General features: G+C 35.8%; 1 protein-coding gene across 2 annotated transcripts; it reads left to right on the top strand.

Annotated features, from left to right (window-relative positions):
• Positions 1–14,220: 14,220 nt before the first annotated feature.
• Positions 14,221–62,756, top strand: WDR11 (WD repeat domain 11). 2 transcript variants are annotated; one of them, XM_087932639.1, is made up of 30 exons: positions 14,221–14,467; positions 16,309–16,420; positions 16,968–17,121; positions 25,333–25,506; positions 26,561–26,747; positions 28,358–28,523; positions 33,408–33,525; positions 34,057–34,252; positions 35,877–35,980; positions 36,599–36,616; positions 37,447–37,617; positions 38,980–39,064; positions 42,795–42,901; positions 44,686–44,761; positions 45,455–45,563; positions 45,837–45,961; positions 46,454–46,601; positions 46,929–47,035; positions 47,594–47,708; positions 48,188–48,359; positions 51,475–51,583; positions 52,159–52,221; positions 52,579–52,644; positions 53,581–53,758; positions 54,533–54,628; positions 54,771–54,936; positions 57,112–57,209; positions 57,545–57,690; positions 58,522–58,602; positions 58,898–62,756. In XM_087932639.1, the coding sequence occupies exons 1-30, from the start codon at positions 14,382–14,384 to the stop codon at positions 59,049–59,051; spliced, it is 3,687 nt and encodes a 1,228-aa protein (XP_087788765.1). In that variant the 5' UTR covers positions 14,221–14,381; the 3' UTR covers positions 59,052–62,756. The 2 variants fall into 2 exon arrangements, with proteins under 2 accessions (XP_087788765.1, XP_087788766.1); XM_087932640.1 differs by lacking the exon at positions 36,599–36,616 and having other exon boundaries at positions 14,282–14,467.
• The last annotated feature ends 9,333 nt before the right edge of the window (positions 62,757–72,089 follow it).

Below are 72,089 nucleotides of genomic sequence, written 5' to 3'. Positions count from 1 at the left end.
CAAGAGACTAAGGGTAAAAATGTTGAATACATTTAGCCATTTGTTCCAGTTTCACCTTTCAGGTGACATCCACAGCAATATTTCTAAATGACTAAGTGGGAAAGGAGAGGAAGTGGGGGGGGGGAACTCTTGCAGATAAGGTTTTTCCCCTAGACTACAGAAAAAAATTCAAGCTATCACAGAATTCCATGAAAACCTCAACATCCTAAGCTAACCACCTTCCTTCAGATTTGATGGAAGATACTTTCCCCCCAACACCTCTGCATATGAAATTGTGAGATATCATCTTGTCCATCATCTCAAGAAGCAACATGTGCAATTACTATATCTCAATCTGTAAATTGAAATCCTAACCAGTTGTTCATTTGCTTTTGTGAGTAAATATCATGTGAAGGAAAAAGAGACAAGTTTCTTACAGTGAACAGAAAGATCTGCAAGAGAAGGAGATAGTCTTATACCTACCTATTCAGCAGTTGCATGTTAAAAGTTTCTTCTATGACTAAGAATATGCTGTAATTACATAGAGGCTTCTAACCAGCAGAACGTGAGTAGTAATTCTTTTCTCTATATGGCAAAGCTAGTGTCCCAAAAATATTTAGACTGAAGATTATGCAATGTTCTTGCTTTTCTAAACAGCTTTGGTGTCCACATTTCTGCTAAATGTATGCCTAGTTTTTCAGTTAATACAAAATTCTGCAACAAGCCATGGTTTAAGGAAGGAGAAGAGAGCTCTGTTCCCTTCAGTGGTGAGTATTGTAGCTGCACTTAATACTGGGAAGGAAAAGCAAAAAAGATCAACAGATATCAGTTGGTCATCTCTGCTGTTTCTCCACTGATGTCATGAAGAGCACCAATTACTATAACTGGTAGAATGTCTCATTGAAAACTATGTAACTAACAACCATGTGCTTCTAGAACTAGGTGCCAAATTCTGATATAAATTCTGATATTTGCTATTATTTAGAGTTTTACACACAAAACCAGTAGCCCTAAGAGAATATTTTGTCTTCATGCATTATAGTTTAAAGACCAAAATCATGACAAGTGTTTTGAACTTGGTTCTAAATAGTTAAATTGGGAGTAGTATACATTTTTTACACGTGGATACTGATCTTATTTATTTCAAATAGCTAATCAAGCTACTGCTGTTAATAAAGTTATCTGTCATTTCATTTTCATTTGGCAGATCCTACAGAAAATGCCTTGACATGCTTTGTTCTTCAATTATGATGGCACTTGAAAGGTTGATTTGAAATTGATTTTCTATCCATACGCTTTTGTTTCCTTCTCTATACACCAGTTTTGTTAGTAACAAATATGTCAAATTCTTATCTTTGGTTTAGTAACATTATAGCATCTGAAAATATACAGAGATCCTACACTTACTGTTTGCCTTAAGTTATTTAAAATATTTAGAAGTCTACTTGACAAAATGAAAAGAAAACTGTAGTGTTCTTTATTAGATTTGACTAAAATCTATTTGTCATTTTGACCTCTAGCTTAAATATTAGAGAAATGTAACCATAAATCCCAGTATTCAGAAATCTTGACAAATTAAGCACAGTAACTTTTTTCCTTGGCTGCAGTTATACCAATCAAGAAAGAATTAAAACAGCTGAGATAAACTCTGGATGCATTTGAAAGTGGAATCAGTATTGTGAAGATATATTTGCCTGGCCTTGTGGAATAAATACATAAATAAATCTGAGTGATTGCTACAGAGGAAAAACTGTCAAGCCACACCTTCACCTTTAAAAATTTGTGAAAGTAAACACCACATCAAGTGAGATTTGGGAGGCTGGTTGAATCAAGAGTTCCCACAAAGTATCTTCCAAAAACATACAAAGCTGCATTGTACAAACATAAATATTGCTTTTTAAATTATTTTGGCTACACAGGAGCTGAAATAGAAATCAATAAGTTCAGCCACTAAACATAAGAAATTGCATGAGAACATGCAGTTCCAAAACTGGTGCAGTGAAAAAATTCTTTATAGAAAAGTGCTCAATTACTCAAATAACAGGGCTATAGAGATATATGAAAAAAGTCAATGACATCTTAGCAACAGACTCATTTCTCCCAATATATTAAGAATTTGTGGTGGGAACTTGTTTTCTACCTGCATAGATTGGAGAAATTGATATATGAAATGAAGATCATGAGAAAGAGCTCTCATTATACCATTCCACAACTACCACAGAAATAAAAACAATCACTTGACACTAAAATGTTTTTTTCCCCAAGTTTCTGAGAAAAGCTTGGCATTGATGAAATGTTTAATAACATGATTAATATTATATTCATGTCATTGTAGGAACTGGAGTGAAAGTACTCAACCTTTAAATTTTATTTTAATAATTAAACAGATGTATTAAGGATAATATACCAGTTTTCCTTCCTAGATCCATAGAAAAGCATACTGTGAAATGTTTTCAATTCATTTTCTGAAGATCTTCTGAACTACACAGAAAAGCTGGAAAGCTGATTGCAACATGTAGGTTCCAAAGTGTCCATCCCTGCCTTAGAATAACAGTGAAGAAACTTATATTGTAGTCAGACATTTTCAAGTACTAATCACACTTATGTCGGAGTCCAACATACCTGGAAGCACCTTGTTAAGGAAGGATGATATTCTAGGATTCATTTTTATCTTCCAATTCTCTACCTTGCAAAGCTTAATGAAAAAAAGATACCAAATTGCATCACAATTTTGCCAGTATTATTACATGAGAGGTCTTTCTAAACATCAATTTGGATGAAAGCTGTTCTGTCACATGCCTTTGGTATAAAATTATTTACTGATGTTTATTTTTGTCCCTCTTTGAACCACTTTAGTGGCCTACAAAGCATAAAATGCTATTCTATAACTGCATTGAAAATCAAGATTGTCACTGTTTCCAATTCTTCGTTTACCTTCATACAGTAGGTTTCTGTCAAATGTAATGTTCCTTGCACTGCTCTCTCTCCTCATCACTGGCCATTGGAGTTAGATTGTAAATCAAAGTTGGTGAAATGGCATATAATTAATGGGTGTACTGGAGTTGTCATACCTAGGAAGAGTGAAAAACAGCTAAAATAAGGATGGGAATTTTCCAATTTATACATCAGATTTCTCATCCAGGCCTAAAGAAAAAGTGAAGACACAGCAGAAGGACCTGAGTTGCTTTCAGGACATTCCTTTATTCATGGTCTCAACTTCGCCAGCAAGAAAGACCAATGCTAAACCTATCTGGCTCACTTCAAGGTTTGTATGGTTTCCTGATGTAGTTTTTCATTATAGATTTCTTTATTCATATTTTTAAGTCTGTTTAAAATGAATGACATAGGAAATCATAGTCTTCCAGTCTCTGATGCATTAGCTTTAGAGTATTGTACCACAAGTTGACTTAATTAATGGTTCACTGAACCCACTGACTCCAATGCACATTGTATGTGAGTATGCACACTGTTTAACAACTATATGGACAGAAGTTTAACTGTATTTTAAGCTGTATTTTATAATATAGCTAAGGTTATTTGCTTTATTTTTTGTATTATTATATCTTCAGTATGGTTGATTCAGCTCTAGATCTTGCCAGATATGGTTCCTGAAGCTCTGTTGTTCTTGAATTTATGTCTGCTTCACAACAGATAACAGCTAGACATGACTATTCACAGACCAGCCAACTGGGACATGATTAGTACAGGAGAAAATTGTAGCTTAATGCAACCTGAACAGCAGGGTGTTTATTTTGTAAGAACTGAATAACATTCTACAAATGAGCCTGATCTGCCCTAAGGCTATTACATATGATAGAAGCAAAAGTCAGTTGTACTTTTGTAAATTATCTATGGTTTATTTCCCATTTTTCCCTCATGTGTTTTTGAAAGAAAAGCATTGTTTCTATTTTTTTTAATGTTTAGGAGAGGAAGGCTGCATTAAGTAACAAGCAAAAATTTTATATTACTTTAATAATGATTTTATATATTGATGGAATAATTGCTGTTCTGCTTTTTTTTTCTTTTTTGAAATTCTGTCTAAACGTCTCCACAAAGAGGTCTGTTAAATTCAGTAGATGGTAATGTTATTCAGCTTAGGAATGGATACAATTTACTAATTTGATACTATAAGAGTTAAACCCTCATTTTTATATTTGTTATAATCTTAATGATTCCAGATTTTATTACATAATATATATGATATTTCCAGATATAACTTTATTTTGTCCTTTTAAATATTTATGCAATACTTTCTGATTCATTGAGGTCACTTATGGTTTGGGAATTGGGCATGAACTTATGGAATTCAGAAGTATGCCTTTTTATAGGATTTAGGTGGACAGAATAAATCTCAATAAATTGAAATTTTATCCTAATTTAATGGAATATTGTTATCAATGCATTCTAGATATAGTTGCATACTCCCTAAAAATAAGAGAGAGAGATTCCTGTACTTCAGCTTAGTATCTTGGAAACAAAGTTGTCTCAGATTCCTTCCATACCAGCCACAATTATTTCTAGTCAGACATAACCAGTTGCTAGCTAGTCTATACACAATATAGTATAGACTCCATATTGTACATTAGATGACTGAAACTTTCAAGATAATTCAAAAACTAATATGTTTATACAAAATGGGCAGTTGTTCCATGGGTGGGCTTCAAAAATTTCATTCAACCGGTTCTCTGCCCAGTTGCTGGGTGGGCGTGGCCATGATGGACATAGCCTAGTTGGCCTCCTGCACCATGGCAGGGGAGATTGTTTTCACATTCCCCAGGCTCTGGAGGCTTTCTTCGAGCCTCTGGGAGGGCAAAAACGGTCTCACCCGGGTTCTGGAGGCCTTCTGGAGGCCAGAAATGGGCCTGTTTTTAGATTTCTGGAACTTCCAGGAGGTCCAGATGGGAAGGATGAGGTGGGTGGGGCCAGGGGTGGGATTTGGTGGTTCACCAAACTGGCCATAACATTAGCTATGGGTTCACCCAAACCTGTGTGAACCTGCAGCAGCCCACCCCTGAATTGTTCCTTGGGTGAAGCAAAAAGATTATATTATATTAGCCAAGTATATTATATTATGAAGCAAATAGTGTATTCTGTACAAAAATATAAAGCATAGCTACAAATTTACCCAAGCACTAAGTCAATTCAGTTCCACCATTTTCTAAGTGTTTTCTATAAGCTTTTCTTGCTTATATTTCTATGGAGTCAAGGACATGTGCTGAATTTAATAAACAGATGATTTCAACTTCTTATGAACTTAAAGGGGAAATGTCTTCTATTATTTTATCTTTATATGTTGACTTTCAGTCAGGTAATCTACAAAAATGAAGCAAAATTATAAAAGCAGCATGAGACAAAATTATATCTAAAGGTTTAGAGGGTGGTGTTAGAAAATATATTTGCTAGGAATGTCAGAAACATGAAGTTATCCAGTAGCAGGCAATTTTTTTCCCTAAAGAAAGGTTGTTCATAACTTGTTTATCAGTGCAAAGAAACCTGCCTCTCTGCCACCCACTTTTCTCACCTCAGCAAGTAGGGGCAGCAAGACCTATCACAGGCATCTGATTGACGAGAGTGAAGCCATCTGGTCTTTCAGGTACCCTGATTTTATACTGTGAAAGATTTTAAAGATCAAAGTGGGGCCTTTGAACTGAACACAGGTGAGGGCAGTCAAGATAAGTACGAAGATTTACAGACAATGTGGGATAAAGCAATATCTTGAACAGGATTTCACAGGGCAAGAAGCGGGGGCTATGCTATGTTTGTTATGTTCTGTCGTAGGCAGAAAAAACAATTGGGATGTATTTTTAAAAATGTGCTTGCAGGCAACAACCCAGTTTCTCTTGATACAGAATATAGATATGTATGTGCGCATACACACACACACACACACACACACACACATATATTTGTTTTCTTAAGTTTTCGCGGGTACTTACATGTATGGCATTCAGCTTTGTTCGGGTATTTTCCCACGTTGTTGTAGTTGTGCTTTTAAAGTTGTAGCAACGTTTCGGCAGAATCTCATCTGCCATCATCAGGCTTCTGTATAGTGTTCATCTGTGAGTCAGACTTTTACAGTGGTTTCAGATTTAAATTTGGGGCAGCCAAAAAACAGACAGAAGATATTAGAAACACCAATCAAGCAGAACACAGCAAACTCCAAGACCAATAAACACAGACCAAGACTCCCAACCAATCAGGATGAAGAAAAAACCATTCTGGCACAGCAATAGGCTGCCCCAAATTTAAATCTGAAACCACTATAAAAGCCTGACTCACAGATGAACACTATACAGAAGCTTGATGATGGCAGATGAGATTCTGCCGAAACGTTGCTACAACTTTAAAAGCACAACTACAATGACGTGGGAAAATACCCGAACAAAGCTGAATGCCATATATATATGTGTGTGTGTGTGTGTGTGTGTGTGTGTGTGTGTATACATACATACATACATACATACATACATACATACATACATACAAATAACACACATCTATATTCAGATACACACACCTTTGTAAAGCATGTTGGATAGATTCTGTAACACAGAGCTCGACGCTGGCAGTGGCCACATTTGAATTTAAGATATCAGTTTTTTCCAGGAACTTAACATTGAAGCATCCAGTTGCAGGCTTGCTGCTTTCTTTAAAACAATTATTTTAATTTCTGGCTCTCCTGTCTGATGTATTTTCTCAGTCTTGCACGTACACTGTGTAGGATGGGAAATAATTTATTAGGAAAGGGTTAGTGGTCTATGTGTATAATAGATTGTCCTGCATTCATGGTGATTGTATTACTGTATCCCTGTAAATTCTTTTTCAGCAGTACAAAACAATGTTTCTGCTCCCTCTGCTGATCAAGTGCAGGTACTTTTTGTTTCTTTTGGAACAAGACTTTGGAACATGCCCTTTTACAACTGATTCCCAGTCTTACTCTAGTCTAGTAGATTAAAAATCCATCCTTACTTGCAGATTGATTACGAGGCCAGAGTTTGTTTTAAGAATCATGGAGCTGTCAAAAATACAATCCAATCAAGGGAGGTATTTCCAAAGGTGTTAAGGGTTATATGTGCCTTCTTATTTCTCACATTTGTCCATTGTACTTTAGTTCTTCCTACAAATAAAGCTGCACCTGCTGCTATCTCCAAATATCATATGGCTCAACAAGAAATACATAAAAACCTATTGCATTTAGGGTTATAATTTCTAGAAGGATGATTTACTTGTGGTGATAAGTATAATGAGGGTGACAATAACAATAACTTTTTTTCTGTTCAATTATCACTTTTGGCTCCTACTTGTGACTTCTACCCATAAGGAAACATGAATTATTATGCAATTTACAAAGGCACTGAACTGATAGTATTTCTAAGCTCACTTCCATAACCTGCTTGCAGTTCATTTATCTTTTGGCAAGAACATGAGCACATGTTTTATCTTTCTGTTTTTCCATCCACCCACCCACCTGGAGGTGCGCCATTTTATTTGAAGGAATGACTTCCCACTTACATCTATATTCCTTTCTGTGGGGATGTTACAAGTTTCCTCTTCTAAGGAGGTCCATCTACTGTAGTGGAGGGGTGCCAAACTCATGGTGTCACATGATGTATCATGACTTTTTCCCCCTTTGCTAAAATGGGTGTGAGCATGGCCAGCACATGATGCATCCGATCCACAGTCCATGAGTTTGACAGCCCTGATCTAATGGGATCAAGAAAAGGGACTATCATTGTATTAACTCCCTCCCTATGGAACATCATTCCTGTGGAAATAAGATTAGTTCCCACCTTGATACTGTTTTGAAAGGCCTTGAAGACATGATTTTGCCAGTGTGCCTGGAAAACCCAGAATAATATGGAGCTCATCAACTGACTGTTGGGGGAGGGGTATGGAGGTTTATTAATTTTGTATTAGGTTTTTATTTTATTTTATTTAGCCACCCAAAATCATCATGAATGAATTGGGTGGACATATAAAGTTTCACAAATAAATAAATAAATCTATTCATTTTTATTTCATCCATGTGAAAAGACATTTTTTCCCAATTTTGGCAAGTATGCAATCTGTTTGCAATGCTTCAGTTTGTTGTAGGTAATTCATCCAGTGGTGGTATTCAATTTTTTTTTTTACTACTGGTTCTCTGGGTATGGCTTGGTGGGCATGGCAGGGGAGGGATACTGTAAAATCTCCTGTCAGAGGTGGCATTTGCCAATTCTCCGAACTACTCAAAATGTCCGCTACTTGTTCTCCAGAACTGGTCAGAACCTGCTGAATACCACATCTGAATTTATCCATCCTAATTAGATATTGTGCATTGTAGCAAGCATACCTCCTTTTCTACAACTACTGATAGCTGCCATTCATCATAATTCATCCAAGGCTTCTGGGCTGCCTGTTCTTTTCAGAAGGAATCTTCTTGTGTAATGGAAGGCCATTTTGTGACATAATCCTCAGGCCTTATGTGGATTGCTTATATATATGAAAACATTGGCTTTTTGGAATAGAATACACATTTTGCATTATTATTGGAAGGGGAGAATAAAATTGGAAGTAAAGAAGCACTTTTTAAAAGCTGATCTACTTTAGGCTGGCTCTTGCATTGTGCTGGAAATTGTACTGGAAATACTTTTTTTACTAAGCAATAAACATGGTTTTAAGCCATCTACCAGAAACGACTACAAATTACTTCAATTTTTCATTCCTGTGATAAATTTTGTAGTCATTCTCATCTTAAAGGCTGTTATTACTAGATGGCATGCTATTAGCAATATTATAAATCACTTCTTATGTTAAAAAAACACCCTACCACAATTGAAGGTCAGTTTTATTATGTTTAATTGGGATTCCAAATATAAAGAAAATAGACAAATTGGAAATTGCACCATAAGGTTATAAATTCTTGCAAAGAAAGAAGAAATTACCAACTAATTTCTTTGCACACAATTCACCTTAATATGTTGTTATGATTGGTCTAACGATAAGGTGGCTCAATTTATGCAAGCTGAACATTTTGATTCTTTTTTTTTTGGTAAAATGTAACATTAAAAATGATACAAGAATTTTAGTGAATATCTAATTATTGTTAGAAATTACTAATCATTTTTCAGAAATGAATATGTGCCATTTATTAATTTGTTACATTTGTAACCTCCTTATTTTCAGGAATTTTTAGCAGGAAATTCAGCACTTTTATCCTATTCCACTTCTTTTTGTTTAAAACGAACATAGTCCATTTTTTCATGGTTTTGAATATTGATAGTATATGTCATCGCTTCATCCCAGTCTACCTGCATAGCTTTGGCCCAGTCTACCCAATGTGAAGGGAAAACATCGGACCAGGATGGCTTTTACCCAATGCAAAAAGGAAACATGCCATTCACACCTACCCAGTTGGCCATGCCCGCCCACCCCCAAGGTCAAGCAGAGCCCTGATGTGGCCCTCAATGAAATTGAGTTTGACACCCATGGTATGTATGTATGTATGTATGTATATATACATACCTCAGAAAACATATATATATGTGTGTGTGTGTGTGTGTGTGTGTGTGTGTGTGTGTGTGTGTGTGCAACTTTTCTGAATTTAAGCTAAGAATAAGAAGTGAACATTGACATTTTGTAGGCTCTGCAGTGATACTATGGTAACCTTGAATAGTGTGGCTTTACAGAGGGTTATGACATCTTCAATTTGATCCAGAGAATTCCCACCCATCCCCTTTGTGTATCTGAACCAGAGGTGGTATTCAGTCAGTTCTGGAAAACCAGTAGTGGAAATTTTGAGTAGTTCAGAAAACCGGTAAATACAACCTCTGATTGGCCCTGCCCCCATCTATTTGCTGCCTCCTGAGTCCCAGCTGATCGAAGTCTTCTTTTGTTGTCCTGCACAGGAGAACAGAGCTGGAAAGCAGGTTAGTGGGGTGGGGAGGGAATGGAGATTTTGCAGTATCTTTCGCCTGGAATGGGGTGGATTTTGCAATATCCTTCCTCTGCCACACCCACCAAGGCATGCCACACTCACCAAGCCACACCATGCCCACCAAGCCATGACCACTGAACTGGTAATAAAAAAATTTGAATACCACCACTGATCTGAACTAAATTAAGGAAGAATTAACTGAAGAATTGTCCAATCTAGTCAAAAGCTTGCCACAACATGCAAATTCCCATCCACGTGGCTTTTTTTTTTTTTTTTTTAGCGTATGGCACATGTTAGGGATCTCTGACATGGCTGACTGCCTCTCTGAAAGGAAATTTTTCAGACAGTGTTATCTTTATCCGCAGGATGCCTGAATGCTGGTAGGCAATCAGGGCAGGCCCCTTTCTTGTCCTCAAGTGGTTTATTCACTCACAGAAATCGAGCCGCTGACCTCAGGCCCAGCATCTTACCCCGTGCACCACCGTGGCCTCCACATGGCTATCCGCTTACTAATGGCACAATTTAGTGTTGTATAGATAATCCTTGATTTACAACTGTAATGGAGCTTGCCCATCATGGTTGTCACTTGTGATGAACATAAACCGGGTCACCCACCAACCTGACTTGGCAATCATTTTTGTAGTAGTGATGCCATGGTTGTTAAACAAACCTATGTTTCTTTATGGGTGCAATTTTGGCAAAAACTGGAGGTAAATGCTGGTTTTCAGTAAAAACATCACAAAATAGGATTATGTGTCTGTGAAACGCTGCAAATGGCTTACTTGCTGAGCACTCAAAGTGCTGTCATATGATCATAGGGGTGGTCAAATGAGAAGTTCAAATCCAGAACATAAGTACCCTAAGGGAGTCCTTTGTAACTTTGAATGATTACTAAGCAACCAATCATAAGTCATAAGATTACCTCTTTGCTGCATCAAAAGAAAATCTGAGCAACACACAACCCATCATGCCATGATGTATTGCTGAGGTGGTATTCAGCAGTTCTCACCAGTTCTGGAAAATCGGTAGTAGAAATTTTGAGTAGTTCAGAGAACTGGCAAATACCACCTCTGACTGGAGGTATTACAGTATCCTTCTCCTGCCTTGCCCACCAAGCCACACCCACAGAACCAGTAGCAAAAAAAAAAAAAAAAATGAACCCCACCACTGATGTATTGGTATCTTACCAAAGTTCATATAGACTTAGCGTTTCCATGTTTTTTAAAAAAGTTGTGACAACATAACAGTTTCTCCATAAGAGGCTAGTGCTCTCCTGTGAATGTTAGCAATATTCTTCTTCCATGTTGTTAGAATAACTTGGAAAATCTTTCTGTAAGGGTATCTTTTGCTTTTTTTATGGAAGCTTCCTATTTAACAGTCTTTCATGGAAAAACCAAATTCTCACCTTTGAAGAAGGATTTTAAATTAACATGGATTACTTTCTTTTTGAATTGCCTTTCATTGCTATGGCTACATACCTGTGTTAAAAGTGGAAAGACACCTTGCACAAAACAAATGCCTATGTTATACAGTGCATAACCCTTCTCAGAAGCTTACATAATGAAGTCAACACAAAGAGCTGTGTACCTCTAGACAATAACATGTTGTCTAGGAAACAAAATAATCCTTTTTTTCCCAAAGCAGCATTTTGAAAATGTGTTTGTTTCTTTCCATCTAAAGGATTAAACCTGCCAATTACAGTGTAGCAGTGTAGTATAATTCTCCAAATGACTAAATTTTACAAAATTGCTGTCACCTTATTTTACACTAGTCTATTGAAGTCCAACAAAACAGAACAGTCATCTTTGTAAACAGCATATTGAAACAAGACCATACACAGAAGATCAGACTCTAGCTTTCCACTAATTATTCATAGCACTGGCCAAAGATTACCAAGAATCACACCGAAGCAGGAGACTTCTTCCAAATCTTCCATAAAAAACTTCTATAACTTTCATCTGTCTGATCTTTTCATAATCTTTAGTCAAAGGTCAAACCAGCCTTTTCCTATTAGGAACAGATGACCTAATGTTAATTTTGAACTGGCTTTCAAATCATACAAACCTTGTTAAGTTTCGAAAACCAGGCAGAAACTAAACAGAAAATTATTTTTTTAGAGTTTAGATATGTTTCTTACTTAACTTTTTCTATCAAACACAAAGTTAATATGACAATTACATTCACACTATACTTGATCTTAGTCTAAACCAGAGGTCTTCAAACTTGACAGCTTTAAGACTTGTGGACTTCAACTCCCAGAATCTCTCCTCCAGGCATGTTAGCTCATGAATTCTGGGAGTTGAAATCCACAAGTCTTTAGACCAAGGGTCTTCAAACTTGCCAAGTTTGAAGACCCTTGGTCTAAATGCTGAAAAGTGATAATAATGGCAGCTAAGAGACCATATGATGAATGGTTGCAGGAACTGGGCATGTCTAGTTTACTGAAAAGAAGGACCAGGGAAGACATGAGAGCAGTGTTCCAATATATGAGGGGCTGCTACAGAGAGGAAAGGGTCAAGCTATTTTCCAAGGCACCCAAAGATCAGATAAGGAATAATGGATGGAAACTGAATAAAGAGAGATTCAATCTGGAAAAAAAGAGAAATTTTCTGACATTGAGAACAATCAACCAATGGAACAGCTTGCCTCCAGAAGTTGTGGGAGCTTCATCACTGGAAGCTTTCAAGGAGACTGGACTACCATCTGTCAAAAATGGTGTAGAGTCTGCTTGGGCTAGGGGTTGGACTAGATGATCTACAAGGCCCCTTCCAACTCTATTAATCTGTATCTGTATTGATGTTGATAATCACTCAATCCTCCAATGCCAATCACAGAAAAATGGCAAATATGTAAAAAGTTCTCAGTTCAGAGTAAGGGTAATAAGATTAAACTGTGAATTGATTGTGCATCTTAAGGATACAATGCAGAAATGCTTGTGACATTAAATTCTTTAAAAAAAACATTTTCAACTAATAACAATATTCATTTTAATATAAAATACCATTAATCTTATCCTCATGATACTTCTCATGACATAATACATCATCAAGTTTGGGTGGCATAATCAAGGATATTGTAGGGATTGTGAAAATGAATTGTGTGTGTCTTGAAGCTACAAGATGCATACCCTTCTTATGGAAGAACAGATTTTAACACACATTTTCTGTTTAAAAACACAAATATAGGTTTAGCCCACACCAGCAAACATTTGTTTTCATGCTTTGCAAAATCTGTCTTTGCTTTGGCAAACTGAGAATCTGCAGTATGCCAAGCTGCATTAGAAGCCAGTGGGTGTTTACAAGCTTTTTTGTCAATATTTGCTTCAGCAAGCAATCATTTCAGGGGCTTAAATTTTCGGTATTTGCATAATAGTCTTAATGTGAAGACTTTTCACTGCCAGGTGGAAATTCCTGGAGTCTGTTCTTTTTTTCCTCTTGTGCAATATTTTACTTATTTTATACTTATTTCATAGTTTCTTTTGTAAAATATGTATATATTAAACCGTAAAGAATCTTAAATATATATAGCAGCAGAATATATCAATTGAATGGAATTGTGATTCAAGGAGTCCAAATAATAAATATGATCCTTCTTAATATATATTGCCTCCCGGTCACCACCATCTATTTTACCTCACTATGAAGATGCAAATTATGTATAATTTATGGCTGTTTACTTGTAATATGTATACATACATATGAAACCACAGCAAATAAAACACATTCAACAGCATAAAAATAACCACTTGTATTAAGTAGCATTCCATTCCACCAGACAAAGAACTTTCAATTGGTGATTAGTAAACTCTTTTTTGGAAAATAAATGATTTTCAGATAAAAGTAGTATTTCTCTTTTGGGAGAAAAAAAGATGAAAGTCAATAAATGCATCTTTTTATATATACTTGTTGAAAACAGTTTGTGTTTATTAGATTGGATTAATAAAATAGTTAACAAATCCACTGCTTTTCTCTCAGGTAAAGAATTAACAAGACAGTTCTATGTAATTAATTTCAAAATATATTCACTGGGATTTATTCTAATTTGTGATGATATGATTTTAACCTGAGTTTGCCTCAATGGATTCTCCCAATATAGAGGCAATAATAATATTAATTGTACAGGTATTGCAAATCATGTATTCCTTTTTTTCCTCCCTTGAATAACGGAAAGCAAGGTTTATCCTAAGACTGCGCAAGGACAATCCATCAACAGAAACAAGAGACACAAACTGAAGGCTTGGGAAAAGCTCTTTTACTGAGCATGCGTAAAAGAATCGATTCAGGCGCCCGGCCTGCCTCTCGCTGGTTTCGTTTTGTTTGGTTTCGTTTTTGTGAGCGCCGGTGGAACCAAACTTCTTGAGCGAGAGGGGCAAGTCGGACCAGTTAGGGACAAGGATTAGTGGCGCCCCAACCGAGAAGAGTGTATTTCCTGGATTTCAGCCGTCGGCCGTTTTAGCTCACTCGTCCTTTTGTTTTTTTCCTCGGTCATGCAGCCTTACATGGTAAACATCAAACTTTCGGCTCGGACCCTCACTGGGGCCCTTAACCCTCAGAATAGAGGAGCGGCAGACTGGTAAGTAGAAAAAAAATAGTGGACGTCGGGAGAATGGACGGTAATTTTAGGGTATGCATGCTGATGAACTGGGAGCGGAACTGGGTAGATTAATTTTTGAAGAGTTAAGGAGCAGATTATGAATTCTTATCATCATCATCATCAAAGAAGTCCCATAAAGCTTAGTGGGATGCACTTCCAAAGATCTATCTCCCTGCATTTAGGAATTATTGCACCTGTAATATAGGGGAGACGTGACCTTTGGAAACGTGACCAGAATGTCTATGGAGATTCTCAGTTATCGAGGTCATGGTTGTCACAAAGATGCTTTTTCAAGAGGCAACTAGATGTTCTGGTTGTCTGCACGGAGTGCAAATCCTTCCCTTCCCCACCATCCAGTCAGAGCTGAAGAAGCTTCCTGGATGAGAAGTAAAACGTCTTCAAAGAAAAACCAGAACGTCCAGTTGAAAAAGCAGCCTTGGGTTGAGTATTACGGTTATTGAAAGAGACGCAAGAAGAAAGCCACCTGAATGATTTCATAAGCCTATTTTGAAGTGAGACATGCTACACAGCACAAATGTCTGATATGAAGAGACAGTGGACAGACATGGACATTAGTGCTGTTAGAAGCTTTCCATGTGTAGCAAAAGAAAAAGAAAAAGCATCCTATGCCTTAAGTTGAAGTGAAAACAGAGAAATGTGCAATGGCAGCTGAGAGCTAGATCAAAATCTAGGGGAGGAGAATATTGGCCTTCACCAAAAGTTTTGCTATTTGCAGTGTTATATAGTTCCTTTCTGGTGGGGAAGGGAGAGACATTGTGAAGATTTCATTTTAATTTAGAATATTTATATTGCAGTCTATTAACGTGAGGTGGGCTTAAAATTCTTGGTAAAAACTAGTGTGTAAATGTATTTGATAATGATAATGCATGGTAATTACTTATTTATTTCTTATTTATTACTTATTTCCAATATTATATATTATCCCAAACCCAGACGTTGGGTACTGCATATCAACAAGAGATTAAAAACAAAAGAAGAATTAAAAACTATCTCAATTCAAAACAACTACATTGTTATTATATAGGTTCATTCCTAATATTGTTGAACAAATACACTGCTTTATTTATATATACACATATGTATATTTATAGTAATTTTCTTTAGTTTGCTTCACATCTAAGCCTGGTTAAATTCTGCTCCAGAATGTAAGATACCTTAAAAATGCCTTTATAAGAAAAACAGTATCCTTAAGTTTGTAAGTCCTGCAATTAAAAGTGAAAGAGGGAAGAAGACTTTGGATAGGATATTGCAAGAACTGGTTTGGGGACTCTAAAATAGTTGGGATTATTTTTGATGACACCAGTTATGAAATTTTGCAAAAATTGGTAACCATTGGTTAAAGTAATGGTAACCATTGGTTAAAGTACAGTATAGTGAAACATACATAGTAAGATGATGGAGAAATAAAAGATTTTGTTCAATTACTATGAAGCAAATGGCACAAGAATGAGAAGAATGTTGATGAATAAGAACTATAGCTTATATACTTTTCCAGTTATTTTACCAGGATGTTTTCTGAGTCTGGAAAAGATGTATTTGAATCACATTAAGAGTTATGCAAGAACTCAATACAATACAATATTCTTTATTGGCCAAGTGTGATTGGATACACAAGCAATTTATCTCCGGTGCATACACTGTCAGTGTAAATGCAAATGATTAATGATTCAACATTTTAATAACAAACAAGTTGATTTTTTTATTTGTCTTCTCTGCCATTTCAGCAACATAGATTTCTATGAAGATTCAGCAGAATGATTTTTTGTGTGTATTTAATATTACAATTACTATTTATGTAGGGGCTGGCAAGGATTGATTGCATATGGATGCCATTCTCTCATTCTGGTGATCGACTCCAAAACAGCTCAGACCTTACAGGTTTTGGAAAAGCACAAGGCTGCTGTGGTCAAGGTACATTGAAAAGAATCATTAGAATGCTGGAAAAAAAGGTTCTTATACCAGCATAATTAGCTAAGATTTTTCATAAAAATGATTTATGATGTTTTAACCCCATTTGCCTTTTATTATTTAACAAGTGTCCTTTCATAAATTGTATTTTGCAGTCTGATTTCTTTAGAGGAATATTCTTGATTCTAGTCAGCCATTCTATTGAAACTTGATACCTTATTTCCACTGTTCAGATTTCTCTTTTCCAATATATAAACATTATGTAGTTCTACAATATACCTAAATTTCTGTGGATTATTTGGCAAAGAGAAAGTTATACAAAAATTTATTAAAATTTCAATTTTAGCAGGCATAGATTTTTTGAGTGGAGGACTAATATAGATATTTGGACTGATATTTTATTTTTCAATTTATTATATTTTCTGCATTAAAAATTATAAATACCATAAATCAGTCTGTTTCAATTTGTAATGAACTTCACTATCTGAGATCCAATAACAAATGCTTTTAAGTGTTTTAAATGACTACTACTTTACTTACCTGTCTTAAGGTTAAATGGGCTAAAGAAAACTACCATCACAATATTGGATCACCTTATGCTTTGCGTTTGGCTACTGCTGATGCCAGTGGAAAGATAATTGTTTGGGATGTAGCTACAGGAACTGCTCGCTGTGAGATCCAAGAGCATACGAAACCAATTCAAGGTAAGAAAATTTCCATATTACATCATGTTCCAATAATGAATAATTATACTAGTTAGAAAAATATAATGTTAAATAGTTGATGTTTAAACTGTCATTTTTCTACCACACTGCTTCGAGAGTCCAGCATTGGGATATGACTCCACTCTCTGATGTCATAGAGCTGAGTCTGCCACTATAAAAAGCCAGCCTCTGCTGAGAGGCCCAGCTTTTTGACTCAGCTCTTTTGACATTAAAAGCTATTGTCTCTGGAGCTAAAAGATAGCGATCTTCTTCTTAGCTACAAAAAAACGGGAAAAGCAAACAAGATAACATCAGCGCAGCTCCCAGGGACCCGGTAGAGCTGCGCTCGCAGAGAGAGTAAGGACTCTGTCTCCTGAGCTGGTTAGTTGTCCCAGCATAGCGGTTACCATTTACAGGATACTACAAGGCTTGCCGCTTGCTATTCTTTGACACGCGGCTCACATACAAGCCTGGAGACCAACCATGTGGGTATTCTGCGGCGTGCATCTCCCGGAGCACAATTTGGGCTTCAGGTAGGAGGAGGAATTGATGGGCCTCCCACACGGTCCCTCAGCGAGCTAGGCCTATCATGCCTCCCAGCTGACATTTTGGAAGCAGAGAGGGGCAAATTCCCAACAGGAAGGCAGTCTAAGACCTGCAACTCAAGATCCAGGCCTACAACTGTCTTTCCTCAAAAGTCTCCTACCTCATGGCTGGCAGCCATTTTAGGATCAAGTTCTTTCGGGTGCCATTTTGATTGGGCCTCAAAGCAGTGATCCCTTCTGTCTGGCCTCCATCTCAGAAGACACCCTGTGGAGGAACTGACAGCAACTCTGGTATTGTTAATTGAGAAATGGAGAACGATTGGGCCCAGCCAGAACCATCAGGCTAGCAGGTTATCCAAGGCCCAGAAGTGTCAAGAAGGCCTCTCAAGAGAAAGCATTCAAGATGCTTTCCTTTCAGCCAATAGGGAAGCAGCAGCAAAGATCAGGGCCAAGAAAACTTCAAAGTCAGAACTCAGAGCTGAAAAGCGGAGACATGCACTGGAAAAACACTTTGCCAAAAATTTCCACCAGTTAAAGGAATAGAGCCTTTCACAGTCAGGAGACTCTCAACCTGTACTGATCAGGCCCCAGGAACTGTAGGGTCAGAAGGTAGTTTAGCAAGCCACTTTCAGGCATGGTCCCCTGAGAGGCATGATGAGGCCTCCATTCCCCAAGTCTTTAGCAGGACTGGGCCTAGCTTCAGGCCTGCAAATTGGGATACTGGAATTTACAACCCTCAGGGTTTTTTGCCCCAAGGGGGATATAAGCCCAGAGTGGAAGCTTCCTTTACTGTGGCAGGGCTTCGACCTATAGTTTCCCCTCAAGACAATAGGTTTCAAGATATACAATCTATGGTCTCTGTGGCAGTCAGACAGGGCATCATTGAGGGGTTCCAGCATCTCTGATCAGCAAGCCCTCCCCCCAGTATCCTTCCTACCTTCTACTAGGGAAACCACCTTCTTCAGAGGGTAACTTCCAAACCCCTGGATTTCATGTATCTCCCATCTCCCTAACTGGGAGGACAGGAAGAGAGAGGCTCCTCATACCCCTCAGAGCACAGCAGATGTTCTGGGTCAGAGGAGAAGGAAGGGGAATTCAAGGACCCCTATCTTTCGAAGAAGAAAGTAGAGTGGAGCAGCCCACAACAGAGGCTGTCTTCAGACCTTCTTTATTTAGGCCCCTTCTTCAAAAGGCTTTAGTTATTGTGCAACTAAGCCTGGAGGAGGTGGCATCTGAACCCCAGTGGACCTCACTGCCCAAGGGAACTCTTTATTCTCCAAGCCCATAGTGCAAATGAGGTGTTCCCCTCGCCACTCTTATTTTTGGATTTGGTGAGGGATCAATGCACTGCTCCCTTGTCAGGGCCCTGCTCCTCATCGCAAGACAAAAGATTCTTCAAAGTGGGACCCTCTCTGGCCAATGCCCTAGCAGTGCCAACTGTTGATCCCCCAGTGGTAGCCAGCTTTGCTTCTTCTGGAACTCCCTTGGAACCAGAAGTTGTCTTGAGGCCTGAGGACAAAAAATCAGAGCAAACTCTGAAACACATGCACCAGTCTGCAGCCTGGGCGGTGAAAGCCTCCACCAAGGCCTCATTCTTTAGGAGGTCAGCCATGTGTTGGTTACATCAACTTCAAGACCAGCTACCCAGCACTGACATCAGGGCCCACCAAGACCTCAACAAAATAATTGCTGCTGCTGAATTCACAGTCGACACTATGCTAAGCTCTGCTAGATTCGCATCAAAGGTGATGGCTTCCTCTGTGTCTGCAAGGTGCCTCCTCTGGATGTGCAACTCGCAGACTGACTTCCATTGCAAGTGGAAGTTGGCTGCTGCCTCATGATCCGGGAGAACTTTTTTGGAACTGCCTTGGAATCGTACCTGGTGGACAAAAGAAAGGTGCTGTTGTCAACCAGCAAAAGGTCGAAATTCTGGCAGACACCATACTCCGGGGCCCCCTCCTTCCATCAAGACTCCAACCCACATTTCCATTGCACCCAGAAAACATTCCCACCTCGCCAGGAACAACACCCGGACTGTGTGGCCAGACCACAGTTCTCTGATAAGCAGCCCTTTTGAGGGGCAGGAGGTCTTTCATTCAGATGCTCTAAGTAACTGCATCCACTCCGGAGGTTGCCTGACCTTTTTTGCATCCAGATGGGAGGAATCAACAATGGACACCTGGATTGTCAGGATGGTGTCATCTGGCCTTCACCTTGAGTTTCCCCTCCTCTGACGTTTTGTGTTTGCTGTCCCATCTCTCAGGACTGATCCAAATGGGCCCTCATGGAATCGGCCATCCAACACCTGGTGGACATCAGAGCCATAGAGATGATCCCTAAGGATGAGCGGAGGTTGGATTTCTACTCCCGCCTCTTTGTTATCTTAAAGGTCTCGGGAGAGTGGAAAGCAATCTTCAATCACAGATTCATTCCCTACAGGCACTTGAAGATGGAGACGCTACACTCTAGTCTTCAGAGTGTCCGAGAGGGCAATCTCCTCTCTTCCATAGATCTCACAGAGACTTACCTCCATATTCCAATCTGGCCCCCTCATCACCAGTTCCTCCGCTTCTGTTATGGCAGTAAGCACTTTCAATACCTGTGTAAGGCATCCAGAAAGTATCCATGATATCAATCACTCTGAGACATTTTCTCTCCAATTGATTTATTTAGAAACAGACATGGTATGTCTAAAGCAATTTCCCAAAGTGAAAATTTTTTGCATGTTACACAGAATCCACCTTCTCTCCTCCCTTCTCTCCTTCTACTTCTACACTTCATAAATCATGAGAACCAATTAACTGCAACTGTGAGGTCTGTGAGGACTGATCTTTGTGTTTTCCAAGACAACAGGGTGGTGTTGCATTTGGACCCTTCCTTTGTGCCAAAAATTAATTCTTGGCTCCATAGGGCTCAATAAATTGTACTACCTGACTTTTGTCCCAAGCCCCAACATGTCTTGGAACATAAGTAGCACACATAGGGTGTGAAAAGGGTGCTCCAGATTTATTTAAAACGCACAACACCTTTTCACAAAACTGAGGCAATGTTTGTGTCTTTTCAACCTGTCTCTTTGGGGTCTAAGGCCTCTTCCCTCATGATAGCAGGTGGATTAGGGCGGTCATTTTGACCTCCTATGAGATCTTGGGCCTGCCAACTCCCAAGAAACTGATAGCACACTCTATTTGGAGTGCAGTGATTTTGGCGGCTTGGGCGACCCAGGCACCTATCGAGATTTGTAAGGTGGCTACCTGGACTTCGCCTTGTCCATTTATCCGGCGCTATCGACTGGATTCCTTTGCATGCAAAAGCAGCATTCGGACGAAGGGTACTACAGAGGGTGCTTCCAGTGTCAGATTGATTGGACCAAGCAGAGGTTCTCCCTGGGACATACAGACTTTGGTATGTCCCAATGTTGGACTCTTGAAGCAGTGTGGTAGAGAAGGGGCGTTGGTAGACTTACCAGCGAACACCCTTTTTAGACACACTTCAAGAGAGTCCAGCCCCTCCCTGTGACCGTCTGGTCGCTCTTCGGTGGGGGTAGGTTATTCTCAATGTGTTTGTGTTTTATTCCAGAGACAATCTAAATCTGTCAAGGTTCTTCGCCAGAAAAGCTGGGGCTGTCAGCAGAGGCTTGCTTTTTATAGTGGCAGACTCAGCTCTATGACATCAGATGGTGGAGTCATATCCCAATGCTGGACTCTCTTACAGCGTGTCTAGAAAGGGCGTTCACTGGTAAGTCTACCAATGCCCCTTTCATCAAAAATGTTACTTATGCAAATTCTTTCTAGTGTAGGAGATATACTTGGTCTAAGGCTCCTGGTTTTTTTGTTCTAGAAACTTTAAAAAAACATTAAAACAACTCACATATCACACTTTTTATGGTTTTATTTCATATTGTAAAAGGTTTTTAAAACTTTATGTAAAATATACTTGGAAAATAATTATCTTCACAGCGAGTAGTATGTTATTCAAGTTGCAATCTTGAACACTCTTATCTGGAAGTAATACCTGCTAAAATAAACTTCTGAAATTATACTTGTATAAATTATACTTGTAACTTCTGAAATTATACTTGTATAATTTATAACTTTCAAATTATTAAACCTACTGAAAATGTATGTAGACATAAATGCTATTTTTAAAGAAGAAAATATTATGCTTGCATTATAACTAGGTTATGATCAAGGTTATGAATGTACCTTAAACTGGGGCTTCGACAACATTTGCTCTAAAATACACACAGCCATTTCCATCCCTTTTGGGGGGGGTGCTTCTTATAGACCAAAAAATATGGTAGATGGTAAGTAATGTCACATATTTTGGGCAACCTAAACATGTTACTGTTTCCATAAGGCTGCTTAGTGTTTAGATAACAGTGAATTACCTGAGTACTAAGGTGATTATTTTATGCTATAAATCAGTAATAGTGGGTGGACACTGACATCAATAACTCACACATGTTCCATACATTCTGAGATTCATTTATTGGATTAGCATACCTTAAAGCATTGCTTAGACCAGGGGTCGCCAACCTTTTGGATCGCAGGGGCCACCAAACTCATAATTTTAAATCCCGGGGATCACTAATATGAATTTTGACTGACGGTGGCTTGCTGATGTTGGTGGGAGAGAGAGGAAGAGACAGAGAGAGAGAACCTCTCCCTCTGTCTCTGTCTCATACACACACACACAAACACACAAACACACAGAGGCAGGGGTGGGATTTAAATTTCTTAACAACCGGTTCTTGGGCGTGACCTAATTTGTGGGTGTGGCTCAGTGGTCATGTGACTGGCTGGGCATGGGTTATATGTAAATATTATAAATATTTATGTAAATATTGAATTGTTTTATTTAAAAAAGAGCAACTTTTACCCAAAATCAGGCAAAGCAGGCAGGCAGATTGAGTTGCCCACAACATCACAGATTCACTTAGAGATCTGTGTTTCTGTCATCTGGTATCTGAGTCTGTACTGAATAATAGAACCTTCAGTCCTAAAGGAGGTTTGGCTCTGCTTAAAAGCAGAGCCAAAGATCTAAAGATTAGATAGAAAGCAAGAAATCCAATGGTTTCCTGCTTTCTAGCTAATCTAAATTTCCCGGCATAACAGAACAGCTGATGGTCTGATGGAAAAGAAAAGGAAAAATAGTAACTTAGCAGGCAAGTTTGCCAGGTAAGGAGTGAGTGGGCGGGGAGGGTTCCTGCGGGCCATGTGGGTGAGGCAGACTTTTGTCCCTGTGCAGCCTGAATTAATTGCTTTGGGGGGGTACTCTGGCGGTGACATTTCTCTGTGGACAACCAAAATTTTCTTGCGGACCCCCAGTGGGCAGTGGCCCACTGGTTGGCGACCACTGGCTTAGATAATTCAAATCTTGAAAGGATGGGAACTGGAGCTGATGAGAGAAATTGTAAATAAAAAAACATCAGCATGGTTTAGTGATTAAGGTCCTGGGCTAGAAATAATGAGACTCATGTTTTACTGTCAGACCTGAAAACTCATTGGCTAACTCCCCCCCCCCACCCCCCCAGTTTAATGTACCTCACATGGCTATAATATGAGTGGAAATTGGAAGACCAAATACTATGTATGCCATTGAATCCTGAATAAATGGTGGAATATAAATTAAAATGTATGCATGCTTACAATTTTGGTAACCTCTACATTTAATGATGATTTCATATGCTGGATTACCTCTTGTTTGTGCTATTCTGAAAAGATATGAGGTATGAGATAAGATTCAAGTAATCTGAAATGTAATTGGTATTTTTAAAACATGACTTCATTTTAAAATTACATTTGTTATTCCCAAATGCAGATTCTGCCATTTCATTATTGAATTAGTAAGATTAATTATTGAAAACAATGATTAGATGGAACTCTAGTCTAGCAACAGAACGTATGGAAAATACCTACATTTTTGTATCTAACACTTCTCATAAAGATGCCAAAGCATCATTGTCTAGCATCCAAGTAAAATTATGGAATGAGTTCTGGGCTAATTCTTCCTTCTCACTCTGGAATAGAATAAAGATATTTATTTTCAGCCAGATCTTTTGAACTGAATTATTACAGTACTAATAATCATCACTTTTGATGTTTTTATCAACTGATTAACAACTACTAAATTTATATGTCTTTAGATAAAATATGATATATTCAAATTCTCTTTTAAAGTAGAGATTGAGAGCAACCTGAATAAAAAATAATTGGATTGTACGTTATTTTCTTTAAACAATGTTGTACATTTTCAAAGTTAATGCCCTCTAATATTTGTCAGCTCTCTTGTGACAGTTTTTTCTTATTGCAAACTGTGCATCTCCTGCTGTTTTCAGTGCTATCCCCATTCCTCATTAGCTTCACAGTTATAAATGTGTTTTATTCCTGAAGTAAAATTCACAGCATCTGGGTGAAATGAAATTTTCAAGATGAGCTTCATGAATAATGGATCATTTGTTTGCTAAGAAACTTTTAATGGCCTAAAATGACCTAACTATTTTTTCCTTTAATGACATTGCATAAGATGCTGTAATTGCATTTTGAAATTGATCTTGATTTCTCCCTGTGATAAAATGGAAATGAGATGGTTACAATTCATAACTTAAATATAAAATACTCAGAAATTGGGTGACACGTTTTTAAACTTGGGTTCATTATAGTTTCTCTCTCTCTCTCTCTCTCTCTCTCTCTCTCTCTCTCACACACACACACACACACACACACACACACTGCATTTAATGACATATCAAAGTGATTCTCCAATTATCTACAGTTTGATGAAGACAGATTTTAAAAAATTCAGGCAAAAGTTGAAAACTACATCTGACAGAGAATAAAAAATGAATTACCGAAACGATGGGAAAAACTATCCTAATGAAAATGAAGAATGCAAAAACCTTTAAAGAGTTGTGAGTTGTGAACTCACCAACACACAGAGAAGCAAAATGGAAGTATCTGGTACATAGGAAATGGAATCCAATTTATTACTCAATTTATTCAGTTTGGTCCAATTTTCCGATTCAGTTCATAATGTAATTTTGTCTTCTAAAATATTAGCCAGACTCCCTACTTTGCTATCATCTGCAAAATTGATATGTGTTCCTTCTACTCCTTTCCCAATAAAGATATCGGATAATAGTTACCCAAAGACAGAACTCCCAAGGGATCTTACTTCATACAGAACATTTTTATATTGTTTCTTGGAATATTTGGCAATATCCTTGTGCTATATGTATTATCAAGGTGTATGGACAAAATGTTGTAGACCTCTGCAAATTTTGGAACAGGAAAGCTGGATTGGTGTCTTTGGGCCAGTCATTTTCTCTCAGCCTTATTCACCTCACAGGGTTGTTGCTGTGGGGAAACCAGGAGAAAGAATAGGTATTTTGGCTGCCTTGAGGTATTTATAAAAATATTAAAGTTGTGATTAGCATTAGATCCTCCCATGCTAGATAACATATTGCTAGCAAGGATCTCCAGCATTTTCGGCATCTTGGCCAAATACTTCAGTATCTTCCCATGTGATGTTTAGAGCCTTTAAGTCTTCTATGAATGTATTTTGCCAATTTACTGTGTGGGCTTTTTCTTGGTTGGAGATAAAATAAATAAAATTCATTGATATTATTTACTTAATGACTGATAAGTCTTGCCTTCCTTTTTGGCAGACATGCAATGGTTATGGAATCAGGATGCATCTCGAGATTTGCTCCTTGCTGTTCATCCTCCCAATTACATTGTGTTATGGAATGCTGATACTGGCACCAAATTATGGAAGAAAAGTTACGCAGAAAACATTCTTTCTTTTTCATTTGATCCTTTTGATCCTTCAAATTTAACATGTAAGTATGATATCAGAGAACTAGTGGTCTTCTAATCCATAAGTATGACTATTGCTACTAAACAGATTTGCCCCTGAAAATAATTGTCAGTTGCATAGAATTTAAAAATAATTAGGCCGAAAGCAATAATAAAATGATTTAATGAATCTGATACGACATTTTTAGAAATAGCTTGGAAACTAATTGTGATTTGAGGGTTGCTACTTTAAAACATGTTAAGTAAATGCTAGCACTCTAATTATTTCAATTCGTTTGATAAAATGTTGTTAAACATTTAACAACATTAAATGATTCTAAAGCACACAAATAAATTATAAGAACAAGAGCAATTTGAATTTGCAATGCTCTATCAAAACAAATGCATATAATGCTATGCTGGTTTGTAACTTGACATCAGAACATGACCAATGTAAAGAAGTTTCCAAACTGCTCAGATAGTACATATTTACACCTGTGGTTGGGTATTTTGTACAGTTGTGTTATTTTATAATGCAAAGTGTTATTTATTTATTTGATTCATACCTTTCTGCTTTGGAAAGTACTCAAAGTTGCTATTTAAAAAACAATAGAATATAAAAATATAAATGACAAAATAAATACAGAAGAATCTCTATTTAGTATGTTTACTCAGTACTCCACATGAACCCACTAGTACTCAGTTCCAAGTATGTAGTGTACTTATAATAAGTATATTGCAAGTTATGCATTTAAGAATACCTGAAGGTTTTAAGAAGATAATGGTTTGTTTACACTGCTTAACTTTATAACAAATACAATGTACTGGAAAGAAAATTTCTTGGTACTCATACACTAAATAAAAACCAGATAAATTTAACAATTGAGGCTGTTTGGCCCATAATCAATGAAAACAAAACAGTCCTCTGGGTGGTGTTTGTTTTTTGTTTTTTGCCAAGAATGATCCTTTTAGCTGTCTGCCATCTATGTCAGCATTGCATGAAATCATTTTAATTTGATCTCTAATAGTATAGTAACCATGAAATTATATGATTTAACTACTTTGTGTATTTACTACTATTATCTTCTCTTCACACAGTACTTACAAGTGAGGGAATAGTCTTTGTTTCAGACTTCTCTCCTTCTAAAGCTCCTATCAGTTCAGGAAAAAAAGTGTACATTTCTAGTCCTCATTCTAGTCCTGTTTATAATAAGTTGGTATCTGCCACAGGAGCTAAAAAAGCTCTGGATAAAGTAAAAATTCTCATCACTAATGAAAAACCAAGGTATGTATTAACTATGATTTATCCTAATGTTCTCAAGAATTATTCTGTTAAATCTGTGTTACATGATAATCATCCCTTAACAGTTATAAACTTGATCATTGCATTTTCCCCTGGCAAACAGTGAATACTGTATATAGTTTATTTCTTTCTCATTCCAAATAGTTTTCTTCAAATACTTAAACAAATGTATTAGTTTCTATTGTAATGTGTTCTTAACAAGCAAACATTAATGCCGAAGTAGAATAAATACTTACAATGTTCCTTCATTTTTCAATAGCTTTTATGGAAACTTCAACTTACTTTCTTATCTTTATTTAAATTCTAGGGATTATGATGTACAGAATTGTCAAAAATGAAACTAGGATTATCAGTGCATTCTTTGTAGCTTAATAAATGGTACAGACATTTTTTTGTGGTATTTTAAAATTTAAACTCTTAAGCTTTTAGTAGTTCTCTTAGTCTGTGTCTTCCAGTTGATTTACCAAATCAATTTGGGATTGGTCAAGGTGGAGAAAAATTATGTACTGCTGGAAAGCATTGGGAAATAAGGGAGTTGTACCTTTCCAACTTCTAATTCACTAATGCAAGGCAATCAATCAAAATAGGGATTACTTCGATAAAATCTGCAACCCTATATTAGTCCATATTTACTATCATATTAATTTATATGTGTATTTTACCTGGACTTATATAAAATGAATATCACTAGCCAGCAGTCAAAACATCAAACAATAGATTCATTTTGGCCTAGTCAGAACTCATGAACAAAGTGGAATATAAATTTCCTTTCATCAGTTCAGAAATGAAAGTTACAATGCTGCAGTATATGTTCGTTACTTGCTTTATCAATTAGCAAAATGGAACTGTGCACTTTGATATAGCCCAAGGACTAATCAATCTATACACACACACACACACATATACACATGCACACAAAAGGCAAGAATAAAAAACAGTCATGGTAGCTGTCTGCAATGCAATTTTACATACATGTACAATTAAATATTTATTTTTATGGTTTTATTTATTAAATTTTTATGCCACTCATGACCCCTACAAAGCGACTCCTAGGCGGCTTACAAATTATCAAAACAAGTGAAAAATAATTAAAAGATTAAAACAAACCAATATTGAAATATTACTAAAAACTGCTAATACAATGCCAAAAGAGCCAAAAGACTCAAGAAGATGGGGATGAGATCTTCTACCCCATCAGCTACCTCTACCAGTGAGCAATATCTTTAGACTCCAGGCTAACTGCCAAAGCCCGGTTTTGATACTTTTCCAGAAGGCCAAAAGGGAGGAGACAGTTCTCACCTCTGGTAGAGGAAAGTTCCATTGGGATGGGGCCACAACAGAAAAGGCTCTTTTCCTTGATCCCGCCTGCTTCAAAACCTTAGCAGACAAGATCTACAGCAGGCCTCTTCTGCTGGCACAAGTGGGGTAGGCTTGTCCTATGGGGGAGAGGCGGCTCGTCAGATACCCGAAATGCATATGTAATTTGGTTAAGTTATGGATTTAATTTTAATTATTTGATTATTAATTGCTTGATAAAACATATCCCACTCTCAATGAAAAGCATTTAATAAGTGTATTTGTGGTCTGTTTAGTGCTGAATCAGTAACATTGAATGACTGCCTTCAGCTATCCTACCTACCTTCCAAGCGAAATTACATGTTATTACTGTACCCAAGAGAAATCTTGGTTCTGGATCTTGAAGTCAATCAGACAGTAGGTGTAATAGCAATTGAAAGAACAGGAGTGCCTTTTCTACAGGTAATAATATCACTTACTGTTAAGCATACCTTAGAAAAAAGTTTTAAATTTCATTTTCTTCTTTCTTTAACACGTAAAAATTCTAATTAAAAAGAAATCTAGTTTCATCAAACCTGGTGTTGGTTTGATAGATTAAGTGCAATCTAACTTCTTTTCAGAAAGCTTCTTCCAAAAACATATGTTACTTGCTTTGTATTTTCTGTGGAAAGCACATGCCTTTGAATCAGGCAACTGCCTGGAATCAATTTGCCTGCAAATTGAAATTCAAACCTTTATTGTCAATGCACAACATGTGTACAATGAGATTGGATGAGCCTCCCTGCAGTTTTTCTGGCAGAAGTGGTTTGTCATTGCTGCCTTCTTAGGACTGAGAGACAACGGCAAACCACTTAAGTCACACTGCTGGCTTTGTGCCTAAGGCATGACTATAACTCACATTCTCTTTCTATGTATATAGAAACCCAGTTTGGTTTTAAAATCCCAAAGCAATTTTAATTATGTTTTCTGCTTTAATTGTGCTGTGTTTCCTATAGTGAGTAAAAAGTTGGATATATTTTCACAGAGGTGAACTGAGTAAATCTACTGTATTGTATAATATAGAATTTTCTCACACTAAATATTATTATTGTTTAATTGAATGTATAATTTTACAGTGTGTTATTGTTAGCATTTTAAGTTGCAACTGATAGTTTAGAAAGAGGCTGTCTTGAAAAGAGGCTTGCACCTTGAAAAGCACTTATGGCCTTCATAAAATCCCCCACCCTCTCTGTGGTCACAAGATTGCACTTTTGGATGCTTAGTAATCAGTGTGCGCTTACGATCAGTTGCAAAGCTGTCTGCAATGATTTCATTGCCATTTGCAGCCTTCCCTTCTGGCTTGCTCAGAAAGTCAGTGTTGTAAGCTGCTTATCATATGCAGCTCTTTGAGTATGAAAGGGTTGCCTGCCAGGAAGGAATTGCAGCTGGGTGGGAATTTCAGCTTCATGTAGAATTGAGGTTGCCCTACCACTACAGGCAGCCCTTTGAAATCTGGAATGTTAGCCTCCTTTCTGCATCCCTCCTCCTCCACAGATGGAGTGAAATTCCTTGGAAGGGCTGCAGAAAAGGAGCTCAGATCCTGAAGATCTGACTTCCATTTCTGCAGCGCTCCAAAGGAACCACCTTCTTATACATAGAGGAGAAAGGCAACTCCCTCAAAGAACTGCAGAAATGGAGGTCAGATCCCAAAGATCTGAACTTCATTTCTGCAGCCTTTGAAGGAGTTGTCTGTGCACAGAAGGGAGACAAATTCAACTCCCTTTGGTATGGAGAAGGGAATTGCTCCAGTGGGCTGCAGGAACAGAGCTGGGAAGTTCAAGACAAGAGATCCATCTCTCTACTCTGCTGGAGGACTTCATCTCCTTTCCGGGCATGGAAGACAACTGCTCCAGCAGACTGGAGAAACAGAGATCAGATCCTGAAAACTCCAGCTCTGTTCCTACAATCTACTGCAGCAGTTCCCTTCTCCATATCGAAGGGATTGAATTCAATATCAGCAGGAATCCCCTTCACTGTGTCTGCTTAATGACCCAGCACATCTTTTAATGAATACAATCAAGAAGAATGGGATTGTGGTTGTTGAACAAAGCAATCATATAGGTATCTTGCTTAATGATCACTGCACTCTGTGTCTGAGATTCCAGTCCCGATTGTGTCTGTAAATCAAGGACTACCTGTAATTTTATATCATTCACATTAAAAGGATTTTCCTCCTTTGCCAACTCCTAAACTATGTATATTGTGGTTCTACTATTAAGGAAATAACCTGATAAAATGGTATTGTTTGATACCCTTTTATTTTAGCATTGATGATAAACTATGTAAAATAGAAATACACTGTTCTATTTTTAAATATATTTATAATTCACTGTTCATTCTTTATTTTCTTTTTTACAAATAACTTGTAAAAGTATTGCTCAGTGTGTGTGTGTGTGTGTGTGTGTGTGTGTGTGTGTGTGGTATTCAGCTTTGTTCAGGTATTTTTCCACATCATTATAGTTGTGCTTTTAAAGCTGTAGCAACGTTTCAGCAGAATCTCATCTGCCGTCATCAGGCTTCTGTATAGTGTTCATCAGTGAGTCAGACTTTCACAGCCGTTTCTGTTTTAAATTTGGTGCTGGCCTACTGCTGTGTTAGAATGTTTTTTTCTTCATCCTGATTGGTTGGCAGACTTAGTCTGTGTTTATTGGTCTTGGAGTTTGCTGTGTTCTGCTTGATCGGTGTTTCTAATATCTTCTGTCTGTTTTGTAGCTTTTTTTGTCTTGATTGACTGGCAACATTGTGTTTCCCGTATTGGAGGCTTTTAGTGCAGCTTGGCTTCAGTAAATGGATGGCTATCATTTATTAGGAAGCTAGGTTTCATCTGGGTGTCTGGTTGGGGTGTGTTGGAACTGGAGGTATCAGGGGGGATCTGTTTGTGCCCAGTGTTTGTCTGACTAGTGGTGTGGAGATTTTTGTTTGTGAGTGCAGGCTTCCAAATAATTGACAGTCTGGTGGAATCTTCTATTCATGCTTTCAGGTCTTTTTTCAATCTCTATGGCTTCTCTGATAATTCTGTAGCTGGGGTTTTCTATAGTGGCTAGGGTTTTGGTGCCATTGAAGTTGATGCTATGACCTGTGGCTTTCATGTATTGGACTAGTGAGGAAGTATATTCCAGCTTTTTTTACTGCATTTTTGTGTTCATCCAGGGAGGTACTTATTCTTCTATTCGTCTGTCCGATGTATGTGGCAGGTCATGATGCGCAGGGGACTTCATATATGCCTTGGTTTTCCAGGTCAATTTTATCTTTGGGGTTTCTTAGGATGGCTGCTATTTTTCTGTCTGTTTTGAAGGCAGTCTTGATGTGATGCCTGTGTAGTATCGTACTGATTTTGTCTGTAGTACCTTTTATGTAGGGCAGGACAGTTGTTCCATAGGTCTGTTCATCTTCTAGGTCTCCATTATGTCTCAGTCTGCTTTTGTGGATCAGGCCTGTGATATTGCTTTTGTGGAAGACACTGGCTGTCAATACTTTAGTGAGGGTGCATAGTTCAATCTTTATGTGTGTGTCTTGTCTGCCAGGTGTTTGGTTCTGGCAATTAGTGTTTTGGCCACAGAGTTTATCTGTGCTGGGTGGTGGTGGGATTGGGCATGGAGGTAGTGGTTGGTGTGTGTTTTCTTCTGGTATATGGTGTGTCCTAGTGTGCCGTCTGTTTTTTTGTAGATTAGTACATCGAGGAACGCTAGTTGTTTCAGTTTCCATGGTGAATTTGATTTTTGGGTGTGTGCTGTTTAGGTGTGTTAGGAAATTGTTTAGGTTTTCTTTTCCATGAGGCCAAATAACAAATGTGTCATCGATGTATCTTAGCCCCTTAGTTTGGGTTTGTGGGTGGCATTGGCTAGGGCTCTGGATTTGAATTCTTCCATGAACAGATTTGCAATGACAGGTGCTTGTATCTTTGTCCTTCTATATGAAATATGTGTTGGTTAAGCAGTGTTCTGCTAGTTCCATGGGGTGTTGTGTGGTTGGTATTTATTTTTGATGAATTCGAGAGTTTCTTTTATCGGGACTTGAATTAATAGTGAAACCACGTCGAAACTTACAAGCAGATCTTTTTGTTGCATGTGTAGATCTTAATCATTTCCAAGAGGTGGTATGAGTTTTGTACATATGAAGCTGCTGCTTCAGCATGGGACTGTAGCTGCTTTGCTAGGTATTTGGCTAGGTTTTGTAGTGGTGCTCCTCTGTAGTGCTGACTATGGGTCTGAGAGATATGCCTTCTTTGTGTATTTTTGGGAGACCGTATAGTTTGGGGCATCTGGAAGATTTTTCTCTTGGGATGGTCTTCTGTTGGATCTCTTTGCTCATGTTGCTGGTTATGATTTTCTTCCTGGTTATTTTTCCCAGATATGTGGTTGGGTCTGTGTTTATGGGTTTGTATGTGGAGTCATGGAGTAGGTCTGTCGATTTTATTTTGTAGTCTTTTCTATCCATTACTACTGTGGCATTACCTTTGTCTTCTGGAAGTATGATTATGCTGCTGCCGTTCCTTAGGGCTTGCAGGGCTTTTAGTTCCTCTTTGTGTAAGTTGACTCACAAAGCCTGACTCACAGACGAACACAATACAGAAGCCTGATGATGGCAGATGAGATTCTGCTGAAACATCGCTACAACTTTAAAAGCACAACTATAATGACGTGGGAAAATACCCGAACAAAGCTGAATACCATACATATAGATACCCGTGAAAACTTAAGAGAGAGATATAGATAGATAGATAGATAGATAGATAGATAGATAGATAGATAGATAGATATTGATCGATCTTTGGTTATTTGGGTTTTCTTCCGCATAAGATTGGAAGTATCTAGGCAACGTTTTGATGAAGTCTCATTCATCATCTTCAGGCTTGTGTCTTTGGCTCTGTGTTTCTCAGAGTGCTCTATTTGAGTACTCTATCTGATACATATGTATATGTATATGTATACATATATGTATATACCTATACCTATACATACATATATATATATATATATATATATATATATATATATATATATATATATACACATACATACATACATACATATATATATATATATATATATATATATATATATATATATATATATACACATACATATATATATATATATGGCTGGGCATTCATTAAACTGTAAAGTTAAGTTAGAAAGACTTTAAAGTGAAAATGGTGCACTAAAGGGAAGCTTTAGGGTAGCCTGGACTATTCAGTTTCAAGATGCAATGTGGAAACATTTCATACAACTATGACAATTCCTTCTCATTAATGTCCATTAAATTTACTTTCAGTTACTTTCAGTTACTTTTTATATCTTTGTCTAGGTAATTCCTTGTTGCCAGCGTGATGGATTGTTCTGCCTACATGAAAATGGCTGTATAACTCTGAGAGTTCGCAGATCTACCACTAATTTAAGTGCTGTACCAAATGAAGAGTCAGCAGGTAAGTCCCTTTCATATGCTTGCATCAGAAACTAGAAATTTCTGATTTTAACTGAAAGTTGTTTTCACTGTTTATTCAGATTACATGATTGTTTAGATTGCAGCTGAAATTAAAAATTAAACAATTAGTACAATTGTAGTGTGATGATATTTCATTATTTAATACAGCTGATAATCCAATATCATAAAGCTTTGTGTGAATACAGATATAGAAACAGATGGATTTGGACAGTGATCAAAGAGCACAGCCTATATATTCTGCAATAGTGTACATTGTATGTTCCTATACTTAAGTCTCTAGCAACCATTTACTGAGTCTTCTTTTATGTTCAGTTATTTTTCATAATGTAGTGCATGGTAAATTAACTTCCTCTGCTAGAAAATATCCAACCTCTGACATCAATATTACAAAATAGTTTGAGTTCATGTTACATTAATGTTATTGTGAAAAACAAAAGACTAACATGAATGTATTTACTTCTAAAAACTGATAACCACAAATGTCTGGTATCTTACATTTTAACATTTACAGATCCTAACCCCATTCAGGAACTCATCTATGACTTACGAAGTCAGTGTGATGCCATTAGGGTTACCAAGACTGTTCGCCCATTTAGTATGGTGAGCTGTCCAGTAAATGAAAATTCTGTAGCTCTTATAGTCAGTGATGGAAGAGTTATGATATGGGAGCTGAAGTCCACTATTTCAAGTCAAAGTATACGTACCAGGTAACTTGGTGTCATTTTTATCGCTCTGTATATGTGTATGTGGACCAAGGCGGTCATAAAATGGATCCTACTTGATAAAAAGTGTCCACGAAAGAGACCTAAAACAAGATGGATCTATGACATCAGCAAGTATTGCGGCCCAATTGGCAAAAGAAACCATTTGGGTTAGAAACATGCGGAAGAGGCCTTTATATTGCAGTGGATGGACAATGGCTAAAATGATCATGATAATGATGTTTTCTGGCATAAATATTCAAAATCATAGCCCATACACCTTCATAGAGCCAGAAAGTATGAAATTCAATACAAATGCAATCTTCAAAAAGTAATATGAACCGCAGCTAACAACCTCATGAAGATAATGTATAATAAAACTTGCACATGATTTATATGAACTCTAGCTATACCAAGGTTATAGTTCCATTGCTACTTGATGTTACTTGAATCCCTTTATACTTAAATACTTTATTCAATGGTCACCATTTTAACTGTTTCCCCTCCCACTTACCCAGATCAGAGCTTCTCAAACTTGTTTGTCTTTGTACTTCAACTTCAGGAAAATTCTTAATACTTGAAGCAGATTTTTTTGCTATATTAGGTTTTAGGTTGTGTCAGATGACAAACATTTGGAGCCAAAGTAATATAAGAAGCATTAAGAAAATCATATAAATAAAACCATTGGCAGCGTTTTGGACTTGGTTTGCTTCATGCTGAGAATATACATGATCTAATGAGTTGACAGCAACTTGATAGCATGCAATCAAGTCAATCAGTGCAAAGCTTGTAATCCCCAAAGTAGTTTGAATACCATCCAAATCTAATAAGATATTAATAAAGCAACATGTACATTTTGCCAAAGATTCTGTAATTTCTATTATTGTTGGCAGAAAATCAAGGCTACTTTATCCTGTTTACCAGTCCTCATATACAATTTCATTTGGGTTGTATTTGTTAGTTGTGCTAGAAGATAATTCAATGCATGCTGAAGTAAGGTTATAAGCTTATTTTAGATAACTAGTAATCAAAAGAAAGTGAATTGGTTTAGCATTAATAAGCTGGTAGCTTCTGCCATATCCTTGCAATATATTGTTTTAGCCAGCATATATTAAATTTTATGCATTAGAAAGGAATTAATGTGTTTTATGTATCTGCAAATTTATGGAGTAAATATATTAAATGGCAAATTTTTTATCAAATTTCACTAGTTTTTGTTTATCTCTTCAATATATTTCACTGTTGACACTGTTAGCAGTTGCTAAAACACTCACTGTTATTCCTAGCACATGTTGGAATAGATAATACCTGAAATATTATACATGAAATTTTGGTCAATGGATTAGGAAAGTATTATTCTTTAACAGTTCTTGAAAAGTAATTACTTTATCCCAGCCATGAATAATAGTAATAGAGATATTTTTATTGGATTTAAAAAAAAAATACATGCAATGAACTATTAGAGAAAAGATTAAATATATTATTTAAAACTTTCATTGTAACCAGTGAAAATCAAGGCTACTTCATCCTGTTTACCAGTCCTCATGTACAATTTCATTTGGGTTGTATTTGTTAGTTGTCCTAGAAGATAATTCAATGCATGCTGAAATTTTCTTATTGCTATTTTTAGCCATTCCAACATATCACCCTTGTATTCACCTATTTCATTCTGTGGAATTCCTGTTGGGACCTTGCAGAATAAGCTTCCAGATCTGTCACTGGATAATATGATAAGTAAGTATTTAAGTGTTTATCAACTTCTGGAAAAAAACAAATATGGAACTATGAATAAATAGCTGATACACATGCATATGTGTGAATACATTTAACTTTTCTCACAAATAAATATATTGAAACTATTCTTTAAAAATGCACAACTTTTTTCCTTAAAAGATGTGATTGTGAAGTATAATTGAATAATTTACTATGTAATGCATGAACTAATAGCCAAATTATTATTTTTAATTACTAATAGCTCATTTAAATAGGTTGATTTACTTTAGTCATTACCTCTTCTATACAAAGAAATAAACACCTGGGAAGCCCAAGGTATCAAGTTTTTAAAATATACAGTATAAAGAAACGTTTATTTCTATATACTGTGTAGTTTAAAAACTTGATACCTTGTGCTTCTCAGATGGAATATTTTAAATTATTATTAAGCAATCATAATTACAAAAACTTTTGTGGCACCTTTCATTGCAAAATCCTTTATGGATAAAGCCCACAAGGGCAAATGCAAGAAGTCTTGGGTCCCAATGATAGAAATACAGGATGGCACCCATATATAAATATTCATAATGATAAATCTACAAAAACTTGCTCACACTAAATATTTTCTTATATTTACAGAGTCAAGACTGTTGAAAGGTATTGCTTCTCTTGCAATTTCTAAGAATTTTTCTGTATTTTCTTCTCTCAATTATATTCAGGTCTCTTTCTCATCCTTTAATAACAAAGTGTTGGATCAAAGCAATAAAATAAAAAGATGTGAGAGAATTAATAGTTGGATATATTCAAGGTTAAATTGTCAGGAAATGAAACATGAATTATACTGTGTGGGTGATTTTGATTAAACATGTGCATTGTTAAATAGACGAATGCATAATTCTCACAGAAATTAATTCAGGTTGTTCTTAGATAATGCTAATATATAAAAGTAACCTTTCAGTTCAAGTGGATTCCTGCTTGTTGAATGCAGAAGCAATTACCTATTAAAACCAATACTGTAATAGAAATATTTTTTCTGTACATGTGTATGTATACACACACACACACACACACACACACACACACACCATATTTTCCTGAAGATAAGACTCTTAATTTTTGCTCCAAAAGACGTATTATAGCTTATTTACCAGTTAGGGGAAAATACGATATAAATGCATCCTGGCTGAGGATCTTAACTGTGCTTATTGTTGGGATAAGGCTTATATTACGAGCATTCAAAAAAATCATGCCATGGCTTATTTCAGTTTGGATTTTATTTTCAGGGAAACACAGTATGTATGTATGTATGTATGTATGTATGTATGTATGTATGTATGTATGTATATATGTATACATACACCCACACACATGTATACACATGCACACCCCCACACATTAATTGCATGTGTGCATGTGCGCATGCGCGCGCGCACACACGCACACACAATGCCAGAAACAACAACTTTGTTTTCTGTTCCATGATAAAGGTGCACTGTCTACCGAAGATCAAGCAAAAAGTTATTGTTTGCAAGAAGTGCATTTGAAGTTCATTTTAACAGGACTCCTTTCGGGACTTCCTTTGCCTCCATTTGCTATTCGCATGTGTCCACCTCTTACCACCAAAAATATTAAGCAATATCAGCCCCTGCTTGCTGTGGGTAAGTATTGCCTAAGCAATAAAGTTCAGTATATTGTTCAGTTTGACTATGAAATAATAGCTTTGTGTAATAAACTCAGTGCAGTTTTAGAAAATATTTCTATAGAAAATAGCATGTCACTAAACTGCTGTAAACCCACTTTCAAAATTTCATGAAAATGTAATATTACTTCCTTTTGATTTTAGGTTTTTCTGCCTCATATTTTAGAAATTGCAACTGCTAACGTATTTTTCAGACTGAAATAAATATGACCAATTATCTCTTTAATTTTTGCTATAAAACACTGCCTCAGAAAAACGTGCTTATGTTCGGATATATTTTCCTAAAAAAATATTATTCATTGCCCAATAAGAATTTTCTAGGTCACATATAAAAATACTTAAATACTATAGAATTGTTCCATAGATAATTTTTTATATAATTAAACAAATACTGAAATAGCCTATTAATATTCAAATGCCTAAGAAGAATTCTATAGACATTAAAAATACAGTATAACAGTTTATAAAGTAACATAATTTAAGAGAACTGTGAACATCTGACAGGAGAATATAGGGAAAATAGGAACCAAGAATATTGGATAATAAGAAAGAAGAGAAGTCTGGATAGTGGACATTGTAGTAACTGAACACACCAGAATAGAACTGGAGAAAATTACAAAATATAAATGCACCAAAATAGAAGTGTAATTACTTTCACACAAAAAAAGAAAAGATAATACCAATAGTAATAGGCACCTTGAGTGCAATTCCAAATCATATTGAACACCTCTTGAACTCTATAACATTGACAAAATCTCTATCAGTCAATTGCAAAAGGCAACTTTACTTGGAACAGCTTACATCCTGAGATGACACCCCTAACACCATCAAAGAACAACATCTGCCTATCCCAGGACCTTGGAAAGGACTCAATAGAGGGATAAAAATGCCAAATCCAGTCTAAACAACAGACTAGCTGCATGAAAGGATTTGATAGGTGGATAAAAATGCTAAATCTAAAATCTGTCTTACTGCGTGAAGAACCATAATAATTCAAACAATATCTGCCTGGCCCAGGTCCCTGGAAAGTTAGACAGTCTTTATCTTTGAATACTTTCCTGATCCTTGATCAAATAGAAATTAGGAGCGTTAAGGATATCTCTTTCCTCAGCAGCCATCTGGGTTTCTATATAGAGGATTTGCATCAACTTTGTAAACTGACATTGCTAATTTGCTATGGATAATAGCTTACATGTTCATTGTTGCTGTAGTGTAGAAGAATCAGGAAAATTAATTGAAAGACTCATGTTTATTCGCAAAGTTGGTTGTAAAACACTAATATAAATTGTTATTTTTATACATAAAAAATGATTCTTTGCAGGAACAAGCAATGGGTCAGTCTTGGTGTATAATCTTACTAGTGGATACCTATATAAAGAATTAAGCATTAATTCCTGTGAAGTCAAGTGAGTTACTTTTAATTGTTTTTGATCCTGGAAGGGGTTGGGAAATAAAATAAATACAAACATTTGACATTTTCTGAGATGATAGTCCATTGGTAAAATAATGTCACTTCCTTAAATAGAATCATAATTGATTCATTGTAAATATGGTTTTGTATAATAAACATTTGAATTGGTGACTACTATGCACATTGATTGAACCTGAACATAAAATTTGCCTTTTTTTAGTACATTGCAATATAGACAGACCTGCCTGGTTCAAATAAGATTCAAACCATTTATGAGAGGGAGATTTTTTTAAGTTGTACCTCATTAAAAAAAATCTCATTCCCAATACCTAGCCGAACTTGGGATCATGAATAGAGCATCATTCAGGAGTTAGGAGAAAAAAGATTGCTTAACATTTCCCTGTGTTTGTTTGCTTAAAATCATTCTGTCTTTCCTGTAGGAGAAAATAGAGTGCCTATTTTTTTTTTAATTAGATCTGGAGTATACATCAAACTGAGATGATAACTTTCTAATTCCATTTGGGGTTTCTGATATTCTTTATTTATGAAAGTTTTTAAAAGCATCAGATAGAATAATTAAATGACACAAACTTGTGTTCCAAAAAGCCTGTTTCATTCAAAATTATTTTCTCCATTAGATTTCTTTTTAAGATATTTCTGCTATTATGCCTTAGATTCATGATGGTGAATGTGTCGCACGTGTGCTGGAAGTGGCACGCAGAGCCATCTCTCCGGGCATGCCCAGCCGGTGCCCAGTGCTCTTCTGAGTTCCAGCACGTGCATGTGCACCAGCCAGTTAGTCTTCGTGCACGTGGGAAACCAAAAGAACAGCACCCTGGCCTACATGCGCGCGGCAGCCAGTTGGTCTTTGCACACACAGGAGTGCCAGAAACTAGAAGACCAAGGGGCCAGCGTGCATGTGTGTTCTGGTTTCCAGCCCTCCTGTGAGCACATGCCGGGGACCTGTTCTTCCAGTTTTTGGCACGCACGTGTGCGCTGTCCCATTTTGGCACTCAGTGCCTTAGATGGTAGCTGGTTTTAATTAGGAAAATGCAGTCTCACCATCTGTCAGATTATAAATCTTCAAAAATACCTGAACTAAGAAACAGTTTACATTCATAAGGGGCAGTATGATCTTGAATGTAATAATGCATCTCTGCCATCTTCAGAATTGGGTCAATGAAAGGAAAAAGAGAAGGAAAACCCAAGTTATTAACTTTATGAAGAAATCAGGCATTTTTCCTCTTTTTCCATTGGTTCCTTGCAAATTATGTAACCATAATAATAAACGTTACAACTTGAATAAGATTTGAATTTTTCCTTCCTGCTTTCCATCTTTCCTAATCCTTTCTTGATTTATGCATTAATTGTACTGTGCAAAATCTTACTGTATGTTTCTACTCTTAGAGGTTTTTCTGGCTGAAGACCAATGTCTGATAAACCAAGCAAAACTATTTGAATCACTTTTTTCCCCAGTGAATTGCTTATCTGATTTGGGAATCACCATAATGTTTCAGCTTTATGTTTTTTCTAAATATGACAATGATAAATATTACTTCAAACATCTGTTACCTGTGCAGAGATATTACAATTTGCTCCAATATTTTAAGTAGGTTTGAAAGCATTTCATATAATACATGACACTTATCTGTAGCACGTGCCAAACCAAATTAGAGGTTGTATTTAAGTACTAAGGATGACAAAAATGCAAAAAGTAGATGAAAAATTAATATGTACTTTGTGCCAAGAACGTATAGAAGATTCCTATGTATGTACGTCACATTTTAACTGTTGAATCCTTTGTGATCTTAGAGCTAAGAAGGGGGGAAAGAAAGGACTAGAACACAACTTCTGCAGCAGCCCATATACAGATAACCAAGGATAAACCAGACAAAACGATCAGGCTGAAAACAATTCCCTAATCAAGAAAGTGCCAAAGTGAAAACTACACCCTCACCAAAACTGACAGAGCAAGCTATCTAAACAGGGAACAAATCCCACACTTACTCTGACTGATGATATTACCTAGCTGGGTAATGAAACAACCAAGCTCAGAAATAAACTTTTATAGAGGATTTGCGTTGCCCATAGAGATCACTGGGGAAAGTAGCCATTCTATGTTACTTTTAAGTTTTATATAATTTATGTACTCTGCAATCTTCTAATTGTTACTGGCATAGTATGTTGGGTATATTCAGGTTCTGTTTCCAGCATCCCACAGTCACATGATTTTGATTTTTAATGTTTTTGTCCATTTCTGGTATTTGCTTCTGGTTTCTGGCAAAAAACACCCATTTGATAAAATAGATTTGCTGAATGATGACCATGTTTGTTTAACAACCATTTGCTTAGTGATTGCAGCTAAAAAATAGTAAAATCAGGGATTATCATGTGGTGACCCACTTAACACATGCAATGACTTACAATTGTGATTCGGTTATTGTCCTAGTTTGAGGATTAACTATACTAAAATGACTTAGCAGTTTTGGGCTACTGGGTGAATATTACAAAAGAATTTGATTTCTTCACTGTTTCTTTACTGCAGCTAGAAAGGAACTCATGAAATAGATTGCCTTGAATTATTCAGAGATTTTAAAGCTCCAAGTCTCCTTATTTCTGTTCTATAAATCCACTGCAAAGGTTATTAATAACGTTCATGAGTGTTACATTTTAAGCAGAGAGTTGTAATCTATAAAACAAGTGTAGTGTGACCCTTAATTGCATTAAATGTCAGTTTATATGCCAGTATACTTGAAATTTGGAGGTTGAAAATTGACTGCTTCCAAACACTTCCAATATAATTGGAATACTTATTATGTTACAAAGCTTCAAATTTAGTTTTTGCATTCTCCATTTACATGAAAATACAGATTTGTGTTCAGTGGTACATGCTGCATGTTTAGCTTTTAATCAAATTAGATCTATAGGCCTGTGAAAAAATATTTCACAGAGAAATAGAGCTTGCTTTTTATTGTAGCCTGCGGGAGATCTTGAATAACTTTGCAGATATGGTTTTTTAATTTACTAGAAATAATACTAGAAATAGTCATTTTTTCAAAACTGTACATGAACTACAGCATTTATTTTTGCAAGAAAATTATACATATGCAAATGTTAGTTTGCTTCCATCCATGTATTCCATGTATTTATCTGTAGATTTATATTATTGAGACTTCATATTTTTAATGGAAAATATATACAACAGTGCTGAATGTAAAGTAACATTAAAAATCCTTGCCTTATATCTTCTTATAATACTTTAAATTATTGCTAGGTTAACTGCTGTGTTTCTGCTAGTAATAATGCAGCTTATTTAAAGGATTATTCATTATCAATCTCTTGATATTGAGACATTTTTTAATATCATTCTCCATTCTCAATTTATACAGAACAACTTTAAAGTAATGGGAGTTCCTTTTTTTAAACTTGGAATTTTGGGCTAATTTTTAATGACTTCTTGGAATTTAAGCTGTTGAAAATATTCTGTGTTACTGATTTTCACAACTTTTGTATATGTTAATAATTTTGTATGATGAATCTACCGTGGTCCATGGTATGGTAAGATTATTATTTTTTCATTTCAAGAGAAATATTGACTGTTGTAAAGTGTATTTATTCCCCTTCCAATGCATGTTGACTATTTTTGTTCCTTGTCCCATAAAATTATACTATTTCCTATACTTCAAAATGCCTGTATAATATACTTCAATATTATTTCTTGATAGGGGTATTGAATGGACAGGCTTGAATGGTTTCCTTTCGTTTGCTACATCTACACCTAATAATTTGGGATTAGTGAGAAACGAATTGCAAGTGGTTGATCTTCCCACAGGTAAATGCTTTGCAAAGTATAATATTTGATAAGATAGAGGAATGTACTAGCTGTGCAGAATGCATTTGTACTGAATTCTGTCTGATGGATTTAAAGTTATTACAATGTGGGGTATGAAATATATGAGATGAATGGCTAATTCATTTTTTAAAAAAAATTTAAAAACTTAAGATAACTATAGCTCAGAAAGTTCAATATATTTGACATTCATATTTTGTGTTCAAAACATAAATTGACAGATTTTGCCAGTATCTGCAAAACTGTTGAACACTTGTTACATGAAAAGCACTTTGACTTCCTTTTAGAATACACATTCAAAACTAATTTTAAAAGCTTGCTAGTTCAGTCCTTCTTAGACTTAATAAATGTATTGTTACAACAATATTACATTTTAAATACCCAATTCTTCTTTGTACATATTAGTAATGATGCTGTAGGTACTGCTAAGCTTTATATCTCCCACTGATTACAGATATTATCAGTGAGAGATAAAGTCGTTTCCTTATGTGGATGCACATGTGGAAATGCGTAATTGCTTGGACCTCAGCAGTAGAAAGATCAGTGACTTAACTTTGAAATATTTGGTTTGCTCAGTGCATTCCCCACTTCACCACTGGTCTTTGTGTCTAAATTAGGATTCAGACCTTGATCTTATGCTTAAATGATCTGACTTTTACATTATGCCATAATGGTTTCCATATACTATTAGCTTAGGCTTATATAGTGCCTTTCTCTCTCTTTTTTTTAAAGAAGCAAGAAGCAAATACTAAGAATGTGACTATAATGCCACATTATAGTCAGCAAAGTTTTCAAATGGATAAAGTTTTAAATACATTTAGATGAGTTTAAAATGTATTTGGCTGGAATTTAATATTCCTCTATAGTAACTGCTGCATTGTCTGATGATCTTACTAATTAACGAAAATTGCTACCAAAAGAAAATACTGATAGAGTTTCTGTTAAATCTGGTCCACAATATTTTAAACACAGTTTTATATTATACAGTACTGGTGGGAAAGAAAGATGGATCACAAAAGATAATAATTCTGGTTTAGTGTATCCATTTTCTCCTAAATAAGCATGGGAGAATCATTATACAGTTTTTGGTGTATGACTTAGTGGCTATTAATTTCAAATTCTTTGCAGAACATTCTGAAAGAAGTGATTGAAACTCATTGTAAACTGGGATACATAAATATCAATGAGAGAAAGTGGTTGCTGTTCAGTATAATGAATGTAACGAATGCAGCAACATTTACATGAAGAGAACCTCTATTAGCTGTCTGGATCATTTTTAGATAATATGTAACTTTTTGCGGAAGTTGTTATGTCATGAACAGTTTGTATGAGTTTGTATGAATAAGACATTTAAGAGACTTTCAGCATTGGAAGCTTGATGGAATCAATACAATCAGAATAGAGCTTGGAGGTCTTCTAGTCCAACCCACTGCTCAAGCAGGGGACCCTATACCACATTTCAGACAAGTGGCTGAATTGAACAGAGGATTAGTCCAAGTTCACAGAGAAATTGTTTGCATTTACTATAATTTACACTGAGCTTTTAAAATTAGGGAAAAAATACATGTGAAAAATGGGATGGCTTGGAACCAAAAGTTTAACAGTATCTCATGTTAATTATCTCAGTGTGGCATTTATTTATAATACAGAAAACGTAATGTACGGAACTTGGAAACTAATGTAAAGTAGGGAATATGTAATGGAATTAAAGTAAGAATTTGCAAGATCAGTCATGACAGGTTTGCTGTTGTCCATCATCTTCTTAGGTAGGAGCATTGCCTTTCGTGGGGAGCGAGGCAACGATGAACCAGCAATTGAAATGATAAAGGTGTCCCATTTGAAGTAAGCAAGTCACTGTAGTGGGTTATGTTAAGATTCCTGTAGAAAGTTACCCTAATTATTTACATGTTTATATAGAATCTGTTGTTTACCCTCTTTGAATGGATTTATTTCAAGCAAATAAATTTGAATATTCAAGTGAGAAACTAATGCATATAACAGTGCTGTCTATCATTCAAATATTGAGTGGTTTGTTAGTGTAGCGCATATAGGATTATTCTTATTCTTCTGTTCCCCTTTCTTTAGAACTATTTCCTATTGCTTTCTTCAATAATATGACACTGAAAATATTCTGTTTCAAAGTAATACTAGAATTTATCCAGAAATCTGTGCCTTGTTTTCTTCATTTCCCATATTAATATGTATTAGACGTAAGGATTTCATAAATAGTTTTTCATAAATGCTATGCTATTGTTAATTTCATCTCTTTAAAGAAGTAAATTTAAGCTTCTTTGGGCCTTTACCAGCAGCGCCATAGGATTTAGTTATTAACACCAGTGTTTTATTGGTAAATTATTTAGGTTACTTATCTTACAACCCACTTAAAACCAATTCTGGGCAGCTCCAAATCAAAAATTATTAAAATTATATAAGGACTTTTACAAAGCCATTAAGTACATATTCTAGGACAGTACCTAAAACAGGATGAAGTATAGTCATACTTGTGATGAAATTTTCTTACGTATTTCTTTTTAGGCAGTATTTGGCAGTTGTATTCAAAGATAAACCTTTGGAATTATGGGACATCAGGACATGTACTCTTCTCAGAGAAATGTCTAAAAACTTCCCTACAATTACTGCTTTGGTGAGATATAAATTTTATCTAACTTCTCTCATATGTATGTATGTATATATGTATATAAATGTTAGCTATTCTTGCATGAGTTGAAGTTTGTTTAAAAAATTCTTACAATCCATTTGGATAAATACACATATTATTTACCTTTTTAAATTCAGATTATTAGAAAAACTATAGCAGTGACTTGTCCATTATTCATTGCTTTCTCCAAATACATTTGAGTGAATTTTTTATTAATAAATCTTTATATGTGGAAAGTTCTGGATTTTCTTCTGTTAGGAATGGTCCCCTTCTCATAATCTGAAGAGTTTAAGAAAGAAGCAGCTTGCAGCCCGTGAGGCGATGGCGAGGCAAACAGTGGTATCAGATACAGAGCAGAGCAGTCTGGAGTCTTCAATGATCAGGTATCAATACCAGTCTAAGTATTTCTCAGAGATGTCATCTACTCAAGATTATTCCCCATTAGCATTTATGTCACTAATTCTGGACTATGAAAATAAAAAGTTTAGCTGGACTGTAATTTAAATCAGCTATCAACTTGATAATGTTGCAGCATTGGGACAGCAACAGAAAGAATAAAATGCAAAAATGTGTTGTACAGTGCTGTAGTAAAATACATCTTTTGTCTATTCCATAGAAGGGTACAATTTAATACTGAAATATAATTTTATCAAACCACTTTTTTAAAAAAATTACAGATTTTATTTGATATATTTTTACTTATTTCTTTCAAATAAATATGGCTGTCTAGCTTACACATGATAGTCCTAGTCCTTTATGTTAAATTGCTTAATACAGGATTACTTTCCTGTGATATATATTTTAAGCATTTGTGCACATGCACCTATATTACAGATATAGACTGAATGAAACACTTGCTGCTTTCTCTTTTAAAGCTTGTTGCAGGAAGCAGAGAGTAAATCTGAATTAAGTCAGAACATTTCTGCTCGGGAGCACTTTGTTTTTACAGATACTGATGGACAAGTTTACCACTTGACAGTGGAAGGGAATTCTGTCAAAGACAGTGCGAAGATTCCTCCTGATGTAAGTTCATCGCTGAATGTCTGCTTTCAATAGCTATAGTTCTAAAAAGTTTGCAGTAAATGTAATGAAAGTTCCTACTTTCTTTATCTTCTGTCTATCTACTGATGAAAGAGAAAAAGAAGGAAAGTTCTGCAATATCTCATTTTTGACATACAAATAAAAATAATTCAGCCTTCCATAAATTAATGTTATTAAATGATTATCCAATTGACTTATATGTTTAAATAATGATGGGTGTGTAAGAGGCAAGTCACCTCCTCTAAGTTTATGTATATTTCAAATTACAATTTAACTGATTTTTAATCTTTGCTTTTTAATTTTTTGTAGGGAAGTATGGGCAGTATTACATGCATTGCCTGGAAAGGTGATATCTTAGTTCTGGGAGATGTTGATGGCAATTTGAACTTCTGGGATTTAAAAGCTAGGGTATCCAGGTAATTTGCTTAAAATTCTATAAAACCAAAATCATAAATGATTTGTATCTTGTGACTGACTTCTTCATAGTGATCGACATAGTACAGGTTTTGTTTAACTACAACTATTAGTTTATTGTTCATAAGTTACAATGATACCAAAAACCAAAACAAAAAAACTAAATGACCAGTCTTCCCACTTATAACCATCAAGGCATCCCCACATGCATGTGATCAAAATCTGGGTCCTTGACAACTGGTATATTTATGGCTGTTGCAGCATTCTAGGATCACGTAATCACCATTAGCCACCTTCCCAGCCAGCTTCTGACAAGCAAAGAAGTGGCAGATCAATGATACCCATATAGATGGTGACGGTTATAAGTCAAAACCTGGGCATTTTACAGCCTGTGGGCTATATCCATCCTTTTGGCTATCCCTGTCTGGCTTGTAACAGTGATGGCGGGTGGCGGGTATCAATAGCAGCCCCTGTTTCTTATGTAGCCCCTTGGCAAAATGAATTGCCTACCCCTGATTTAAGCAGTTTTCCCCATCTGTTCCTTGTTCATCGTCTCCCAGGGGCATCCCCACCCACCGAGGCTGGGTGAGAAAGATTCGCTTTGCTCCTGGGAAAGGAAACCAAAAGCTGATAGCAATATACAATGATGGGGCTGAGGTTTGGGATACAAAGGAGGTAAGGTATCAATTCAGTTGATTTTTTTTTCCCCCTCTGAATTTGTTCTATATAGTAATTTTTTTAAAAATTAACTAGAAGACATAGGTGTCACTTAGACTGTTAAGGCCTTCTTAGATTCAGTAAATCTCTTGACTGCATTTAGAAATCAAAATAAGGATAGTATATTCAATTTCAAGTTATCATAGCATTATTTCCAATGGATAAAGTGCTGGAGAGCCAAATTCAGTCCGCAATTAAAGGGTTGTTGTCGAGAAAAGTAACATGAATCAATGTAAGTTTGAACTCCTGCAGAATAAACCAATAAAATAAATCCATCACAACAAATAAGAGGATATTTGTTCATAAATTATAAAGCAGAAATTAATACTAGTAATTAATTTGTATACAGAATAGCAATCCACAAAATTCTTTTTAGCTTATGTTTACATGAAGTATCAAATAAACATTTTAAAGCTAAGATTTGCTGTATCCTTTAGGTCCAGATGGTCAGCAGTTTAAGAAGTGGCAGAAATGTCAGTTTCCGTGTACTTGATGTTGACTGGTGCACATCAGACAAAGTGATATTAGCTTCAGATGATGGTTGTATCAGAGTGCTAGAAATGACCATGAAGCCTGCGTGCTTTAGAATGGATGAACAAGAATTATCAGGTAAGGTAAAGATCCAATCTATCCCCATACTTCCCCCCCTCTTTTTTTTGTGTGTGTGTGTGTGTGGAATTGCATTGTACAGTATTGCTGGAGTAAAATGGGAATGTTTCAATCAGCATTGGAGTGGGCAGAGTTATTTGATTTATAGATATGGCATGAATTTCAAATTGTAGGTGTAAGAACTGGGGTGATTTTAACTTACATCATAAGAACAATGTGGAATTGTAGAGAAACTCAGAATTTTAGACATAGAGTACTTGAATTGCCAAAAAGCAAAGAAGTAAAGCCTGTTTTTTAAAGTCTACTTTTAGTGCAGAATATAATAAAAAGACTGTCTTTTTGCCAGTCCCCAGGCTCACAAGCTAAATAAGTCATAATTTCAAAGGATTAATTTTCCGGTTCCTGCTCACAAAATATTGACTGCAAAAAAATCATATATTCGTATGTTGAATTGGATATAAAGATCCCAATTTGCAAACAGAAATTCATGGCTTATATGCTCTTGATCTTCTTCCTTTTCCTAAACTCATGGGGAACTCACAGTCTGCCTGCTATTGCTATATTCCTATTCTCAGCAACCCCAGCAGCTTGACTGATTGTGATACTGGATGCTGCAGGTGGTAGTTCATCCCTTTCCGAGTCACAATTCTCTACACTGGTTGCATTCTTTGCAATACCTTGCATGTTATTCTGGAAAATCCATTAGCTTTGCAGTAGGAAAAGAAGGCTAGAAAACCTTCTGTAATTCAAGGCAATCCCAGTGTGCTTCAGTTGAGCAACAATAATTCTACCTCTAATATTTTTATCAATGAAGTTTGTATTTCCACTTTTAATTATCAAAAAATCAATGACCTTTTATCATTTTTTTAATTCTCATATTATATGCAAATTACAAAAGTGTACATAATGTCCAACTTTAAAATAAACTCTAGTTTTCTGTTTGGTACAGAAAGATAATATATAATTTCTGCAAAATTTCTACTTGCAGTCTATAAATCTAAAATACTGTTTTGTGCTTTTTATTATGCCATTTGATTACCAGAGTGAATCTATAAATTACGCCTATTGTTCATAGGATTACTCATATCCAGACCTTCTAATATTAAATTTTTAATTTATTGCCAGATATTTTTGTGAAACATTATATTATCTATGTAGGGAGGATTTTCCCTTTCCACGTGATAAAATCTCTAGTACTGATTTACCATATGAGTGTATGATTGACTTTTATTTTTACTGCTGAAGAAAACAGAACAGAGAATCCAGTGGCGTGTAGATACATCTGTCTAGAATTTTGTATTAAGTAAATGGCACTGACTGCTTTAGCAAAATAGTAGATGCACTAAAGAAAACATTTTATTTCAAGCTCTGAAAACAGACCCACTGAGAATTTTCCAATGGAATATTTCTGATAATTTGCTTCCATCCGAATGATTCTAGTCTCCTGTGTTTTGATGGGGCAAAATTTGAAAGAATTAAGTATAGAAAACAATAGGATCTCCGAAATCAAACAAGAATCCAACCTTTTCTGCTTCATTTTCACCTTAAGTTCACAAGAGTAAAGTGAGTTGACATTCTATGCTTATTGAGGCATGAAATCATCTTTCCAAATTTGTTAAAACCCATGTAGAAAACAATTTGCTCCTGCATGAATAACAAACTCCCACCTTTGTTTAACTGCTGTGAAACAGATTCATGCTGTTTTCAAACACTCTCTTCATAATAATAGAGATTTCATTTTTTTTGTTCCTTTTTTGAAAGCAGTAATTTGCATACCTGGCTAAAAACAGTATTTATCTGTCAGTGCAGATGCAACTAAACATAACCTGCATTGGCTTTACAGCCCTAATTATGTGTTTAGTAACAGTTTCTTTCCCCAACATCTTCCCACATCATCTCTTCCAATCACAGTCTCTAATAATGGAACAGAAAAGGTCTATGCAATTAAATAGCTATACTGATTTAAACAAACAAACAAACAGAAATAGATTAAGCCATGACAGTCTAGATCTAGGGCCTCAAAAGGAGGGCCTACAAACCTACTTAACATTTAAATTTGCCTTCTGAATATTGAAATATTTTATATAGTGCTCAGTAGGAAAATTTGAAACACTTTAACCCCAACCTGGTATTTGCATAACTAACTATAAGACTCTACATTGTGATACAAACAGAGAAATATATTTAAGCCAAATATTTCCAATAATAATTAGTCCAGTTATATGCATAATTGAGAGACCAAAGACCAAAATACAGAATTATAACAATAAGCCTGGATCACTCATGAGTTGGAAGTTGGGCTAGAATTTTTTACAGTACAGTGGGGATATCCAAAAAATGAAGTGATCCAGACCACACAAAAATAAATGATGCCATGTGTGATAAAAGGTCTGTGATCATGTTTTGTCTTCTTTCCTATTAGCAAAATTCAAATACTTCCTTCAGCCGATACAAACTTTCATGGGAACAATTATTTTAGGAGCTTAACCACCAAAAAGAAGCTTTTACATAGATTTCTTCTAAAGGCCATTAAATGGATTCTGACATAACTAAATGTCTTAAATGATTTTAAAAATAAATGTATTTATTAGTTATGTATCATATCTTTGTTGTTACGGCTCTGATTGTTTCTATAAAACTATTTTTATATGAATGTCCACAAAGGAAAATCTGTTCTAAAATCTAAACATAATACCAATCCCTTATCCCGAAGAAATACTATTAATACACAAAATCTCTTTCCTCCAAAAAAATAAAAGTATATTCACTTTTTAAGATGTTCAATGAATATTACTTGCCTTTAGTTGCTATTTTCTTTCTTATCCTGAATAGCTAAGTAGTACACACAAATTTAGTAAGAAGTTACTCATTTGCTAAAATCCAGGTGTGTCCAACCTTGACAACTTTAAGACTTGTAAACTTCAACTCCCAGAATTCTCCAGCCACCCCTGCTATAATCATTTGGTCTTGCTATGGCAATAGGTTTTGTATTTCATTTTTCAAAAAAGTTCAGTAAAGACAGTTGTTAGTTAAGGGTAGAATAAACATTAATTTTATAATCAGATTGACTTTTATATTGATTTTAGTTTTTTTCTTTTCCTATTTTTATTTGTAGAACCCGTATGGTGTCCATATCTTCCTCCTCCGCGAGCATCCTTAGCTTTAAAAGCTTTCTTACTTCACCAACCTTGGGATAATAAGTATTCTTTGGATATATCATACATGTAAGACTTACTTTTAGTATAGAGGCCTTTGATTTAGAAAGATTAGAAAATAGCCACGTATACATAAGGTTTGGGTTCAGCGGTTGAGCAGTAAAGACATTGGGCTTTTCAACCAGAAAGTTGGCAGTTAAGTACTATGTACCTAAGTACTATGTGACAGAGTGAGTTTCTATTACTTGCTCCAGCTCTTGCCAGCCTAGCATGTAAATGCAACTAGATAAATAGGTACCATTTTTGGGGGGAGGTTACAGCATTCTGTGTGCCTTCGTCGTGTAGTCATGCTAGCCATATAACCATAGAAACTTATTTTAGTCAACGTTGGCTCTTCAGCTGTAATTCAGAGATTAGCAATTCCGCCTAGATTCAGACACAACTGGTAGAGGAAACTTACGTTTTTATGTAAAGATAAAGCTTTTCCTTGTGAGTCTGACCAAATTGAACTTAGGAACAGCAATGTAAATTTAATTTCAGATTGTCAGCACTTGACTACTGTAGTCGTTAAGGAGTTGAAACATCTTGATGTCACATAAACAATCAATATTTGACTTTTAAATCTTTGTTCATTTGTTCTACAGCAATTATCCAGAGAATGAAAATATTAAAAATATGTTGCAAGAGCAGTTATATTCATTGTCCAAGTAAGCATATTTTGAGTTTCTTATATTATATCTTCAAAATGGATTAATAATTATACTACCAAGCTGCATTAGGTTTTTATTTTCCAACAGTTTAATTCAATAACTTGACATATTTATTAAAGTAGCTTTCTTAGTTTGGTGCAGTAGTACAATACTTTTATCTTCAGTAGCATGTAAAGTTAGTAAAGTACAGTTAGGTTGTATTTTTTATTTATTGTTTTAATTCTGTTAAAATGAATGAGAATAGTTTGCTTCTCAGTAAACAGTTGTTTGTTTTTATTCTTTTCAAAACTACTTTTGGTAAAAGAGGAGGTTATTGATAATACAGGCCTGAAATGGTTTAACTTCTTTTTACAGTGATGTCAAGAAACTTTTGCTTGATCCAGAATTCACTCTTTTGCAGCGTTGCTTATTGGTTTCAAGGTAATATAACATTTCCTAAATAACCTCCAAAAGTTTATTTTAATAATAGTTCTTACGTAGTGCTAAGCCTGAATATTTTCTGTTTCAAAATTAGTACACTATTTATGTTTAACAGTGTAGATCAACCAGGATTAGATCCAGTTAGTGCTGTGTTAGTTTTTGTACAGAAATGAAAAAAAGTAAGGAAAACTTCATTAGGGTAATATATTGGTTTGTTATAATTTATTTACCCCAACCATTGTAAAATTAAGTGTAATAACTATTGTGCAAGAAATGGTTCCCATTAACCTTATTAATTTTGAGGTAATATAACATTGGTTAACAATTCAGTATCTTTTACTATTGCAGATGGATAGGCAAATGTTTATTGGATATTGCTATTTTGATTATCTGGGAAGTACCTTGGCTGGATTTCTGAAGAATGCTTGATCAGTTGCACAGGTTTTTGGAACAGCCTTAGTATCTAATGTAAATTTGGTCATAATCAGATCTATCCTGATTCTTCTCTTTGATATCCTAGAAGGAGGAAAGCAGACATAGACCTTAGATTCCAGCTTTTGTTTCTTATAGCTTCCGTAACTCCCTCTCCACGTGTTAAATGGTCAAAGATGATGGGAGTTATAGCCTTCAGTTATTTCACCTTACGTCATACCATTAAGAGTTATATGAAGTCCTGAATCTTCCTGCTTTCAGGAAAATAGTTCAGAGGATTCTCTTCAATCAGGCCTTTTTATATTATATCAGTGATAATTTTAGTATTTTTCCTGATTTTTATATTTTATTTTAATGTATTATGTTAGGTTCCTAAGAATAGAAAATCTGTAAATAAATTTAAAGAAATAATACATCTGAGATTGCAGCATGTTTCATAGGATGTATGAATGCACTTACTGACTTTAAACCTTAACCATTAATTGAGGTTTTTATTTTTCTCAGGCTGTATGGGGATGAATCTGAACTACACTTTTGGACTGTTGCTGCCCATTATTTGCATACTTATTCCTGTAACAAATCATTAACCACAAAGGCAGAAGATGTAGTTGTTTCTCAAGAAAACTGGATCAGTCTGCTAGATATATGTTACGATATTCTCTGTGAAAATTCCTATTTCCAGGTATTGCTTGATTTTTAAAACAGTAAGTACATTCAAGTCCACAAAATATTCTTTAATAATTTTCACAAGCTTGTTCTCATTTCATTTGAAGCTTTCAGAGGTACAAACACAATCGTTATTTTTAAATGGAGTAGAACTCACGTATCTGCATATATATTAATACTGCTTGTTGCAATTTGTACAATCCATTCAATTTTTATGCACGATCATTATCCTAATTAGATTGGCTATGGTGAATTTCAGAAGCTTATAGAGCTTTTCCATCATGATTTCTGTTTATTAATGTGTAAGAAGTAAACAGTTTCATTTCAGTGACAAGCAGAATTCTTCATTTTTTTCAAGCAAAATGAGGCAGCATAATTGGATTATTATACTATTGACTATTAATAAAAACTTATTTTAGCAGCATTTTTATCATGCGCATATTCTACTTGAATCCATAGCCATAATCTTGGGCAAAGCCTCAGTGCTTATTAATGCTCAACTTAATATTTCTTATTCCTAATTCCCTTTACAGCTATTTGCTTAATTCTGATACCAATTTTGTTCCATTTGCTTCCCAGTTTATTTTAACTTTCTTACCTTGCATTTTAACATTTTCTTCAAAAGCTTTTCATATGTTTTTATCACCATATTTTTACCTACATACATGAATATGGAACTGAAACAACAATGGAAATTGAACCAAATTTTATTCTATTCCTCAATGCCAATTTACTTTAGATTTTATCCTTTATCAAAAAATGTATTTTTTTTTTTCTATGATTCCTGCAGAAATTCCAGCTCGAAAGAGTCAATATTCAAGAAGCTAAAAGGTCAAATTATGATCACACAAGGAAATGCACAGATCAACTCTTGCTTTTGGGCCAGGTTTGTGCTGCCAATTTTGGCTTTTTGTATTGATTTAATCTTCTTTGATACATGTATTTTATTAGAAATATAGGAGAAAATTAAGCAATATTGGTGATGTAAATTGTTACACTCTGATAGTTATCTGCTTTCCTCTTTCCAGACTGACAGAGCTGTGCAGTTGCTTTTGGAAACCAGTGCCGAGAATCCTTATTATTATTGTGATTCACTCAAGGCATGTCTTGTCACCACAGTTACTTCTTCAGGCCCTTCCCAAAGTACCATTAAATTGGTAGCAACAAACATGATTGCAAATGGAAAGCTGGCAGGTATAATTTCCATTCTCCATAGTAAATTCAGAGAAGAATGCTTCAAAAGTTTGAGCATGCAGCTATTAAAATAGATGTTATTATTTAGCTCAGAGGGGAATGCTAGACATCACGTTGTCTTTACAAAGTACAAGAGACAAAAAGGGACACATACATTATATTTCATTAATATATATACATATATATATAGTTTTCTGTATATAGGAACAATTTTACAACATTATCAATCCCTCCTTTAGATTTACTTTAATTTCATCTAATAATGTGCAGGGGAGGCCTATTTTCTCCTTCCTCTGATAAAGATTGATAAACATCTTATTTCTACAGGTCTCTGTTTTATTAGTGCATTAAAAAGAATGGAAGTGAAATAGAGGCAAATTCTGTCCACAGTCAAATACTGTGATTAAATGAATTCTGCTTTGAAATGTTTATATACAGTTAATCCTCGACTTAAAACAGTTCACTCAGTCACCATTTGAAGTTACAACAGCCCTGAAAAAAGTGACTTATCACTGTTTTTCACGTTAACAACCATTGCAGCATCCCCCTGATCATGTGATCAGAATTCAGATGCTTGGCAACTGGCATGTATTTATGACAGTTGCAGTGTCCTGGAGTTATGTGGTCACCTTTTGTGACTTTCTGAGAAGCAAAGTCAATGGGGAAGCCAGATTCATTTAACAACCATGTTAATAACTCCACAACTGCAGTGATTCACTTAACAGCTATGGCATTTAATAACCATGTTAATAACTCCACAACTGCAATTATTCACTTAACAGCTATGGCAGGAAACATCATAAAGTGGGGCAAAACTCACTTAACAAATGTTTCATTTAGAAACATAAATTTTGGGTTGAATTGTGGTTGTAAGTTGAGGACTACTTGTATCTTTTTTTGGGGGGGGGGAGTTGTCATGTGCTGAAGACTAAAACAGTATTAAATGGTTGTGAATATCCTAAAATTGAATCAGAAAGTTATAAATTAGGAAGCTGTTTGTACTTTATCCTCTACAAAAAGCATTGGTCTATCATTTTAAACTGGAAAAGATGTGTGTTGTGGCCTGTCAGCCACCGGCCCTCCAATAGCCAACACAGATGAGGAGGTGGCATGGGAATCAGGGCCAGCATCAATGCAATCTGAGAGCTCTGGGGGGCAAGAGGCAATGGAGCTGTCAGAGATAGAGACAGAGGTGGAGTGTGGGCTGTCCGTTATCCTCTGATGTCAACAGCCCCCAGATCTGGAGGTGCTGATGAGGAAGAGGAGGAACAGCTGGGGTCCAGTGCCTGACACGCTGTTCTGACCCATGCCCTTTTCCAACAAATCAAACAATCCAAAAGGAACAGAAACCTTGTAATGCTTTTATAAAATGATTAACTGTGATAAGCACAAACCTTGCCAAACTGTGTAAGACTTGCCAAAAGATAACAGACAAAAAATAATTTGCAAAATAAGAATCTTCAAATACAAACTCAGGATACTGGAATGTCCATGAGGCTGGAGTTTCAAAACGTCTTTGCCTTCTGCAAAGTACGTTCATTTCACAGTTGGCTTTTATCTTGTTGAAGAAGGGGCCATTACATTGCAGCCTTACTCCCGAGTTGCCCATGCTGTTGTAGCTGCTCTTTCCTCTGAGCAAACCTGAGCACACGTGCACTTAGCACAGGCTCCTCGGAACCTCCTCATCACTGCTGCCAGCCCCCACAATCTCTGAAGGCAGCAGTCCACTCCCTAATGGTCCTGGCATCTGAGTCGTCACTCTCCTCAGCCATCTGCACCTGCTGCCAGCTAACCACAACACACATGGATGCGCAGAAGGCAGAGGAGAGGAGAGGAGAGCAGTGGAAATCTATGGGCTGATCCTTGGGGATGGAAGAGCCACCGCTGCTGCTAGCGAAGCCCCCCCCTATCTGGGGATAAAAGGCAGGAGGCAGAGATGAATAGGTGTGGCCAGACAACTATTCATGTCCCTGCCAGCTGTCCCTTGTTAGCCTGCTGTGTGAGACAGAGAGAGACTTTTTGCTGTTGGCACTCCTAATAAAGGAAAGGAAAATTTTTTTAAATACAGAGGGTCTGTTGTGTTTGAGAGCCGTGTCAGAACAATATGATAACTTTTTAAATTTGAACTGTGATTCATTAAGATTTGGTACATTCCTTCTTTACATCCCCCCCCAGAGGGTGTCCAGTTACTTTGTTTAATAGATAAAGCTGCTGATGCCTGTCGTTACCTACAAACCTATGGGGAATGGAATCGAGCTGCATGGCTTGCAAAGGTAGGATGTTTATCAACGTAATTCCTGTCCTATTTGCTTTGCTCCTTGTTAAGAAATAATGGCATGTATAATAAAAGCTGAGAAAAATAGTAGCTGATGTGCTCAAAGGAAGTGTTTACAAATAGCCTTAAACCGTGAGTGAACTAGAGGTACTGGTGGATATTTATCAATGTCAGTTTTCAAAAATTGCAGGTTGTTTCTCATTATTCTCTAAATAATTAGAAAATAACTTAAAGCAAGTGATATAAATTCAGAGTTATTACATTTAGGTACCTTACAGGCACATGTGACTTGAATGTTCTAGAATGTTTTCAAATATTTTGAATCTTTTTTAGGTTCGCCTGAATGCAGCAGAATGCGCAGATGTTTTGAAGCGTTGGGTGGATCACCTTTGTTCTCCACAAATCAATCAAAAATCCAAGGCAATCCTTGTTCTACTTTCCCTGGGTTGTTTCATGAGAGTGGCTGAGATGTTACATAGGTCAGTTCATATATTCTGTTGACTTAAAAATATTAACCACTTCTCTGTATGCTTTGCACTTTGTAAAAAAAAATAAGAGTAAAAAAAATACAATATCAACTAGATGCAACCTCTTGAAAGTCAAAACAGAAGTCATTTAAATATCTGTCTAAATAAAGATGCCTGTTTTTCAGTTCAAATAGATATGTTTCCAGAGAAAAAGTATATTCTATAAAGAATCTGATTTAGGATACCTAACTATCTGGGAATTAGCTGAGAGAATTCAGTGTATGAATATGATGTTAGGTATTGATTAGTTGCTTAAGGAACAATATCAAAAGTGATACCTTGTTTATGTTGCTCAACAAATATCATTACATGGAGTGAGTCGTGAGGTTTTTGTAGTATTGCCTATTTCTAGTTTTATTCTGACTGAAAGTCTAGTGCAGAAATATATAAAGAAAAATGGAAATGGAAATAAAAATTCCTTAGTAGGAAAACTCTATTTTTATAGGTGTTTGTAGTATATTTTCCAGGTGTCAGTTATTTTTTTGTAAATAATTTACAGAAATAATAGTTGAAAAAATAACTGAAAATGAAATCAAATGACATAGAATAGAAACGATCCAACTCTTGTCTCTCTCACCATACATTTTTCCATAATATATTTGAGTAGTAATATATTTATTTGCTTTTATGAATAGAAACACATATATTTTATTGATTTTTATTTACATTTTTGTGACTGAACTTTTGCATCAAAGCTCTGTGTCTGTTTCATATATCGGAAGAAGTATTTCTGCACAGTGACAAAAATTATCTAACACAATCATTTATTCTTGTTTTCAACAGCATGAGACATTTTGATCGAGCTGCATTGTTTCTTGAGGCATGCCTTAAGTATGGCACTATTGAAGTTAACGAAGATGCAAATATCCTTTTTTAATTATGCATAAATTCAAGCATAGAAATCTACTAATAGTGGAATAGTGGAATTCTTTATTAGGTGCTGTGCATGTAAATCTTTTTCTTCAGTCTAAGGCAAAAATAAAAAGGATTACATATCTAAAGTGTTTAAGTGATAACAGGCAGTTAAATTGGAAACATTTCAGTGTTAAATATTTTCAGATCTAGTAGCAGGATTAAACACAGCGCCAGCTTTAAGCATTTCATCCAGAAGTCTGATACCTGATTGTTCATTTCTATATTCCTTAACCTGCCTTTCACAGAAGTTAATCCATGCAATATTTGCTGATTATGCGAGAAGCCTGAAATCTCTAGGGTTTAAGCAGGCTGCTATTTTGTTTGCCACAAAAGCAGGAATACCAGGCAAAAATCTGTTGAGTGAACTTGAACAACAGAAGGAAGGGGTCAAAGAATGAGAATGCTTTAGAAGACAGCTAGAAGTTGTGATTTCCCATGGGATATGTCATTCGTGCAATACTACTTAAGAAACAAAGAAAGGTTTTTTATTTAAAAAACTATCTTTTATCACAATAGAAATATAACTAAAGAATGTCTTGAATTTTGTTTTAACATTGGTAGAGACAGTTTTGGTATTAAGCAATGCTATATCGTCTTGACTAACAACTGTGTTTGTAAAAGCTTTTCAGCAATTGGATATTTATCTTAAAATATGGTTTAAAATTTGTGAACTAGACTCAGTCCAACATTTTCCTGCCCGTCATGATTTAAGATTGCCTTCACATTTCCCATGAAGTTATACAAATAATACTGGGGGGGAAAAACCTTCACTGCACAAATCCCACAGGTGTATTCCATCATTCTTTGAAACCATTGCATCTGGTTTATCTTTATTGCTTTACCAATACATTACTGATCAAAATTACTTATGGCAGTCAGCACTGCAGCTATACTGATGTTTCATTGTGAAATGTACATCTGCAAGAAAATTCTCTTTCCCAAAAGTTATAGTGTAAGGCCATTTTGCAGTTCCCAAACCTAATTGGACCATGCCAACTGAGGTAAATCTTGGACAAAACACTTGCAGATTTTTCTCCATATATCTCAACTTGTGTTTAATAATAAAATAAATATTGTAAACTAGGGAATTAGGCAAAAGTCAGATATGAAATTCCAGGGAATCAATTGGTTGTGCTTTTCAATAATAATGTAAAAAAGGCCTATCAAATTCATTCTTTTTCTCCTAACAGGCAGACAAAATCCTGAGGAACGTAGCACTCTCTAGTCCTATTATTTAAATGCATTCTGCTTCTGCCTTTGGAATTAACATGACGGCATCACATGAAGTGATTACTTATCATTTAATTTTCTATGAATTTGTTTTATCTCCTTTAAAGTTTTCTAAATAGTGGCCATAATAAAAGAAAACCAGATTCAGATGATTTTGACTTAGTTCCATTTAGTTTTACTTTAATAGCTACTTAATAGATCTTTCTGTTTTAGCTTTTTAATACTTTGTATTGGTTCTTTCCTGTCATTATATCATTTCATAATTTGTGTTTAATTAGATACTTAGGATATTAAATTTTAAATATAAACTGCCCCTTTTTGGTTGCTGAGATTATCAGAACCTAATTCTACTGGATGAATTATCTTATAAAATAAGTTGGTGTGGTATAAATCTAAATATCAGAATATATTAGTCTTAGAAGCAGAGAGAGATTACTATAGCTGTATCCATCTTGATAAGCCATTACATAAGGGCATTATTTAAATCTATGGTGGTAGGAATAAATTAATATAAAACAGAACTAATAAATTCTGCTTCCAAGCCCTCTGAAATAAACTTACTTGTAGGATCATATATAAATAGAGGGTGCATTATAACATAGCAGGCATATTTAATCTTTTAGCATTAAACTTGTCTACAATATTCAGTCGAATGTGCTTGTTGTTAGGTTCTTTTTGCATTTTATATGTTTAAAATTTCACCATTTGCAGTAGAATTGAAGCTCTGCACACTCATACCTGACAATAGCAAACTTGTTAACTAGAAAAAAATCAATTAATAATGCTGTATTGAAAGACTATTGCAAAACCAAGTTTGTACTTGGATCGCTACAATCTTAGTTACACTCCTTAATAGTAGTATATTTGGAACAATGAAGAAATAGTGAAAAAGACAAGGAAAAGCTCAGTAATTCCTGTAGGTTTTCAGAGAGAGACATTTTTACACCTGGATCTGTAAATACTTTCTGTAAACTAGGTAATCAGTTCTGGGTGTGGTGTAAATGGATGAGAGTAAGAATTCATTTTAACGCTTAAATCTCATCAGTCTGTATATCATACAAAGCAGTTCACAGATTACTAGAGTGATGTATGTTTTTATACTTTATGTTGTCATTTAACACTGATTTCAAGAGCACTGGGGTTTAAGGTTGAAAACACTTTAATCCTGATCTGTTCACTATTTGAATCACAGAGGACTTTTTACTGTTTCAGGTCTCTTCATTAACAAGGTAGTGTGAATGGGTTAGTCAGTGATAGTATGTAATGAGTATGATTGAATTAAAATAGCTATTAATCACATGAAACTAAAAGTAATTGGATTTTATACAAAGCATGGCTGAAAATAACTATTCAGAGGTTATTGTGGTACCTGGGTCCATTTATACAGTATTTCCAATGCAGTGATTTAGGAAAATTCAACATTAAAGCATTCTTTTCAATTTTGCAAGACTTAATTCATTAATTAATTTTTAAAAATGTTAAGTTGCTGCACATTTGTATATTGTCAATCATTGCTGTTGTTCAGATAAACAAATGTATTTGCATACAGACATAATGTTATAACTCTTGTCTACTAGAAATAGGAGTCAATGCAATAGGAAATTAAGATTTCACTTCATTTGGAAAAAAAAGCAGATGAATTGTTCTCTTCTACATCAAGGCATCGTCATCACTCTACTATGAAGCTTTGAACTGCCTGGTTATGCTAAAAAACTGGATAATTGCATGCACATGCCTAAGTAGATAATTCAAAGGTATTAACCATGTTTTCCTGACGACAGCTAGTAAAAATGTATATGTTGTTATTGTATAATGAATTAGTGTTGCCTTCCCTTCCCTCTATAAGCTACAGTGAATCAGTGCAGGAGCCCGATTTTCAGCTCTGAATATTACTCCCGGCTGTTTCTATGTGACTTGATAAGAAGGGGAACATTATACGCAGACCAACTCTACTTATGATGTCAATTAGGCCTTTAACAATATTCATAAAATTACATATTTGAATGAATGCCTTTGCTTCAGTGAGTATTCAGATAAAGCATCCTTTATGAAGCAACATAGCCGCTTCTTTTCTAAGACGTACTGTTTTGCATTACTTTGCTTTGCAGCTCCTCCTAGGCTTCTCCGGCAGACCTTGTAGTGTCTTCCATGCTGGACACTTTCATTAAATACTATGAGCACTATTGACACACCAAAGCAACCTACCAGCGGCCTTCCTGGTGTGCACCAAAGCTCCTCCAGGATGGACAGCATATTCTGTGAAGAATATGCTGAGTTCCACCACATACATTGATGCTGTACAACTTTGAAGCATTTTAGCCAGTTCCAAGGAAGTTTACTTAGAAAAAAAAACCTTGTCAATGCAAGTCTAGATAACATTGCATAGGCCTAATAATCAATTAGGTCTTGAGGAAACACACAATAGACTAGGTTTTAAATGAAAAGAGGTATGCATAAATATGTGTAACATTCCTAGCTGTATTCTGAGTAATATTTGTTTTACTGTGAAGTGGAGCTAATGAAATTAGCTAAGTGTTAATTACAGAATTTTAAATTAGACTTAATTGTCATTCCTGAAATCTGTGTGATGACATTAGGCACTTTTTAATTGGTACTGTGATATTTAAGATAAGCCTTACTTGTATTACATGTATCTCTTCATATGTTTACCACAAGTGTGGGATACGCAGAAGTAAGTCCAACTGGACATAATGGATATATTTACAATTATACAGGTGTAGGAATGCGGCCTTATTGCATTATTTATATATTTTGTACAAGTTGGAAATTATTTCCATCAAAATCTTCAAAAATGAAAAATATTATTAAATGTTATGTTGAAAAACAGACATTAAAATCAAGTTTTAAAATTATATTTTCCTGTGATACTGTCTTACCATAAAAAGAGAATGTCTAATTTAATTTTATTTATTCAATTTAAGCACTACCCAACTCAAAATGATTCTGGGCAGCTCACAGAGTAACAAAAGAAAATTCAACAAAACCAAACCAACAAAACAAATAATGATCAAGATGGTGACTCTGATTAACAACAAAACTCATAAGGGTCTCTATTCACCTTAGTCCAAACTTGGGGACTAGGATGACTGTAGGAGTAATTTCATTCCAAAGGACAGATATCATGACAAAGGCTTGCTTCCTGCATGTTCTGACCCATGCTTCATCAAACTTAATAAAACACAAACTGATTTCAAAAGTAAAACCTATTTTAATGCGACATTGGGAATTACTTGCATTCCCAGCCAAAAACTAATTATACACAGTTCCTCCAGATAAGAGCACATTTTTCAGTGCTGTGGAATGCTGCCAAAAAAAACAAGTCCAAATAAGGCTAACATAAACCAAAAACCCAGAAAAAACCAATCAGAGTACACAGCTTCAAGAAGGACTCGGAAATTACTGAACTGCTTTGCTTTCTGCAAAGCTTTTCGTCATTGAGGTCTGACTTTTATCCCTTATGGGAGGGGCAATCACCTCCCAGCCTTACTCCCGAGTTGCCCCTTCTGCTTCAGCTGCTCTCGCCTTCTAGCAGCTCTGCGTACATGTGCATTGGGAACAGGCTTCCCTGGGTCCTCTGCTTCGCTGCTGCTAGGCTCTGAAGGCAGTGTCCCACTCTCAGATGGTCCTGCCCCATCCCTGCATCAGATGCAGGACCCTGATCCAAGTCCTCTCCAGACTCCCTGATTGGTTCCCTTTCGTTCTCACTGTCCGACACCTCTGCTGCCTGCACCGGCTGCTGGCAAACCACAACACTGCCTTCCAAAAGATGATACTGTTTAATTCAGAATTACATGCCAACCCTATCAACTCATATTGCCTGGTTTAGACCACAGAAGATCACTCAAATAACAAGATTCTATGCCATGTAGGCATTTATATAGTTGGTAGTAAGCATACCGTGAATCACACCTAGAAAATTGTTCCCTTAGTGGCCAAACATAACTGAAAAACATATTTCATCTCAAATTATAAAGATCATATGGTTGTGGCTATTGACCATTAACAGTTTTATCCTTAAATGAACTAATCTAATTCCTTTTTGAAGTAATTTAAGCTGAGAATATTATCTTTTGTTGACTAGTTCTATAGCTATAAGCATAAGTATTTTATCTTGCTAGAATATTATATGCATTTTCTGTAAAATATGAATATTTATATAATACTACCACCTCACTGTTTGTCCAAAATAAAACGGCCCAACTAGCGTAAGTCTTCCTCAGAGAGAATCATTCCATCCCCTTAGTTTATCTTTTTATGCAGTTATTTTTCAGGTTTACAATATTAATACTGTTAATGTTATCATCTTAAACGTGACCACCCATGTCAAATATAATGTAATAGTGGAATCTGAATTAACTATAGCATGATATCTATGGAATAATTCACAAAACAGGTTGAATTTATCAAGGAGCTTATGCCATAAATATTGTGTTGTGATTGTGAATGTCTCACTGTTAAAGATTCGCTGTAATAGAACAAATATGAAAAATAGTCACATTATTGAAGACTTCACTTTGAGGAAGTCAAAAAGGTTTGATGATTAGGAGTCAAGGCCTAGGACAGCAGTTCTACAACTGTTGTTGAGCTTTAATTCCTTTAAAGATTTAGGGTCATGGAATCCAGTGATTGGCAGAATATTATCTTTATTAATGTTTTCTTAGTCTTTTAAAAATATACTAAGCATAACATTTTTTAAACAAACTATTAAGCCAATATATTTGCACTGTTTCCTTTTTTACAGTTTTCTTTTTAATTACTACACAGTATTTTGCAATGAAATCTTGCTTCTGTGATCTAATATAAAGCAGGAAATCCCCCCCCATATAAGGAGCCAAATTCCACAGTTATTTCACTACTGGGGTAAAATAGGTAGAAAATATGTGAAGTATAAGCAGTCCAGTTCTGTTCACATGGCAACTTGTTAACCAGCTTCACTGATCTTTTTAATATATATGGGACCACATGATAGTGTAATCTGCTTATCCAATACATGTATACAAAAATTCCAACTTCCAGAAGAAGATAACTTGTGGGACCTGGAGAATCACCTCAATCTTACTATCTCAATCTGGAATAGTTTCTTCTCCCAGATCAAGCTCTTCCGAAGAATCTAAATATTTTAATGTTAGCATAGGATGTGCAGATCCATGCACTTAAATGTGATGGTTTTCTAACTGCCAATTTTTTTAAACCACTGAATTACCACACCTGGTTTATACCCTTATCTTTCAACTTGACTTTTCAGAAATGGATTATTACTATAAGTCACTTAATTAACTGCAAAGAGTAAGCAGCAGCCAAAAGATTATAACTAACCAATTGAAATAAAATAAAGGTCAACTGAAAGTACTGTATATTTCCTTCTTGCTGTGGGTCATTACAAACAATGCCAACAGTGAAAAGAAGGGATCATTGTACACCGAAGTAAAATGAACGGACTATGGCAGTAGAATATAGTATTTCTCATTGCCTTATGTAGCACTATATGGTGCTCATGTCGAAATCGTTTCCATTTTCTGATTCAGGTGCTATTCAGCTAGAATACTTAGTGGAAAAAGTCCTTTAACAATCCAGTTACTGAGCTGCTGTATTTGGTTCATTCAGCAATGAACATGGTATCCCCCAAAAGAGGTACTCCTCAACTTAGAACAGCCCGTTAGTGACCAAAGTTACGTTGTCACTGAAAAAAGTGACTTATGATTATTTTTCACACTTATGACCATTGCAGCATTCCCCTAGTCACATTATCAAAATTCAGAAGCTTGACAACTGAGTCACATTTATAACAGTTGCAGTGGTCCAAGGTTGTGGGATCCCCTTTTGCGACCTTCTGACAAGCAAAGTCAATGGGGAAACCAGATTCATTTTACAACCGGGTTAGTAATTTAACAACTGCAATGACTCACTTAACAAATGTGGCAAGAAGCGTAAAATGGGGTAAAAAATGACTTAGTTTTCACTTAGCAACATATATTTTGGGGTTTCAATTTTGGTCGTAAGTTCGAGGACTGCCTATAAACTTTTTTGTGCTATAAATGCTTTATAGTTTCCTTTCTGTACAAGATGGGCTGCTGACAGGTGCAGATATCTTCCAATTTCCTCCAAATTTGTGGAAGAAATCATTGCCTATCATTATGAAATACAAAGATTTCACTACAATTATACTGTATGGTTAAGCTTAATAGTCCTCTCTTCTTTCTGTGTAATCTCGCTGACAATTTAACAATCCAATGAAATCTTTTGATAAGAATAAAACAGAAGAATAAAATTATCTTTTACTTTCCTGAAAAATATGTGGAAGCAATGTTTCTAACCATTGCGGTCTGAAATCTGATAAGCCATTATCAGAATGTGACTTCTGTTTATTGTGGGAGCACACTATTTTATTCCTTCTTCCTTCCTCCTCCCCAGCAATCTGTATTTGCAAAACTATCAGAGCAATCTATGCTACTGTTATAAGGCTCCGATCACCTTGCATCAAATAGCAAGGCCAGAATTTAAATAGAAAAATGCTGGAAAAAGCAAACCAATCCATACCACAGGGTCACTGTCAGAACTCTGTGAAACCAATGAAATACCAGTTCAAGTAACCATTTAGCACAATAGCCTTGAGAATATTCACATTCAGTGCTCTTGACAAGTGACAAGGAAAAGGAGATTATGTCCCACTGATACAACATCACCTTTCAGAGAATTTTGTTTTGATTAATCCGGATTGAAGAAATTGGTATAAAGAGATAGAAAGACAGCCTTACATGGATTGTCTTCCATTGCAAGGGAGAAAGAACGGGGCGGATGCATCACACACTGGCCATGCCCATGCCCAGTTTAGCAAAGGGGGGAAAAGTCATGATATGTCACATGACACCGCCATGATGACATGATTTTGACGCCCCTGACTTAGGTGGATTGTAGAGTATATTATTTTCACAAGAAAGTCATTTCAAAAGTCTCAGGTAAGAATATAGAAAATCTCAATCTTGCCATATTACATAGGATGGATTTTGTACACTATGATGTATTGCTGCTGTGTGTGGTGAACATACACTTTCCCCCACCTCAGTGTATTCAGTGTGATTAGGACACTGGTTTGACAATTTGCAAGCCTGGATGTGAAGCCCAGTGCTGTTGTGTGTCAGGGTGAGCTCCCATCATTCACTGCGGGTCCTGCCAACCTAGCAGTTTGAAATCATGCAAATGTGAGTAGATAAATAGGCATCACTTTTATGGGCTCATTAATGGGGGCATGAAAGGAGTCCTAAATAGGTCATCTCCCTGGCAATGGTGAAGTCATCGGCTGATTCTTTCCCCACAGAAGCATTTGGGTGCTTCCGACATGGAAATGAGTAAGTATATGGAGGAACATTTTTTTTTATAAGATACAATTCAAATAAAAAACTGTATATGGTAGCTCTGTGTTCAGGTCTTTTGTTTTGATTTGCACAATCAGCCAATGCTAAGTCAACTTATCAGCTTCTTTTTCAAAAAGTTGCTATGAAAATAATTTATTTGTACATTTTCTTTACCATTCTCTCTTTCTTATACTTTCCTAAATTTGAAATTATCTACTTGTCTAAATTTGAAATTATCATCAACTTTTCTCTCACCAGCCTTTCTCACATAAGCAACTTGTAAGCTAAATCATTTTGTCATGGTTTTATAGACCCAAGGCTGTTTTACTCCTATATATTATTTTAACTAACACAGGGCAGACAAACTCCCCTTTAAATTTTCATACTAATATTAAGTTGATGAAGGATTTACTTTTGAGATTTCTTTCCCAGTCTGATGTCCATATATTCATCCAGCTATCTGTGGGCTAAGAGACATATGCAAATGGCTTCATTGCCTGAGCCTTTCTAATAGTTGCAGCCTTTATGCTGCATTAATAAAATTGCCAGGAAAGAATGATGAAGAAATTTGTCTTGTGAAATCTTTTAGCAAGCAGAGGGTTTCCTACACATGGAGGTTCTGCCCTTGTTGCAAAAATTTTGAAAATCATCCAACCATTTTTATACCTTTTTAGACAGTAAGAAAAATAACTGATGGAAATACAGGTACACGTAAATGATTACCAAAGCAAAAGGACTAGATTTTTTAAAAGTGTAGAACAAAGATATAACATTTAGGAGAAGCTCAGGTATCTCCCTTTAATTTACTGTACTATAGGAAGGATAAGGGGGGAGCATAAAGATAATCTTGAATTTCTTTTGCTACTGACACAAGTAAGGTTGCAACTACATACACGTTTCTTGTGGGAGATGTACAGTGTATTGTCTAACCTTAGAGAAATTATGTTAGAATTGTGTGCATTTGTTTGAAATCAGTATTGTGCATCCTATGCTTTGATGGAAATTTTTCAGGAGTTTAAAAATGAAAACTTTCATTTCTGCAACTCTTGTTTTTTTAAGTTTATAATTCAGGAAAGCATTTTGGCGAGTTAGACTTCATAAAAGAGAATTAAGATGTCAGAATCATAAATGCTACCAGGAATGACCCCTCATTATTCCTTCTCACTTATATGTTATTATTAATTTGACAACAATATTTATGAGATGCAGCATCAAGGTGAGATGGGCAGCATAAAAATTTCATAAAAAAAAAAAACCTATCTCAATGGTAGGGAAACTTTCCATATATAGTACATTCCATATTCTCAATGAATAAAAACCTTTGATATAGATCAGAGCTTTGGCTATATGGTGGAAGGTGCATGAAAGATATGGGAGATAGGCCAAATTGGTATATACCCAATATACTTTTGGGTTTATAATTAACTTCCTGGGTTTTATGCCTTGCAGGTTCATATATCTTTAGATTGTGTAGGCATCATTGGCCAGTTTTTAGTTCAAAGGAAACTAATACAAATGAGCCAAACAAGAACAAGCTTTGTTTTGCCTCTTTAATAACAGTAACGTATCAAGTTTGGAAAAACACAATGGCAGACTGAAAAAGGAAGATGAAAAGAAGCAGAAAGAACATTGTTTGGGCAAAGTACTAACTTTATGTCTGGAAGGGTCTCTTATTCTCTCTCTCTCTCTCTCTCTCTCTCTCTCTCTCTCACACACACACACACACACACACACACCACATGCATATTGTGTATTCATACAGTAAGGATAAATGAGTATAGATAAAAAGATGTATTTTGACTTCTTGATGAATGGTTTTTGTTCCTCGTTTAAGAAGGATGCATGTTGTTTCAAAAAATAGGAGCAATAGCATTTAAGAAAACCAATTACAGTAAATTTGAGTGTAACAAGATAATGAAAGGATGTACAGAGAGAAAATCTAGAAACAGAACATAATTCAGGGAACATGCATAATTCAGGGTACAGATTTTACCAGAATTCTTTCCCTTTATAAATACAAAATACAAATCACAATTCTAATGAAGAATTGTGTGTTTTTTTAATCTAAAAAGAAATCAACTCATTGCCAGCTGTATTCTAGACAGAATGTAATACTGTCCACAACGGTTCATACAATTTAGACAAAACCTTCAGCTATAACCATGACTGCAATATTTACAAATATTTGGTTGAATTGATAAGAGATTATAGGATTTGATGTGCAATGTATCTGGAGGACAGCCAAATATGGATGGAGAATATGGATGCTTTAGAACTGCACTTTAGATAGCCCTTTTCTCTCCTGATGCCACCTGGGTCTAAATCAATTTCAGTTAATTATATCCAGATTGGGATGCTTCAGGAGTTCAGTCTCGAGGTGGGAAACGATGGCTCTTTTATGACTTGTGGACATCAACTCCCATAATTTCAAGCCAGCCATGCTGCCTCAAGAATTCTGGGAGTTGAAGTCCATAAATCATAAAGGGCTATCATTCCTCACCTCTGGTCTAGACTGTTTGCTTCCACAGCCTTCTGTCCGACAGTTTCTCTGTTGTTGTGCCTCCAACTTTCCATGCTATAAAATTCATTGCCGATTGCTTTCTTTTCTTTGGGTGTAGCTTACCAGACATATGTACATTTTGGAAAAAAAAGTGTTCCTTACCAAGTTAAACATATGTTTAGGCACAGCAGGCAACTTTAAAATTAATGTTTCCTTTCTTCTCCCCGCCTCCTCCCCAGATTTGGCTCATTAACTTCTGCTGCAGCAAATGAATTGCTTTGATTGCACATTCACAGTGAACTGTGGTTGAGCAGAAGACAATTTCAGTCTGTTTCTGCCCTCCAGAAATGGCTGGTAGCCTATAATTCTTTGCAAGGCAGTGTCCCACATAGATATGACGTATGCAGTTGTTCCTAAAGTTATCATTGGTACCAGTAAAGTCAAGTCTCTTTGGATCGAGTTTATTACTTACTTCATATAATTATGGAAATTATTTGATGTCTCTTCTAGCATACAGTTCTCATAGTCTTGAGAAATTTCCCATCCAAAAGTTATAAACAGGCCTGATTTTGTTTTTGTTCAAGTCCAAACAAGATTATCAAGATGTTAGCACTTGTTGGGTATAACAAAACAATAATATGTGATATATATTTGTGATTTCTTTCAACAGAACCTTTAGCTTTTGTAGATTAAATTTATCTCTTTCACACACATGCACATAGTCACATGTAATCTTTTTCTACCTGAATCACTCATTTCATCACTCATTTCATCACTTTTTTGGCCATGTTCATTTTTCTCAAGTTCCTGCTTAACATTACCATGAAATGGCCTGTTCCACATTCAAAGTGCTTATCACCCTTGTATCCATAACTGTCTAATTCGTTTCATCCTTAAGAATGAAATCAACCATACTCTAGGTTTAAACTTTCCTTTCTTTTTCTATGCATATGTATGATTAATTTTCTAATTAAGCCATATATCTGAAATAAGCAAATCTTTTTCCAAGCAGATGCTCATCAAAGAATCTGTCAACTCTGAAGCAAATCCATCTTGTGGTGCCTCATAGTTGCTATGAAGCCATAAAGGGGAAAGGGAGAGGGGAAATAGTTAGCCAGGCTCCAGTCAAAACAAAATGCTTTCTTGTGGGAACCAAGGTAATTGAAACAGGTGGCCAATTGAAAGTGGAGAAGAGCCTGCCTTCCATCTTCATTGGACAATGTGACCGGTGATACTTGGGAGAGGGAGTTTGATTCTTTTATTCTTTTTAGGTGAAAACCGTGGCACCTGTCAGAGTTGGTTTTCACTGGCTATGCCGATATGATGTATCCAATAAACATACCCTTTGAGGAATCTATTTGCCTCAAACTTATGCTTTCAATGGGTGTGTTACTCAGAACGCTGACAGAATCATTATTCTTACTCATTCTTGAGTCTCTAACTGGCCTATTCACTTTTTCTGTATCCTCTTGTCTCATTTCCATCCATCCATTAATATCACCTACTAGAATATCCATGCACAGCCCCATTACATTCATTGCAAATGTTGCACAACTTTCCCGTAAAGTAATCCTCAGTTCTCCCACTATTCCCTGGATCACAACATGGAAACTGAATAAACATTTCAATATATGGAAAGTACAAGGGTCCTTCTCTTTTTTTAAAAAAAATGTTAATTTGTTGCTGTACTTACAGTGCCAAGCTAGTACAGGAAGACTATTTTCCCCCTTGACTCCCGAAATGAAAATTCTTTGACCATCTTTTATGTTAGAAAAAACAAATAGGAAAAATCCCAACTTTTCTGTGAAAATCCTTTGGGACATACAGAGATAAAGAACAAGCAATAGTCAATTTTCATCGCACCATGAGTTCTTCTGGAGTGAAAATAGGTTGTTGCTGCTGCTGTGTCTGCCCCACATTTTAGAGCAGTGGCGCCCAACCTTTCTGGCTGTATGGACTGGCAATGGTAGGAGCAGTGGTAGCATTGGGGGAAGACGTTTTCCTTTCAAACAAGACCCTCCCCGCCCCACCCCCCAAAATGCTTTATCAAAATTCTCTACCCCAATTAGTGGGTTGTTCGTCCCACAGCCAGAAATCCACTCTCCCCAGGAAAGCTAAAACTACTTTTATTGAGATTGCTGTAAGACTAGAATTTTGCAAATTGGATTGTTGCATTCCTCTTCTTTCTTATTGTTCAGTGATTAGGGAGGCATCTGCCTGAATTGCTTCCAAATGCTATTTCTTTGTTCTAGACTCTGGCTTAGGTAATAGTATCTGCATATCTCTGTCAATCCTTCCTTACTCTTCCTACTTATCCCTCATTTGTAGATTAC

This window comes from Pseudonaja textilis, chromosome 4, assembly GCF_049901715.1.
Source record: "Pseudonaja textilis isolate UNSWEBS1 chromosome 4, rPseTex1.2, whole genome shotgun sequence".
NCBI lineage: Eukaryota > Metazoa > Chordata > Lepidosauria > Squamata > Elapidae > Pseudonaja > Pseudonaja textilis.
The sequence above is the reverse complement of the archived record's forward strand: the minus strand, read 5'-3'. Positions and strand labels throughout refer to the sequence as shown.

What these genes read in the sequence shown, in the direction of transcription:
- WDR11 (XM_087932639.1), top strand. Translation starts at nt 14,382, where the DNA reads ATGCAGCCTTACATGGTAAACATCAAACTTTCGGCTCGGACCCTCACT. An exon ending in CAGGAGTGCCTTTTCTACAG is followed by an intron (nt 28,524 to 33,407) that starts GTAATAATATCA and finishes ATCTTTGTCTAG; the next exon opens with GTAATTCCTTGTTGCCAGCG. An exon ending in ATTAATTCCTGTGAAGTCAA is followed by an intron (nt 39,065 to 42,794) that starts GTGAGTTACTTT and finishes ATTTCTTGATAG; the next exon opens with GGGTATTGAATGGACAGGCT.